Source organism: Thunnus albacares, chromosome 15, assembly GCF_914725855.1.
Source record: "Thunnus albacares chromosome 15, fThuAlb1.1, whole genome shotgun sequence".
In the NCBI taxonomy this organism is placed as follows: domain Eukaryota; kingdom Metazoa; phylum Chordata; class Actinopteri; order Scombriformes; family Scombridae; genus Thunnus; species Thunnus albacares.
In genome coordinates, this window is record NC_058120.1 from 3,087,796 (window position 1) to 3,159,884 (window position 72,089).

The following is a 72,089-nucleotide window of genomic DNA, read 5'->3' on the forward strand; positions in this document are numbered from 1 at the left end:
CCCATCTACCTGTGGGTGCTTTCACTGAGTATTTCCTCGCCATTTGATCTAGCACATCTACTCCGACCTTGGTTCTGTTGTAGTATGTGACTGACTCTGGTTTAGCCTTTTAGCCACTCATAATGGTAATGGCCATGTGTACAGTACTGAGAATGCAATGCTGAGAATGCACGTTTTTCTTTGCTTTGCATTGATAGACTGTTATGCATGTGAGGAGCTCTTGTCTGCTCTTATTTACTGTGCCAACCAGGCTGGTTTTCTTGGCCTCTAGTGCCTTGACCAGTTCAAGGGAAATAAAAAAGTTGTCAGTGGTGATGTTCCTCCCCTTCCCTTGATGAGGCTCAACCATTTTCAACACTACACTGTCTCCTAGTAACTGACTTGGCCTCCGCGTCTCATCTTTGCCCAGTTATGGTACACCATTCACTATATATCTAGTATCAACGACAGCAGCGAGCCAAAACTTTATACTGAATTTATCGGGTTTGCTTGCTATATACTGGATAAAGCTGCAACCTTGCTTTTGTCCGAAAGAGCTGCTCATCAACAGTTATGTCGGTACCGGGCTTGTAGCGAGCGATGCTGTTCTGGATGAATCTCTCCCAAACTTGTTATCTTGCAGGCGAATGCGTCTGGTCTCCTTGTTGTCAAAATGCAGGAATTGCATTAACTCTTGGAATCTGTTTTGGGACATGGTCTCCTTGAAAAATGCATAGTCTCAGCTGGCTAGCCAAAAGCTTGCCAAGTCCATCTTTTTTCCACCTTGTGTGCCACAAATGTAGTCTAGAACAATGAAGGCCTTTAGCTCACTGTCATATCCCATGAACTGTCCTCCTTGACTCTGTGTGACTCAGCTACAGTGCAGTCCCTGATATGCTTCAACATACCATCATCAACCAGACACAGAAAAGTGGTGAGGGCAACTTCAATCCTGCGCTTGGCATGCACTGTTGGTCTTGCATCTTCTGTCATGACATTTCGACTTTGTCACCTTCCTCTATTTTCACCCGACTGCGTAACAGTCCACACTGTGCTCTTTTTTTTGGCCGTTTCATGCCTCTCTGCTGAAGGTGGATTTAGTGGGACAGCTTCTTCATCCAGTGGCAGCCTGAGTGCTCTTGTAGTTGGAATAGCTGCCACAGCTGATGATTCAGAATTTTGCACTGTCACCAAAAAAATTATAACCAAATTAGTTTGTTTTATTTCATGAAATATCAATCTCATCACAGTTAATATTAGCTTATGTATAAGCCAAGAAACTCACAATATCTATTAAGGCCTCCAATAGCTTAATCTATAGGCTTACACTATAATGGTATATAAGACTAGCCTAATAACAATAATAACAATAATAATATCAGCCTAATATACCTGGAAGATTAGCAGATGTAATAACAGCAGATGGAGAATTGGAAGAGTCCAGCCGGCCTTTTTTTATGAAGGGGAACTATCTCTGAATCACTGTCTGAATCACTCTCAGAGCCAGTATCAGATGAACTTTCAAGATACCAGAAGACGTCACTTTCCGAACCTGCTCCTCCATCAGACTCACCATCATCAAGACTCTGAAGCATGGCTAAAGCCTCTGTGGCAGTCATTATCCTCCTTGCTGACATTTCGTTCTGATATTGTATTTCTGTTCAATTTCATCTGATCAAAATTTACTCTATTCTGCCCTTTTCAGTGCCATTGTTTATTTGATTCAAACGTTTTATCTTCAGTTATTTTGTAAAACAACAACTAAAAAAAATAGTTCCTAGGCAGCAGTGACACACATTTTCAAGAGTAGGAAAAAGGAAAAACACTGAAATGATACACTGTCTATAATGCATACAGTTAATATGACCATTATGGCCATTCAAGGTAGATATGCACACATTTAGGAAAAGTCAGGGTCCTATAGTTACATGGGTTTTATCACATTGAAAAATTTAAAAATGGTCAAAATGACTGCCATGGTAGTTCTATTGCTTTACCAAATCAATTTCTTTATTCTTTTATAGCTGTCATCATTATAGTAACTAACTGATGGAAAAAAAATACTCAACCTGTCTTTGGGTGCAGATTTGTGGTGATGTGTGTTCATGTCGTGACACTCTGAACCATCCAGACATTTCCTGAAGAAAAGCTTTCTGTTTGCTGAGCTGTTATTATCACGTTTAACTGAGATTCGGTCAGCTGTTTCAGAGCTATCAGAGCAGTAATGTGACAAGCTGAGAGAGTATTTAATAATCATCACACCCTCTGATCTATATTCATCTTCACTCAGCCCTTTTGCACGTTGTGCTGCTGTACATACATGAACAAAAAGAGCAGGTGTGCATGGAGACACCAACACAGTCTGTTGCGCCTAAGACCTACTATCTTGCACTTGTGCAGTTAAAATAGGACCCCCTATCCTTGAATCCAAATTTGGTCATTTTTGGACTAGCTCCCTCCATGATAGCTGCCTTGTGAGTTGGTCTCTGCTGGTCTGCCGTGTCCTAATAGGTTACCAGGTTTACACACATTGCACTAGAAATCACCCAATCATGTTTCAAAAACAAAATGTAACTTCTCAATATCTAGAAAAATGCAAATATTTAATTTAAAAAGTAGAGTAGTCAAGTCAAGTCTTTTATGAATGTTAGTCAAGCAAGGTTCAAGTCCTCAAATTTGTCGTGTGACTCGAGTCCCCCATTTCTGGTAAATATAAATAAATTTAGTGCACTATATATTAATTAGGGATTGATTTCAGACACAGTCTATGAAGCTCAAGTGTGCCTTTAAGGGTGTCTGAGGGTGTCATATTGGTTGAACATTGGATGGGAATCATATTCCTCCAATACATGAAATATGGACATTTGCCCCCATTCCCTCCCATTAATTGCCTAGTTGGGTCAAAATCCATTTAAAAGCCAGATGAAAAAAAATAGTGACTGTTAATATCTAGCGTCAACCTGACAACACTGAACACAACAGTTCTGCATGCAGCTTGCAAGCAATCACCAAGCAATCACTAGTGTAACCTCCTCATGCCATGCACAGATGTCATCTGCACCAAAAACAGTCTGTTCAAATCATAGCATCACTGATGCACATGATGATAAATCTACCAGTGTGTTAGTGCTGTTGTTGATTTACACATCTGGATTGGTGTTTTTCAAGCTTTATCAGGCTGCAGGCTGGTCTGGATTTAATTCACTTGGTCGCTTGCCTCTTAAAAAACTGGATATGTTATTGATCTGTTGCTAAACTGTGTGTGACCAAATCGCAGTGTAGAATTGTTGTCAAAATGCAGATACACTCACAGCATGAGTGAATACAAGCAGAAATGCTTACTGTACTGAAGCCATATGGACTGTGTGCTAGGTGTGTACACAGTTGTATGGAAGTAGGAGCCTGACTCAATGACATGGTGATAGGTTCTACCCAGATAATGTCAGGTTACCTAGAGAGAGCCAATTAACCTGACCGGCTCATGGTAGTGGGGAATTCTTTGAGTACAGACACAGGCAAAGCCTTATTTCTAGGCTCTCCCACTTTTATGACAATATAGTGAGATAGTGATATAAAACATAAGGCAATGTTGTTTTGTTATGGCCAAACAGTTCATTATGTTCATACTGGCAACCTCAGTCTAATTGAGCATGTTTTTCTAAATTCATTAATTCAACCTTTATTTATAATCGAGTGATCACTGAGGGGTGACCCTCATTTACAATGATATCGGGTCAATTATAAAAACAAAGAAAAAGAAAACAACAACTAAGAAATATACTAACAGAGAAAAGGCAAAACCACAATTAGCTCATAAACACCATTAAAACATACTGATTAGGGAAGATAAATTCATAGATTAAGATCAATAAAATGTAAAATAAAATACAGTCATGTAAAACAATTGCAAGTACAGTTTGGGAGGTTAAAGATAAATTTTCTAAAGTGTCCAAAAAGTATAAATGTATTGATTTTGAGGAGGTGGTGTATTTTGTACAAGAGCCAGTCAGTAGAGTAGATCTGAGAGAGCACATCTGGGTAAGAAAGCAGTTCTGAAAGGTAATATGGTAGTTTTCCAATAAGTATCACATCTCTCTTGAAGAGAAGACCATCCAACCCTATCATATAAAATACAATGATGTGTACCATAGACATCACCAGTAATAAATCTCAAGGCAGAGTGACAGACAGAGTCCAGAGGTTGAAAAGTAGAGGAGGATGCATGTCTATAGATCACATCAATGTAGTCAAACACTGACATGAATACTGCATCAACAACCCTTTTTCTACAAAACATTGGAAAAATGAATTTATTTCTGTAGAAATAGCCAAACCTTTGTCTGAATCGGTACACAAAATTGTCTATAGAAATCTGAATGTGAGGTTTTCATAAATCCAGATGCCTCTCAATCATAAGTCCATTCGTAGTAGAAATATTAAGGTCATCATAGTATATAACGCTGGCTCTGGAAAATAGTATGAACTTTGTTTTATCAGCATTCAGTACAAGTCTTAGGTCTTTAAAAGCACTTTTGCAGAATGTTAAAGGAACACTTTTCAACTGCTAGATTTACAGAATCAGCAACATAATATAGTACTGTGTCATCTGCATACAAATGGGCATGACAGTTTGTCAAAGATCAATATTGCTGATATAAATAGTGAAAAAAACTGGACCTAAAATTGAACGCTGTGGAACACCTTTTGTTAATGATAAAAACTCAAAAGAATAACTTCCCAATTTCAATTTCAATTTATTTATTTATATAGCACCAAATCACAACAAAAGTCCTCTCAGGGCATTTTTAGTCATCTCCGGGCACTTAATTTAACAGATTGTTGTCTCTCTGATAGGTAGTGCCTGAGCCAATTACATATTGATATCGAATCCAATATTATGTAGCCTCTGCAAGAGTAGGCAACGGTCTACAGTATCAAATGCTTTGGATAAATCAACAGAAAGTTTTTTTTTTTATCTAAAGCTGATATGTCATTTAGGACCATAGTAACAGCAGTTATAGTACTGTGCCCCACTCTAAAATCAGATTGAAATGGGCTCAAGATGGAAGCTCTGGCTTCAATTGATCATTAACTAGAGATTCAAGGACCTTTGCAAGAAAAGGCAATTTGGATATTGGTCTATAGTTGTTAAGATTTCTCCAAACTCTGGAAACTATATTGGAGGAGATAGAAAGATTGAAAATGTGAGTAATTCAGAGATAATTTGAGCTGAGAGCTTAAGAAAAAAGAGATCCAAATTGCCCTCTGCAGTACACTTCCTGGGATTGATGGCAAGGAGAGCATCTTTTACTATACTTAAACATACAGGATCTAGGGTAAACAGAGGGCTGTAAGAAACAGAGTAAACTGTCATCAGTTGGAGAGGGATCCAATCCCACATCCTCAAAAAAGTGACTGGCTGCTACAAAATGTTTATTAAAAGCAAAACCACGGTCAAACAATAAACAGTCATTGACCTTGACCTGAGAGGAACTAAGGAAAAGTTGATATTTTTATTGGAATTTACAGTCTTCTAAAATGTGCAGGAGTTGAGTAAGAGCTAGAGATTAAATCCAGAAAATACTTCGATTTGGCTTTCCTCACCATGGATGTGCATCTGTTTCTAAGTTGTCTCAAAGCAGTCCAATGGGAATTTTTTGTTTAACTTGTGTAAAGTGTCTTTTAGTACCCTGAAAAGTGCTCTATAAATAAAATATTATTATTATTGTCATCATCATAACACAAATATATATTGTTCTTCTGGTGTTCTGTTCATGAGTAAGGCAACATAGAAATTAGGCTAAATAGCCTGTAAACAATAAAAGGCAACATGGCAAAACAAAAATGAATGAATAATCAATGAACTAAAAATTAATAGAAAAGTTTTACACACAATGAATGTTTGTGAACAGCATAAATCATCTTCATTTGAACATGTGATTATAAGTGTCCCTCAAACACACTTTGAGCAGACATTCAGCTCCTTGACTGTTCATTTTCCACAGACAGCTTTCCTGCACTTCAGCCACTTGGTGAGGTTTTTTTTGCAGGTCATTCTCCTCTGTTCTATAATTTTATAAAATTATGACTTGATGTAGTTGTCAGATCACACACTCCAACAAATGCCGTTGCCTAGCAGTGCCTACAACACTTACCACACAAAAATAAATGCATTTCATATACAGGTAAGTTTTACCCAGAAGCGGTTATAGGTATAAATGCCTATAATTAAAAGGCATTTAATCTGGATTCATCTTCACTATTTTTAACAATAGGGGTGCTACACAACATTATTTTAGGGAAAGTCAAAGACTGGGGGACTTCAATATTTTATCAAAACATGGTAACGTACAACTGAAAAACCACCATGGGTAAATTTTATCCTGTGGAGGTTTCTAGTGTTAAATACTTGCTTCTCCTCTTTGCTCTGAATTCCCAGCTTGTCCGCTGATGACCTGCAGGATGCTGCCATTTCTCTCAGCTCTGTTTGGCAGGCTGCCTCAGTGAAGGAGGTTAAGGAATACAGAGGTTAGTGGTAACACACGCAGGGCTGGCATGGGGCGGCCGCTCCTTTATCATGAAGCAGCTACAAGCTGTCAGCAATGATAAAGTGGGAAGAAGCCACTGGTACTCATTCAATAAAAGACTTTTTTTCTGCTTAAAAAATAGAGGGTTGCCTGCTGCAGCCTTGCCGCATGCTCTGAAATGTCACAGCTGCCGTCACAACAAGATGTGCTTTGTCTGGTACAGCTAACAGATTCTTGTCTAAACATTGTCCAGTAGATTATCCCCCATGAAATTCCAAAAAGATTATCATGTCAAGTCATTGGAAATGTACAGTAGAAACACAAAGACCAATCTGTTTTGGTGATTAGATGGGCCTTTGCTTCTCTAATTGTATCTTCTGTCAGATGTGGCCCGAAAAAAATCCATATTGATAAATGTCTTGCTTGTTTCCCTTAAAGTTTGCAGGCCTGAGGTCAATACTACACTCAGGATGGATGGGGATCATAACAGACATGGTGTGCATATCAAAAACAGCCTTGAAGACAGGCAGAGTGTTACTTTACCTCCCTCAGTAATAGAAATTATTGATCACATATTAAATGGAGTTACCACAAATGAAACTCAATTGATTTTGGTGTTATCTGACAATTACACATCTGTCATGACAGGCTGCTGTACTGCTAATAGCAGTACAGTTATAGCATATACAGTTAGGTAACTTGGTCAAATGGTTCCCAATCTAGGGGTCGGGCCCCCTCGAAGGGTCACAAATTAAATTTTTGAGGATCGTAAGATGACTAACGGGAGAGGACAGAGGGAAAAAAATATGTGACAACATTTTTAATTTATTTTCCCCAATCTTCGCTTTTATATAAGTAACAGTTTAATCTATTTGGCTTCACTTATTTAATTAAAAACATCTGATGGGAAATCACTATTTGGTGGAACTACTAACAACTCAAAGACATCTGAAATGTCCCCACATAGAAACTGCTTTTTTTCTCAAGCCAGTAATTATGAGTACTCTTTTTTTATATTTCATTACATGCCCTCCTATATTAAGTTGTGTGTCAAAATGACAGCTGAATCCACTGAGTCATCCCCCAGGACAAGTTGTACCAACTATGACAAGTACTAACAACTAGAGGTTGTCCATCCTTGAGCTAAAACGTTTTGAGCCAGAACCCAAACTGAGTTTTTAACATCAGGACTCTGTAGTGCAAAACTGTGAATTGAGTGCAACAGCATTGAAGACACGTAAATTGTATATCAGGTATGTTCCATCCCAAATCTTAACCCGTATAGGCTTCAAAGCTGAAAAGTTTGTATCTTGGCCCTTTTTTTTAGGGGACAGCAGATATAAGCTTAAATTCATAGCAGTGGATTCCAATGAAGATGTAGAGTCATGGCAAAAAACAAATTAAATTGTTCATGGAAACTTCTCAAATTGCTCCTGTGGCATGATCAACTGTTTTTGATTCATCCAGAATTATTTATCTCAAAAAAATTGAGCAAATGTTTTTGCTGAACCGTAGTTTCACACATATTTCTGCAGCCACTAATTAAAACTTCTACACAGGTGTGTGGAATTACACTGCTTATTGGTGTGGGTTAATTGTGTGTCAAGTGTGTCAGTACATGTTGGTGTACTTTCATTAAGTGTTCGACCATATTATTAAAGATCTTTTATTTTTAACCATCCATTTTGCCTGAAATTGGATTTTAATGCCACACCTAATCCCATGACCAAAGGCATGCTAGCCTATTCCTTTTTGAAATTACAACTATTAACAAAATAATACACAACAATTAAGCACCTTGATAGCATTCTGTAGACAAGTAACCCTGGAACCAGTTAGGTTATTTGTATTGTGAAAGCAGGAAAAATTACCAGTCTACAAAAGGGTTGTGGGTACATATGATTTGAAGAGGATAAGACCAGTTCACTGGTAAAAAAAAAAAAAAAAAAAAAAAAAAAAAGGAAAGTGAAAGGAAGGTTTTGTGGTTTGTATTGTCTGGATGGATCTAGGATCTGCAGGAAGTCAGCACGACAGAGTTCATTCTGGTGGACAGATCATTTACATGGATGGTATGTCCTCAAAGTGGACTAGGTGAAATAGAGACACTAACATGACAACCAGAATGAACCTGAGATAATGTAGTGGTGAACAGAAACACACAGTCTGTTTGGACCATTGGGGGGGGGGGGGGGGGGGGGGGGCAGGACCAAGTGGTTGTGCCAAATTAAATGAAATCAACAAAACCTGGCCTAACTAACCTGTATGTCTGAAAATAAAACCCACACCAAGACCTAACTTACTTATCTACAAAATGACTTTAAACCATTAAGGCCTGTACACAATAGGATATAAAATGGTTAAATGTGGGATGAGGAGAAATAAATCTGCGCAGATTGCTCAATAGCAAGCCATCTTGACAGTGCTGACCCTTGAATGAACTGAGAACCAAGGAGTCCAAAATGGAGGAATTGTTGCTTGTTAGTTGTGTGTCACCATCCAGTTTTATTTAAAAACAGTTTCAGATCAATGGTGTGCACACAGTTATGAGACAGGAGTCAATGGTACAAATAAGTTGTCTTAAATAAACGTGCGTTATTGTTATTGTGAAGTTATTGTCCCATTAACTGACAGTTAACAAGCTTGTTACAGTAGCTTTATTTTCCCTCTTGAAGATTTTTTATTGAATTAGGCCTATGCCAGGGGTAACAGAACTGTAGAGAGAACTATTGTGACTGATTAGCACTAGCAGTTAGTTTGCCAGCCACAGCAGTTCACCAACTAGCTCTGCAAGTAGTCACTACATCACCAAGCTGCCGGCCCCATCTATTCTACGTGGATGAGTGAATATCACTGTGTAGTGGTGATCAGCACTTTAGAGTGGACGCACCACCCAATACGTCTAGTTTGTCTGATAAAAAGTTGCCAATATGAGTGTACTAAACACAGTACCAACAGCTCATACAGATAAGTGTCTAGCGTAGAGATGAGAGAGCCTCTTGCTCGACATCTGCTCTTATGTAAAGGGCTCTGGTTGATGATGTAATGCTTTTTACAGGGCTTAGAATGTAATACTATAACGTGTTATGATTTCTGTTCTAATATTAAACAACTTCTATTCAAAGGTAAGTTGGTTGATCATTTTTTCCAACCTTGGTCAAGGAAAACAAAGAAATGTAGTGATATTACTGATGCAAATGTAGTTTTTTCCTCCCTCAATCTACTCCAAAATCATGGAAATGTGTCTAAAAATCAAACGAAACGAGGACACCAGGAGGAAAAAAATTGCCTCCAAAAAGAACTGTATTATTTTATTCTCTGTACATTGTGTCACAAGACTCCACCACCACCCCCGCCCCACTCCACCTCAGTTTAAAAGCTCTCACCATACGTAATTATGAAGGCATGAAATACAAACTAAAGGGAATGGTCCCATGGGAAAGGGCACAGCTCGCTTAATAGGATTCTCCCTCCAACAAGATTAGAGTTATCAATTTGCCTGGTGTCACATTAATGAATCCTCACCAGCTCAGTCCATGATGAACCAAGGCGGGCTCCACTACCTCGGCGAGATAATCAAAGTGTGGATCATAACAGTCTGGGGAATCCGACTCACTGCAGATACTTATACAGGCACATTAATTGAGACAGTCGACTAAAACCCTGATAGAACTTCACCACTGATACACTTTAAAGAGATAAGATTGTGAGAGGTTGATACTTTTCATCAATCGCTTTTTATAATCCACTGTGTTTGTGTTTAAATTTACATAAACTGTTTTCATACATTTTTTCTTTCTCTCCTTTGTCTTGCTTTGTTTTGACTGTTTTCTTTTTTTTATGCATAAAGTTATGTTTATGTTTAAGCTGTTGGTCCGAATCTTACCTACAATTTATTGCCACAAGGTTTGAAATTTGCAAACCAGTTTGTTTTGTTTCATGACTAATACACTCAATGCTGAGTTGTTATAAAAGTTCTAAAAATGTGTAAAAATGCTGTATCAGTTAGCATATGACTCGCTTAGCTCCTGTTCAGACTGGGTTCAGCCAAACCAGAGCTTTCAGGCGTTTAAAAGACTGCTGCATGCTAAATTAAACCTGACTGTTTAACTTACACTGCAGGTAAACCAGATGTGTGATGAGCTTAGTTTATTAACCCTGCCACTGAGAATGTGACTTCATGATGTAATAGCAGTTAAGATAACTGGTTTCAGCTGTTGGTTTTGTGATTTTCCATTTCAACTAACCATTTTATTCAAGTGCTGTAGAAATAATTTAGAAATACATCGGCAACAGTGCAGTGTGTCTTTTATCATGAATAGTCTTGTTAGACTTTTTATAATCACAGATTTATTTTTATTTTTTTTACTTCACTTTACTTTTTAAATACAAATGGTAATCATATTCTCCCTTTACAATCTACTGCAGGATAAAATAATCTGTCAAATATATTAACTGGCACTAAATTGAAGTGAGAATCCGTCTTAGAATACATTTATCATTTTTTTGTCATGATTAGGTCTCATTCATCTAATTTACTGACAAACTAACCTCATTTTCCACCTGAGGGTCAAAATAAATTTAGATGGCCCATGTACCTTTTGAATAAAATGACCTGAGCTGTAGAAATCTGTCCTCATACTGAACTCTGTGACCTTAGACCTCAGTTAAACCAGGTCTGCAGCTACCTTGGATACAATGCTCTTTGGTGGCATTTAGGGGGTTTCTGGAGGACACAGCAGCTGGGTTTAGACTGAAGCACATGTGCAGTTCAAACTGCAGATGCTGAGGACACAACAATCAGGTTTAAGAGACCATGTGATTTAATCCAACACTATACAGGTTCAAACCTGTCTCAAACTATAAACTGCAGCTAAACAAATGAACAGCCCCAAGATGTCTTGACACATAATGAAACCAAACCAATAACTACTGTAATTCCACTCACCTGTTTAAAGGTGTAAATTTGACCACAAAGGAAGCAATAATGCTTACATACTGTTCGGGTCAAATTTGACCCCTGTCGACATTTGAAAGCAATAAAATCACCCTAAATTACATTCTTTAAGCCTGAAATTTTGTGACTTTTCCGTAAGTGGCCCAGAATATAAAAAAAGGACATATATCAAAAGTATTAATTTTTGTGCAGCTGGTAAACATTTTTGCACATAGACAGTGTTCTGGGTCAAATTTGACCCATATTTAGTCAAAAGGCATTTTAAGGTCACCAGAGGCGGTTAAATCAAGGTAAAGAGTGGTTATGGGGAACCTTGAAACAGCTAAACTACAGATGGGCATGTTTGTGTATTTTTTGTCATTGGGAGAGTGGGGACAGAGCTCAAGGGGGACCTTAATACTGTCACAGTACCCTGTTTGTCAGAAGTGGCCGTGACCCCACCATATTGCTACATTTGCCAAGGCTCCCACCCACGTTTTATTCCGAGATTAAAAAAAAAGGAGACAGTGAGTGGAAGAGAAAGTATTAGAAGCGGAGGACAACATAGAGGAAAGGTCCTTGTAACTTCTACCAAAGGTGACGCCACCATGCTCACACACCAGCCAAAGCAGCTCAGTAGTCCGAATCTTACCTACAATTTATTGCCACAAGGTTTGAAATTTGCAAACCAGTTTGTTTTGTTTCATGACTAATACACTCAATACTGAGTTGATTGTGTACATTCTGTATAGTTGGAAAATGACGCAATAGTCAATATTCCTTGTAAAAATTAATAATAAAATGGAAATGATGAGAAAGTAACTGGAAGTCATCTGCATGCCCCCTTTGTTTAAATCAGTCCACAGTAAACCTGTCGATGTCCCCAAACACTCGATCCAACTTGAGATGTAAAACTTATGACTCCAGACAACAACAATACCCTGAGAGCATTATTTTCATCCATTATTTTCATCACAAATACTTTCATGTTTTATTTAATACAATTTGCTGTTTTGTAATTCAAAGTCACTGTTCAGGCTGTTTGATGTGTGAACAAATGGATGTTTTGTCGGCTTTGATCCGACTTGCACATGCACTTGATGTGATAATACTGCTTTTAACCTCTCTCAATTGCAAATATGCCTCGAGTCTTCCCCATTTGCATATTCTAATTATTTATGAGTGAGCACTTCTGTCTGCGAAGGGCACCCAGGGTTCATTATGCACTAAGAGGAATATTAAATTATATCCACAGTCGGCAGCAACAGCCTCACACTGATTTGGACGATCAGAAATCACTGTGACTGGCTGATCTCTGCTGCCCATGACACATTTAATTAGGACACTTCTTAGGTTATATTTTCCATTTTATGAATTCATCTAGGTTCTACAGCCAGGGAACGAATGACACGGGTTGACATTTCCTTTTTTGTCTAAGTTTGGAGGACACTGTTCTATCCATCACAGCCTCCAATACTGCCCTACAAAAAGACAAACCATAGTAATTAAAGTTTTGGTCAAAACTGAAGTATGACTAAAATTTAACTTTTAATTTTTTTTTATCTTGTGACTAATTGTCTAATTTCAGACTTGCTCTATCTCAGAGAAAACACGAAGTAAAAACTGCAGACCAAGACAAAACACAGTAAGTGTATTTACTGCGCTCTGCCTTGGTTTCTCTGAGCTTGTGTCTGAACCAGCCGTCCAAATTGTAAAAGAATGAGGCTTCAGTGTCTGTAAATCCCATATTCTAACCAATTTCAGGACAATCCAAAGAAAGGAATCTTAGTGTTCTCCACTGGGAACTTTAACTTACTTCATCTGTGTATTATCAGCTAACCCGATCCCGAGTAGTACTAACAGTTTGGATATCACATAGACTGTATATAAATATGGACGATGCATCTCCACTTCCTACAGCTATGCAAAAGTGAAGCCAAAATGTCTCCTTTCTGGGAGCTGCCATCTTGCTTGCGTGACGTCATTTGCAGCCAGAGTCTGCGGCGGCGGCAGAGTGCAGTATCTGCATTTTTGGGGTCAAAGGTCAAATAATATTTAGCCATGAAAATTAGTTCAAGAATACATGTTGAATCAGCACATTACCACTTTTCTACCTATAACACGTTTAGCTGGATAGTCAAAAACTTTGACATTTTTCTCAGTGTCATTGTTAGCGTAGTTGCTGCGGTTTGTCTTTGTAGAATAGGGTACCATAGAAAGAGCAGTCAAAACTGAAGCAGCAGAAGCCAAAATATCCTAATGTTATTCCTTAGTATGGAGCAAGCTCCAAAGGTACAGGTTCTAACATTCCTCATGCAACAGTTTGTCTATGTTAAACCCCTGCTGTTCTTCTATAAACTCACTAGACCTAATTTAAATTCAGTCCAGAGCAATGTCCTCTCAGTTTTTTCGACATGAATAGCAGCTTGTCCTCCTCCTTTTTTTCTTTTTTTTTCAGCTGAGTGTGAAATTTGTCTTATGTGTGAAAATGGATGAAGTCAAACCACATAAAGCCATCAGGAGAGCATGAAAAGACCGTAAATGCTCATCAAATGGGCTGTTATAATGTCAGCTACAGGTACTGGTCTTCTCTTTTGAGCCCTGTTTTCAGCCGATATTTGTTTACATTTAGGCAAACTGTCTCCATTAAAAGTATGCTGAATTATCTATTAGCAGCTCCTGTTTACAGTGTAGCCATGGATATACAGGCATCTATCATTGGATTACTTTGATACTGAAGAAAACTTAAAAATGTTAAGATGCAAGTTCTGAAGCCTCTTTTTTAGGTTTGTTGGCAATAGACATTGGAGATAATAATATTCTTCAGAAATGTAAGTCACACTGAATGATATCAATATGTGTTTCATGTTCATGTGTTCAGATCTGACTGAGTTATGACTAAAAGAAGGATTTTTTTCTCTACCTCACCTCACACAGTATCTTTGCCTCACCTTCAACTCTCCGGTGCCCCCTGGGAAGGTTTTTTGCTTTCTCTTTGGGTTCTGTTCTGCTGAATGTCCATGTCTGTTACAGACCAGATCCTTTCCCCATGGTTAAAATGCCATTCCCCACCTCCTCCTGTCAATCCTATCTGAATGGGGCTTTAGACCCAGGCCTTCTTTTAATAATTTGTAGTTTCCATGACATCACTATGACATCATCAGGGTTATTATCTTCAGACTTAACAGAACTCCTCCCGAGCCACAGAAGACATAATACAACTGTTTTCACAGGCTGAGTACTTCAATGACTATCACAACTATAGACTGTATATAAATATGGACGTCATTACAGCTCCCCAAAAATGAAGCCAAAACATCTCGATCGCCCCCTGGTGGCTGGCAGCTGTGACCGCCACTCTCAAACCTCCGTCAGGTGGCAGGACGGCTGAGGAGGCGTGGGCCATCATCCCACAGTCCAACTCTACTGAGCAGACTCTGGCTCCAAATGACATCACACAAGCAAGATGGCCGCACCCGGAAAGGAGATGTCTTGGCTTCACTTTTGCTTAACGGTAGGAAGTGGAGACACATCGTCCATATTTATATACAGTCAGTGGAATATGCTTTTCTCCTGACATTATATCCTCTTCATCTTTCTTTCTTTTCTTCACCTCTTGTCTGTTTGTTGCAAACTTCATCCTACTAACTATATTTCTTCAGTTAAAGCTGATTTTTACTGTTTTCCCTCCTGTGTATGGCATTATGTTTGTTTGAGCACTGAAAAATATAGGCTATGTTTTGAAAGCCCATGAATTAATTGTTGCCAAACAAAGAGCAATTAATTTTGAGAAAACCATAAAAATTCTGTGCTTTATAAAAGTATTTACTGTTATCCACAGAAGTGCACAATAACAACCTCTCTGACTCAGTTTTATTCATGCCCTCTCTCAGATTCCCTGCTCTGTGCACTGTCAAACCCCTGGAAACTTGCTCACAGTGTCTCTCCTGTTCTCTCAACATCTCTGCTGTGTCACAAGGGAAGCAGCTATAGGAAAGCACTCAGAGAATGGTAACTGGATGGTGTAGAGTTCTTCAACTTAGACAAAACTGGATTCAAACACATTTCGGTGAGTCATGTTTTTCTATTATTGAGTTGTATTATATAATGAACTATTTTGTCGTGTTGTTTTGAATATCCCTCCATTCTTTCTGATTGACATAGCCTGTTGTGTGATGAGACTGACAAATCCTTGTGTTATAGTCCAAGGACATAACAGGTAGTGGAGCACCAGACAGTATTGTCTAAACAGAAACACAATTCAGTCAGAAAACTTATGTTTGAAATGTTTATTAATACATAGAGATGTTGGGAAGTGATGAGTAAATATCTTTCCTGCCTGACACTACTGTTGTGAGGATCTTCTATGTGTGGGCCTACATACCAGCCGCAGTGCGGCCATTCCTCATAAGCATCTCAGCCAAAAAGGGAATATACTGTCTAGTAAAACCCATATTCAAACCAAATGTAACATGGAGTCTTACAACAAAGTTAAACAGAGTTAGCTTCAAATTTATAGTATTGTTCTATTGTGGCGACAGATTTATGTTCTCATCAAAAACAGACAACATAGCACATGATTTATATGTGTTTCCTGTGTATTTTCTTAGTATACAGAAATATATAAAGTACCACAAAGCTTATAATGTGATACAGGTTCAGATCAGTGCTGAAGACTAAAAAGATTGAACAGTAAAAACATTCACGGATCTAAAAGTGTAGGTTCACATCAAAAAGTATTAATGCATGTATCAAATACATGACCTACACACTCTTATCTATATGCACGACAAAGCTGAAATATTAACACTGTTATTCTAGTTATTTCTAGTATTTAAAAAGTCTTAATTCTACTTACTTTAAGCTTATTACTCAATATACAGCTCAGCTTAAAAACAAAACAAAAAAAATGAAGAAATTCTCACAAGCAAGCAGCCAGACCTCCTGCATACTCATTCATTAAAAACTGGATAAATTCCAAATGAATCAGGCTTTTTCCATGTGAGTCCAGGCAGTTTACTGTAAGTCTTTAACAGGCAAATTACCTACAGCACATTATATGATCTCTTTGCTGCATACTTGCCAAGGAGATAAATTCACACAACAGCTACAGAGACATTTAACCATCAGAGAAGAAATTAGCAACCAAAGAGACAAAGAGAGAGAAGCTGTATCTAACTCATGTTATCTGATGTCTTCTTTCTTTCATGGAGATGAAGTATCCATGTCATAGCGTCCCACTGTATTTATGGCTGTTAATCATCTTGTTTGTTTATTAACAGAACTTTATTGCTGCTTGTTGATCAGTCTGACATCATTAGCAACAATGACAAACAAGCTAACTCTCCCTGTTGTTTCATTTAAATTATGTTAACTTTCTATTGTTCATGAGAGGAGTTCACTTCAGAGCAGCAGCATGTCAGTCCGACACACACCACCGTCATCCCACCATATGACCAGCCTGGACAGCTGAAATCCATTCTCACCGTTAGCTTAACAGTCCTTAACAGTCCTTCAGGGCTGCTGCGTTGGCTACCGGAAATAGCTATCGCCTGCTCAATTAAAAAAAAGGGGGGGAACGTAACCGCTAAATCTGAAAAAAAGAAATTTAGACTCTTTTGAAAAGGCCTAAATAAAACGTGATTTTTTGTGAAGTAGTTTGTGATTTGCATGTTATAATTTATTTTCTAATAGGCTTCTGTATGAATCTATTGCTTTACCGCATGCAGTGGTAGAGATTCGAAGATGAAATTTGGAAACTGTCATTGGACCTATGCAACGTCAATATTGTATTCTGGTTGTCGATTAGTTTGGGAGGATGTCCTCCCTTGCAGCATCATTTTACGTGTTTTGGCCAATCATAGATTAGCATGGGGAAAAAAAGTACATTAAATTGGAATGATTGAGCCCATCCTAAGGAGGACAGCAGGAGCCCGTACTCCGCTGCTTTCCTCTCACGGCTTCACACACACTGCCCTTTCCTAACTTGCCTGCCCTGCAGGTGTCGCTGTTTTTCAGCATTTTAATCAGAATTTCAATAATGGATTTTTTCCAAAGAAGAGACAAAAAATATTTTATAAATGATACTAAGATTTGGTAATGGTTTTGATAGAGGAACAACCTCCTCCACATATATTAATACTTTAATATCTTAAAATTGTAAGTGTAATAAAAACAAAAACAGGATTGTTACACCTATTTCCACTTTTATTCCAATACAAATACAAATAATTTTGCTGCCTCAACAAATACGGATACAAATACAAATACTGTGCTCTCTGCACATCCGTTATACATACAGACATAAAACACATAAAAACAGAAATAAATAGAAAATAGAAAAAATACACAAAGGCAAGTCATGAGACCTTTGGGAGGACATTGTCAAAAGTTTAGCAGCAGCATTTTGGACCACTTGTAAACGATCCAGGGATGTTTTGCTGAGGCAGGGAGCTGAGAGATCAATGATAGTGACAACTATGGGGCTTACTCTTAAGATGGAAAAGGGGGATTTTGACAATGGACCATTTATCCCTTTTTAACCTCTTTTGATAGGACCTCGTCTACTACTTCAGGCTTCTTAAGGTCAGACATGGGTCACTTCTGGGAGCCAACATAGACCTGCTAGCAATCCTGGAACTAAGCCGGTGATAAGGTACTTAACAAAGCATCTATTGGGTGATTTGAAAGAGCTGGGACATTCACTGGAGTTGAGGGATACTTCATGTTTATTTCCCCGATTTTGCAGGATGAAGCCTCCTGGGATACACAGAGTTTGGGTATCTGCACACCAACTACACAAATGCATAAATTTACAATTAGGAAATGTACAAACATACTAATTGACATTAATGCCGATCCTGAGGAAAAAAGTACCGCTTTGGAGGGTGGCTTACAGAATTAAACACTGGAGAGAGGGAGGTTGTGTGGGAGAAGGAACCACAGATGGGGCAGGCTAGGGTGTTATGCCCACTAAAATGTCTGCTGATTAGGGGCAGGTCGACTACAGGCCAATCTATTCTCTGATTGAATTTCTAGATATACATGGCAGCTTTGGCAGAGAAGGATTTATGGTATTCATAAAAGAGAGCCACTGCAGGAGAGAGCAAAGTCTGAGATTACAGCCAAATAGGTGTCAAGCCTCTCCCTGTGTTGCAGATAAACTTCACATATGGTGTCTCTAACGACACTGAGGGCAATGTTGAATTCTGTCAAAGTTAGAGTTTTTGACAATCTGGGATTGCTACCTTTCAGAACTACAGAAAAATCCCCACAATCCACAAATCTGTATTCAGCAGATTCGGAACAGCATAACAGAATCTTAACCAGATTTATGTCATGGCCTGTCAAAATGAGAGCAAAGTATTTTTTTAATATAAATAAATAAAATGTCTATATAATTTCCCTGAATCTTAAACTAGTAACATTTGCAGAACAGGTATTTCGCAAATAAACAATGTACCCTTAATTAAAACATATAGCTCCTAAGGCAAAGTATTTTTTGTTTGTTTATTGCAGAATAAGACAACAAAATACCTGTTTAAATTTGATTCCTGAGGGAAAATTTGGTACCCGCGGGAATCGGGAATTGCTGCTGCAACCGAGAACCCATGGTTTGAGCTGTGACTGCAGTTCCTCGGGTCCTGTGGGTTGTGATGTCAGCAGGAAGCAGGGCAGCTTGAGCCATCTCAAAGGTTGAAGAGGACGAGCCCCCGGTTGTTTAGATTATAGGCAGAGGAATTTGTGTTGTTTTTTAGGCAATGTATTCTGGCATTCCTGATATTCAGAGTTGATTTCACTTCGAGAAGCAAGGAAAGGATGGATGCTTCAGGAGAGGTACCGGGTTCTGATAGCGTCAATCTTTTTGAGGCAATATAGCCCACAGGTCTGAAGCTTTGCATGACGTTTTGTGAACAAATGAGAAAGATTTGCACAATGTGTGAGATTGGCAAAGGTTGGCAGTTACACATCAGGTTTGCAGTTACATATCTATCAGTTTGTGGGAGAAAAAGTTTGCACAGAACTCAACTGTATGTATGAATCCCAAGTTTACCACTACAAATCAAATCTACGAGTACAAATCAAACCTATGAGTACAAGTACTTTTTTCCCACATTTGATGCTTCCTCCTCTAATGGGAATGCTCAGATTAATATATCATTTGACTATCCAATCAGGAATATCATTTCACTATCCAATCACGGAGCCTTCTTTGCTGTGAGTCTGTGGCTGCAACCAAACTTTACCTTGTGGAAAATTACTGCTCTCTTACAAGCATGACCTAAAGTTACCTTCAGCTTCCATTAGTTCAGCTAGAGCTCATAGACCGCAACTAAGTCTGTTTTTTTCTGTATTTTTTCACATAGAACTGAACTGGGTTCTATGTTCTGACACAGAATACATCAAAAAAAGCTACAGTCACAACATGGAGTCAGATTGATGGATCACAGCTAAAAAAAATTACAGTGACAAGAAATTCTCAGATTTTTTTGTCTATAAATTACAATTGCTAATAATGCAAAAATGGTGAAAAGTTATTTAAAAAATTACAAGACCTTGTTAAATCCTATGATTTCATGCTCAGCCATTTCTGGTCTGGTCAAGTTTATTTTTATAGCACCTTTAAACAACAACGCAATTCGAAGTGCTTTACGTTAGACATAAGAGGGCATTAGAGAAATCACTGTTGACTGGCCATGTACCCTATAAGATCATGTATGATCATATATAAGCTCAGAATATTGTGACCCAGAGATTAACTAGACATCTGGGAATAGAACTCTGCAGTGTATGAGATGAAAAGTGACTTATTCTGTTGACACATTTCCACCACAGCAACAGATCTGTGTCCTGTCAGAGCTCTGAACTCTGCAGTGACCCACAATACAGAAATACCAGCTAGGTCACATCAAGAGAAAATTGTCTTTCAGACATCAAGTATTTTGGTCAACAGGCTGACATCAATAATGTCTCTTACAAAGATCAGTAAACCTGATTTCAAATGTGGCTGTCACCCCAAGAAGAGGTTTTGAGGTGTCTTCAGAGTGACCAGCTTATTGCACCAGGTCCCTCTGACCAGGAGTGACTACAACACTGATGGTTAGCTGGCAAATATATTTCCAGCCTGCTAAAATGATTATAACTTACCTGACATCAGCCATTTTGATATGTATTACTATACGGACCATGTCTATTAATGTTGTAGAGTTGTTCTGAATGTTGGATTAACAAAAAAGTGAACTCTATTGGCTGACATTTATGATTGATTGAGATCTTTAACATGAACTGTAACTCCATCACTGACATTTTCAATGTTCCTGTCAAAAACAAACATATTTCATTTAAACAGATGGGCATTTGCTACTCTCAGCTAATTTATTCTTATAGGGCAAATATTTGTATATGAATGGATAAAGGAGTGTCAGTTTTTGTCACTTCTATTATTCTGTGCTCCTTGTCTCATTTCAATTTTGGGGATGATCATGCTTTCCATTTTGGAACTATATTTCCCATAGTGCTAAACAAGAAGTATAATGTTGTCATGGATTCAGTGAATTAACTGTGGACTACAAGTGAATAAAAAAGGGTGGGAAAAAAAAGTACACACATTCAACCCTAGCTGGGTACAGGAGCAGGACAAAAATAACTTGAGCCCCATGTCTTTAGCTGTATTTAATTACAGTTTGGCAAATTGGCTCTATTAAATGTGTGCAGAATTAGCTATTAGCAGTTCTTGTTTGCATGGATGCACAGACAGCTATCACTGGATTACTTTGATATTTAATAAAACTTCAAAACATGATGATTAATGGCCTTGCGTGGCACTGTGGGGATGCGTGCCATAGGTTACTGACCCCTGCTCTAAATTAACTGGTGTCTGCTGTTGTATTACAGATATCAAAATGCATCACACTGGCTGGGAGCTGGGTTTGCCTGGTTATTAAATGTTATTGTGCTGTCTTATATGGTATCATATAAAAATCTGTCACGGAGGGTCTTGCTGAGTACACCATCCTACTCTGTGTTATGTATCCTCACAATTTACTGAGGCAGTGTTTGAGTCGATTGTTAAATGTAATATTGGTTGTTTATCAAGATGAGGGAGCAATTGTTATAGCTTTGTCTGTTAGCCCTGGAGGCAATGCAGTATGTATATGTGTGTGTGTGAGACAGAGAGACAGAGAGACAGAGAGAGAGAGAGAGATTTCCTAGGCTACATATTGTAGCCCTAGATCCATGTGCACAAAAGGACATCTGTAACATGCTTTATGAGACTTCTCTTCAGAATAGGTTATAGTTTGGTTTATTTAGTCCACACCAAAGAATACAATTATGAAGTATTGCCTTTCATTTTTCAGCTGGTCCATGCTTTGTTTTGTTTTTTTCTACAAATGAACCAAGGGCTAAAAGCATGCAGTCATACAGACTGACAAGTGACTTATTCACTAGACAGTTTTGGTGATGTCATCCTGCATCATTGGTGCTACTGTACATGGACCCACATGGGGAAAATCTAATTGTCCTTGAAGAAACAGCAACTCATTCAGCATTTTACTTGATTGTATGTTTTATTTGTCCTCTCTCATGTCACAAAGAAATCACAAATAAGCAAGAAATGATCATAATTATACAAATGCAATGCAAATGGTGCTCATTTGTCATAAGTAATGTCTAATAGAAAGAGACAATACAAAGACTAAGCGTCTTTTACTGGACCTTAAAAAGAAGAGCAGGATCAAAGCTGTCAGCAGGCTTCTTATTTTAGATTCTATAGGCTATATCAACATTTATTTGGTGGGTCAGTCAAACTACAAAGTGAAGCTGTTGGCTATTATCTGGTAAATGTGCATCTCAAAGCAGTGTCAGTCTGGATGCTCAGTTTCTACAGCTGTCTACAGGATCGATTTAGATGATATCTGATATTTTCAGCTTTTGACTGTCAGACGTGACTAACAGCAGTTTGCCATCATTACCACGCATGGAAAACTACATAACAGTCATCACTAAATATAGTGTCACTTTTCAGTTTAATTAACTATAATGAAAAAGTCATTTTATTATCAGTAAGTATGTGATGCAGAGTAAATGTATGGGGTTTTCTTGATACAGATAAACTTTGAAGTTGACATCAAGTAAATTACTGATAAAATGTTTGTCAGTGGCAAAGTTAACTTCTGATGAAAGGAAAGTTACCCTTTCATCTTATTTTCCATCTATATGATTTTATCATTTCTTTAAAATGCTCACCTCTTTAGTGTAATAAAAAAAAGCTTTATGTCTGATATAATATGTTTAATATCAATCCTTAGATCATTTAATTATTTTGTAGCACTCAGTGGGTGTACAGTTTTCACAGTATTGTTTTATGTTCTGCTTGGACGTAGCTGTGACCTGCTTCTAAGGTACCTTATGGTCCCTTTTGACTCCCTCCCAGACAATCCTGACTCAAACACTGCTATGCTGTTACTATTAATAAATGTGGTTTAATATTGGTCAACAGTTCAAATTTGCATGTCAGACACACCAAAGTTGAACAGACATGTGTGTGCATTTACTTTTCTAATGCAAGATCCACTGAACATGGCAATTGTGTTGAAATAAATGAATACTGCTCTGAAATGCTGTTCTGCTCCATCACAGACAAATCTGCCCCAACATCCGCTTTCAGATTTCAATCAGAATGATAATGGACCTCTGACATTGTGATGTCAGTGTCACCTTTAGAACACATGAGAAGCCTGCCAAAGTCCACATTGACAGGTTCTCCTCCCCACCTGCTCGTATAAGCCACTACAAAGTGGTGATCAGTCTAAATCAAACTCTTGATGAAATATTCATCCTCTGGTCCACTGAAGGGGCCACAGTAGAGAATGACCCAAGGCTATGGGCCACCATTGATCAAACCCTCGGGGAATAACCTGCCGCTCATGGTTACTGTGTAAACCTGAGGAAGTTGTCTGCAAAATAAGATAGGTCACCCTCATCAACCCCCAAAGTGGGATTAGGGAAAATGGTAAAAAAGGGCTCCCATGTGCTGAGGCTGTGTGCCTCTACTGAAGCAGAGCAGGTTGCCGGCAAAACTGAAAAAAAGTTTTTTTACTTCTGAATCCTGAGTAATGACACACAGCCCACAGACTCAATGAACCTGAGGGGGTCATCTGAAAGACAAGATATGAGATTTATCTTTGGTGTGCATAAATGTGGGAACAAAAAGAACCCTATTGGGTAGGCTTTAGCAGGGAGTGCACCAAATCATGTAGTTGAAGCTGTAGATTATCATAGACAATTCTGTCATTTCAGGTCTCCGGGCACTAAAGAAGAGCAGATGCAGAGGTGAGATGTGAGGAACTTTCTTTGTGTCAGCCAGTGGGAAACGGTGGAATGTCCTGATTGGCATGCAAGTGCATACTGTATGTAAAGGCCCTGGGGCTTCTAGCTTGTATGAAATGTGACAGAATTTTGGGGTCAGGTTGTCTACTGTGGAACTGTGATATCTGATATAAAAGGGTATGAGACCTCCATATGACATGCAAATGGGCTGTCAGGCACTGTCAAAACTTCAGCGCAAGACTTTCTGATGTATAATCAGAGTGAATCGGAGAGGACATGTCACTGATGCTGTACCTCAGTTTGATCAGAGAAGCAGCTTTCAACTGAGATCTACTATTAATGTGAGAGATAATGTGACATCATCATTATGACCTACTCTGTCATGCCTTCAGATTAGTATAGCCTCTTTTGAGTTTAGCTATAATGAAGATAAGCAAACCAGGAGACTCGCTTCTCTCTATTATTCTCTATTTTGTCTGACAACAGATCAGCATGGAAACAGCAGCTTTGTAACTGGTTAACTCAGGTTATACAACACGTGCTTCTGACCATGCAATCTGATTGGTCAACTAGACATTTAGAACGTGCTCAAATCAGCATGACAGCACACCTAGCCGTGCTCAAATGAAAAAAGCCTCATCACTAAAAATATTACTCCGCCTATAGACCATGGCGTCACGCCAACAACAACAGTCACTTCTGGGTAGTCAACTAGTGGTTGATTTGAGTTGTGGGGATATGTGAACTTGGCAAACTTGTTTTTTCCTCTGTTGTCATTTTTAGTCGTAACTGTAACAACTGAAGATATACAGTAAAACACGGTGGACGTTTCTGCTGGCTTTATTTTATGTACCGTCTTGCTTTGCTAGCGTCTTTGGTTTGTTTTGTTTTGTGTGGGGATTAGCGGTGAAAAACTGAAGCGGAGTTTTGAATGGTCTTTCTTTTATGTTTGTGAAACTGGATTGAACTGAGCTGATTAGGAGTTGTGGGGAAAACAAAATGTACCATTTACCAAGTGGATTGAACTTTGAGACAGTGGAACGAGTTACACATGCACACATCCTCATACACACTGAAAAACCCGAACCCTTCTCCACTCTTTATCGTTACCCGACACCCCCATACACAACAAGACTTAACCATTTTCCCTTTAGTTAGAGTATATCTCAGCTCCCACTCCAGCATTCTCCATCAGCTGTGCCAGTGAGACACGGCACTACTAGCTTAAAAAATGTTGGACGTAGTAGCTAAATCTGTCCATGGAAAAATGATTTTTTCAGTGGTTATCTTAGTTACAGTGAGATTGAGCTAGCAAAGCAGTTTTGTGTTTATATGTGAGCAATGCAGCAATCTCCAGAAAGCATTAGCTGAATTTGGCTGGCTGACTCAACAGGGACTAGAAATCGTCTCTGTTGCTAGGTCGTTACTAAGCGTCAGCCTACTTGCTGGAGTAGTAAACTAGGTTTCATTACATAGGAGTCCACTGACGTGAGTGATTGTTTTCCAGGTATTAGTCATACCCCATGTATTTCCATGGAAACGGAGATGACACAAGCAAGAAGTTTTTTATTTTTAGAGTGAACTGCCTCACAATGTGAACACATTTTGTTTATATCTTTTATTTTGCTGGTAAATGTTGCATAATCACAATATTACATATTGCATAATGAAGCTGCCAGTCCCCTCTCCACAAATTGTGACAGTTGAGGTTTTTTCTGTATGTCCACTTACTTTCAACACAGGGCAAATATCTGTATATAAATGGATAGAGGGGTGTCAGTTTTTGTCACTTCTACTATTATTCTTTGTTCCTTTTCTTACTTTGATTTTGGGGATAATCATGCTTTCCATTTTGGAATTTACATTTCCCATATTGCTTTGGGGGGATCCATGGAAGTGAATTAGCTCTGGACTACAACTTGAGTAAAAAAGGGTGGAAAAAAATATGCATATCCAACACTAGTCGGGTACAGGAGCAGGACAAAAAGAACTTGGGCCCCATTTCTTTAGCCTACATTTGATTAGAGTTTGGCAAATTGGCTCGATTAAATGTGTGTAGAATAAGCTATTAGCAGTTACTGTTTGCAGTGTACCCATGGATGTACAGACAACTATCATTGGATTAACTTTGATATTTATACTTTGATGAAAATTTAAAAACATGGTTATTCTCAGGCAAGTTCTGCATCTCTTTTCCTGTGATTTCCAAGCAGATCTATGGATGTTTATTAGCGATGCACATCAGAGATGATGATATGTTGAGAAGTGTAAGTCACAATCTATAAATCTATAAATATATGTATCATGTCGGTGCGTTCAGATTTGAGTTATGACTCAAAGGTTAAGTCTGAGTTTCGATGCAAATTGGTCAGCTGATCTGATGAGACTGTGGAAAGAGCAATCCTTGAATATTAATGTTATTACATCATTGCAATACTGTACATCAGGCAAAGTACCCATGGTTACAGGAATAACTAATGCACTCTGATGTTACTCGTACTTTTTTAAGACTGGTGAGGGAAGCTCCAATGTTAAAAGGTACTGGTTCAGTCAGACACTGATGATTCAATATGCTCAGTGCAGCATTAATTCAGTGGATTCAGTGTTAAAGAAGTGTTTGTTTCTGTCAGAAATATTGTAGCATTTGGAGGTGAGAACTATTGCTTCACTTGTCCATCTGATTAAAACACCAATATAAAACTTTTCACCTTGAGGCATACAGTGTAACACTGCTTCTGCCTCCTCCCCGTTAGTCAAGTTCTCACCTCCACACTTGTCACTCATGTTGATAAGCTGTCATCTAGCCTGAGGCTGGTGTAAGCAGCATCTGTAAGCCTCCACAGGCAAAACTGCAGACAGTCTGAAATAAAAAAGCACAACTAGTGCTAGAATGTTGAGCTCCATCGCTCTTCTTACTCTTTCTGTTTAACAATAGCATCATCTTCAAGGTCACACACACACACACACACACACAGAAAAAGATAAAGTATAGACCAAGGTAGGATGTTTTGCAATAGAACAATAAACTTATCAATATTTGATTCATTATATCAATTCCTATATGTTGTTGAAGATGACAGTAAAGTACATGGATGGATTCTTATCTGGTCACCCTACTTGTGCCGCTGTCAGGCATATCGTAGCAATGCTGTCACTCATGACCAATGAGAAGAGTATTCTTTGCTTGGGTAGTGGAACATAACATGACAGATAGACTGAGGGATAACGGAGCAGGACGGTTTCCATCTATCTCATACAAATTGTTCTGTCTTAATAGTCTTACCTGTAATATTTATCTCTCATAAACTTGCACTGAATTGATTCTCAAAAATACTGAACAGAGCGAATTTCATAACAGTTCAATACAGAACATTCTTTTTAGTTTCAAATTACGGGACAATTACTTATGTTACGGGAGGGTTGGTAACTCTAACGCCATCTTTTCCGTTTGGCACCAGGACCATCTACATAAGGAGTGCAATGTGTTGCCTTTCACACTCTGGAAACACACCCCACTACCTCAGACCCAAGCTAATGCTAGCTTACTGGGAGCCGAGCAATGCACACTTGGGTTAATGTTAGCTACTTTAGCTAAATTGTGCTAACAGGGCAGGTATCGTGATCAAGTAACATTAAACTTACCGAAATATTACAACAATAGTCTGACTCAACTGTTAATCACAGCTGTCAATCAACACCTAGAAGTACTAGAAGTCTTCAAATCCTATTAATGGAGCAATAATTTCCAAAATGACCACCAGCACACTTAGAGGGCCTGAATTTAAAGATTGAGACCATGATGACTTGTTGGAAAAATTGACTTTTTAAATGGGAGTCAGCTGAAGCATCTAGTGGCCATCGATGGCATTTCACTTTAGGGTACCTCTGCATGGCTTGGTTTGACTCAACTGTTTCTGTTTTTTGTTACTGCTTGTATAACATAACCTGATACACTAGATGGTTTGTTACACAGAACAATCTGAGAAATCACTCTTGGAAACTGTTTGGAAAAGGGCCAGCACTTTCAAAAAAAATAAAATTTTTAGCAGGTGATTGGATGAACCATATGTCTATCACCAGCCATCACAGGTTACCTTCTCACTGTCATCACACCTAAACCATGCCTGTAGCTACTAGTAGTTCCTCATAGGACACTGTCACAGGTGCACAACTTGAAGCCTGACAAGAATTCTTGTGTGATCTTGCAAATCCAGTTGCCTCGCAAGGTAATGTATGACATTAAATGTACAAAGAACAGGATTTAGAATGGCATTTCTGCCTTATATACTGTATATATCTATCTCTAATATCTGGGTACATGTCATGTACCATGCAAAGCATTTGGTGTGACAGAAAACATGAAATAACGGCTAAAAATCATTCTTTATTGGAAGTACAAACTCCACGACGGTATGGGTGTCTGTTAGATATGAATCATGAACACAACAACAGATCCACATATTTACAGTTGCTATGGCAAAATATAAGCATATAACAGCCACGAGTCTGAGACAGAGGAGCTCTTGACAACCATAACTGAAAATATCACAGAGAAGCTTCAACACATTTAACCCAACATGAAAACAATTGGAAAGTTGGTCTGTGTTGAACATGTTACATGTCTGGCCTAAGCTATGGCTGTAACAGTAAGATATCACAAACACAGTATTACTGCCAGTTCACTATTAATTAATAAAAATCTCAACTGTTACGGTAATTCCAACAATGAAGCCATAATGCTCCATTCATCCTCTGGGGACCATGAATGTCTGCACAGAATTCATGCAATAGTTGTTGAAAATTTTCAGTCTGGTCTGAAGTTGTGTATCAACTTGAAAAACTCCATATCCAATTCCAAAATCTCATTAAATATGTTAGAATGTTTTTTGTTTCTGTTTTTTTTTTAGCTCATATAGTAGTAGACTTGGTTCAGATTTGTGATATTTTATCATATCATTAGGGTAAAGAAGGTAAAATATGGTGCAGCAGTCACACTTTCGCCCAGTATGGAGCTGTCAGGGTATTTGTGTGTACAGTATGTGTATGTGTTGTGGTGGTAGGGTATTTCACCTTGTCTAAACTGTAATCAGAATCCTCTAATCCTGTTACATGCACTCTGCAGCTGCAGCATGCGCCGTGTTCCCTCACCTTCTACATCCTGACAGTGTGGCATGGGGCTGAAAATTGAGCTGTATGTAATGCAAATGTCCAACCCCCCACCCCTTCCCTCCATCTTGAGATATGATTAGGAATTTGCATAAGCAACACATGCAGAGGCTGGCAAGGAGAACCTTGAGGGAGGGAGGATTTAGTTTTAAGTTTGATTTGACAGTTGAGGTGATATTATTGGATTTTACTGTGAGTTGAAACAGAAGTGAAGTATAATTCAGACAAAGTTTTGAGAAATACTGTAGTGCCCTAATTATGTTCTTTGAAGTGCTTTGCTGAGAATGCTACTTTGGATTATTGGCAACAAAGATTCACTCAAAGATTTGTACATGTTTTACAACTAAATAATACTCATGAAAACCCAAATATAATAAGTTAAATGGAAATCAAAAATGCTTGTAACTGAAATTGTAAGGAAAATTGGAGGATCTTTAATGTCAGGTAATTCTTATCTCGAGAAAATTCACTTACAACAAATGTTCATATTTCTAGTTCTTGACCTGATATGTTAACTCTGTCACCTACAAATTACCAATTTATATATTTGCCTATGCAAAAATAATTTGCATGGCTACAACATTATAGGTAATAATGTAGAACCCACATTGGTTGATAGTTATTGTAAAAGTTTTATGCAGTAAAAACGTCCAATTCCTCAAATTAGAAACCAATTAAAATAAGTCTGGGACTTTTAGGTCTAGCAGTCTAGCACCCTGAGACAGTTGTGCAGCTGGTAATCAAACCTTGATTTTGTCCTTCTAATGAGCTTTTTCAACATTAAACCAAGACCACACCCTTCCCTGAACCTTAAAGGACCAGTGTGTAGGATTTAGTGCTATCTAGTGGTGAGGCTGCAGATTGTAACCAACTGAATACCCCTGCCCCTCCCCATCCAAGTGCATAGGAGAACCTACAGTGGCTGCAAAAACGTGAAAGGCCCTTTCTAGAACCAGTGTTTGGTTTGTCCATTCTGGTCTACTGTAGAAATAGTGCAACATGGTAGGTTCCATGGAAGAGGACGGGCTCATTCTAAGGTAATGAAATCAACAGTTCTTATTTTCAGGTGATTATACACTGATTAAAACATACTTATGACAACAGAACAATTTTTAATGGTTTTGTTGTAACTTGAAAAAGTAGTCAGGGCAGCATTACATTTTCCATGAAATGTGTTATCCCATGCAAAGTACAGACGGGTGACAAATTAAAGGAAAAACTGGTACAGGTCTGAATGTTTGACCCCTACTGTGAGGGGATGTGGTGGCTTTGTTATGCTGTGGGGGGCATTCTGCTGGCATGGTTTGGAGCCACTTGTCTCCTGAAAAACAGGACACACTCTTGGAAGTCTTCCAACAAGTTCTCCAGACTAAATGATAAAATATGTTGTTCCCAATAACCTTAAAAAATGACTCAGATTAAGTTTTTATGATCTTGCTCCCTTATTGGCAGGGTGACATCATTTGTCAGGGTGTGCCAGTACCATTACACATCACTGTTACAATTATGATTCATATGAACAGAACCACTTGGTGAGGGTTTAGGAAAGATCATGGCTTGGGTTACAAGCAACTACTTTGTTAAGGATAGGAAACCTTTGTCATCAAGTTTAAAAGAAACATGTTTTTCTTGGGAGGGCAGTTCTGAGTCTTCCAAGAACTTCATGACAGTACGAAACTGTAACAAAGAATTTGTTTATATACCTCTTACACATCACATTCAAAATGTTGAACCAGAAATAGAAAGAGTGATTTTCACTGTTTAGTGTCAGTAATAGCTCTACAAACTCCTGTGCAGACATAATGGTCCCTACATTGAGTTCCATCCCACAGTCATCGCAGTGGCCTCAGTCACCGAAGATAACCTCCTGACTTAGCAGCAGGAGTGGGCTCCGAATAAAGATCATATCTTTTAATTAAACTTTCACTTAGTCGAAAGAGAGAGAGAGCGGAAAGAAAACACCTAAGGTCTTCATTCTGCACCCGTCCTTGGTATTTTATATCTTCAGGAATTTTATGGTTGGCCAAACCTGTAGAATTTACATTGTGCTGGCAGATTTAGAGCTGCTGGAGTGTTTCATAGTGTCTCATAACATTACCAATGATTTTCTGAGAAGCCCTAGAGCAAATTAAACTACTTTTACAAGACTTTTTTTCCTTTATCACATTTGACAACTTGTCAGATCGGACGAGTCAAACTCCAGCCATAGGTTTTATATCTCAATCTCTCCTGAAATGTTATTTCTGGGTAAATGCAATGCTTTTGTTTCTAGAGTTTATGCTGCAACATACAGGAGTCCTAACTCTTTGGAGTTGTCCTACCTGTGTCTCTGCTATTTGTTTAGGTTTGTTTTGATGATTCAGAAGTTAATACCCACAGTGTACATGATGTTGAAACTTTAAAGTGCTGTTAATCTCTGCAAACCCCCTTCGTCCTTTGAAGCTCTTCAGTGTAATACTGTCTGACAGCCAAAAAGACATGCTTTGACAATAATGAAGTGTAAGTACAGCAGAGTGTTTCCTCTGGACTGCTCTGCTCCTCGTTCTCTACTTCCAGCAACTCCATTAATCATAACAAATTAGACAAGTACTTTCTTGCCTTATTATTTATTTGATCACAGTATACAGCAGTGTTCACCTTTATAAAAAGTATTGGCTAATAAACAACCTTGAAATGGAACATAATATTACACATAGTATTTTTTTTTAAATGTTACCCAAATTTGCTATGTTCAATAAAAGGAGACAATGCATGTTGCACTTAATGTGTGTATGTACAGTTTCTAAATTGTTACTGTAGGTAACTGCAATTGTTTGAATTCATGTTAAAACCATATATCTACAGTCACACAGTTCTTTGATTTGTCTGCTTTGCTTTCACATCACAAATGGACCCCACCAGAGTTTGCTTGAAAGCAGATTGAGACCCAGTTTTTAAGGTGGTCTCAGTGTGGCTGTTTAGTCTGCACCAGATTTCTTTTGTCAGCTTTCAGTTGTACCAGAAATAGTTTAAACTGAACCAAACAGGTTTGAACAATCCGTATCAATTTTGGCCTACACACGTGGGCAGATGACAAAATTTACATCACGTGGACCCTCAAGGTCATGCGGGTGCCTATAGTATAATTTTAGCTTTAGAGAGAGCAAGGACCCTCGACAAGAGACTGAATGAACACGAGAACAAAACCACTCAAAGCATCCAATGAAAGAGATCAAAGGTCATTGACCAGAAGTTAGTTCTGGTGTCCACAGACAACGTTAAATGTCTGTGAACACCAGAACAAAACCACTTACAGCATCCACTGAGAGGAGCTCAGAGGTCATTAGCCAGAAGTCAGTGGATGACCTGAGAAAGATCACGGAGGACATTAACATCTGACACCATAGACCATCTTTGAACAGAGACAAGGGTTAACATCTCCCCACCATAAACCACTATTTATTATTGCCTGAGCCAGTACTATTTGCTGATTAAGGCCATGCTGCAGTTGAAAGCTCTGAAAAAGATAGTAAGTGGACCTTGAGACAAGATAATTTTGTCACACTTACTGATCCCAGCGTCACTTATGAGCTTCCATGTTCAAATTGTAAAAATACATACAGTATATATATATATATATATATATATATATATATGTATGTACATATATATGAAACTTGAAGTATAAAGTTTGTTCTTGGTCGTTATATTGCATTAACAATAGCATGCTAATGTGTTAATTGGCACTAAACACAAAGTACAGCTGAATAAATGGAATGACATTGGTGAACCAACGTATTGGACAAATTTAAATTTTGACATGATGATGGCACTAGATGAAACCTTAAGGGATCGTCAAAATTATTACCTAGGGAAACAAGAATTGGATGAATGAATCCATCCAATAGTTGGTGAGCATTTTTACTTAAACCCACAAATGTCAACCTATTGCTGGCTCTAGAAAAGTGAGGGGAACACCAAAGTCATTAGGGTTTCATCCTCTGGAAACCACAAGTTGCTGTATCAAATTGTGTGCCAATCCATTTAGTTGATGTCAAGATATTCACTGGATAAATGGAAACTTTGATGTGTTGATGGCTCTAGACGAAAAGATGAAGTCAGAAGTAATTAGAATTCATCCTCTGGGGCACCATGAATATTTGTACCAAATTTCTTTGTAATTCATCTTATAGTTGACACTCTTAATTCAAGTGGTGCACCAACAGACTGACTTCACTGCCATCCCTAGAGCCATGCCGCTTGTGTGGATAAAAATCAAGTGTAGGCTAATTAATCAGTACACATATTTTTCCATACGTTAGCACAAAATTTACAACATGCTCTGTTGGTCTATTGATGCTATAGGTTACAGCTACACAGCTGCAAACCTCTTTCACTTACACATAATTGTATTGCCGCTACTGCAGAAAGGACGCCTCTGTTTTACAGTTGCTGCACTCGCTGCCGATCAACTTCGAAAATCACTACCTCCTCCTGGCTGAGGATAAACTCTGCTGACAAGCATGACCACAATTAAGAGGCATTTGTGTCCCAGCAGATAGTGCCAAATGAGCAGATATTGAAAACAGTTGGAAACGCTGCACTGCTGTATTTTCAGTCTCAGTCTTTTTCCAACTGTACTCACTCATTGGTATTCCTGACTTGTTCACTGCTTGTGTCTTGTGGGAGGTCTGAAATTAGATTGCACCGTCTTCCAGAGCTTTCAAGCTTTCTGCAAAGTTACTGAGTAGCCATTCCACACAGCATACTGTAAGCCACTAGAAATCAGGGGTGTTGTGGAAAATTCAGTTTTGGACTGACAGGTCTGAAAATGCCATTTAAAAAGTCTTTTGTTAGCCCTCAGTGATGTGGGATAGCCAGCAGCTGCTGAGCTGCTCAGCATCTCACCGTCTCTTAGAAAGAACCAATGTTAACGTCTTCCTCTCCCCTGATATTTACAAGAGAAGTAAATAGCTGAATTGTGGCTCTCAGGCTTTTTAAGTACGTGGTCCACGTTAGATTTTGACTATTATGGAGCACAAAACAGCAAAACAATCTGGTAAAAACTCCATTGCCAAAACAGAGAATGGAGAGTGGATAATTCTTTCTTGTCCACAAATGGTGTTTCACAGACCTGCTGGATTCATCTGTTCTTGTTAAAATGCCATTCAGTGCTGGAGGAAAGTTGATAAGTATGTTCAAATATTTTATTTAAAAAAAAAAAAGAAAAAGGCAGGTGCAGTTTAAGACTGAATATGGTGCTTTGAAAATCACATATTGCATTTAAGCCAAACGAAATGCTTCTGGGATTTGGTAGACTCTGAAGAATATGCTTATCGAGTAAACTCCCATTTTGAAAAACCTATTTGTATGCAAGAAGCACCGAGTGTGTATAAAGTGGAAAGAGGCAGCAGAGACTGAGAGAGAGAGAAAAGAGAAGGCAGAGAGGAAAAGTTTAAGATAGGGGTAGAATTGTTTATTAGTTATATGAATCTCCATTAGTTGTTACTTTGGCTACTACTTGACTACTCTTCATGTGGTGCATATTAAAACAGTTATCTTTCTTATATACATATACATATATTTTGTATGATAATCCCCATAACAAGCAATGTTGCTAGTGTTCTTGGTCCAGGACCATTCCTCCTGTCCATACCGGCTGTGAGGTCATCCCTTCCAAATGTGATTACACCATACAAAATGGGGTACAATATCCACAGTGCTTGTTCTTTGCAAATGAGGCGATAGCTGTCTTAATTAGACAAATCAAATGAGTATCTTCCAAATTTACACTATTTATGCACCGAGCCCAAAAGGCACATGACTACTGTAAAACAGTAGTCCTCGCCTAAGGGCAAGGACCCTATTGTTTTTCGTGCATTTGTTTGTTTCTGTCTTTATTATTACGCCACTTAAACCCTAAATTTGACCCCTTAAACATGCTCAAAAACTCACCAAATTTGGCACGGACATCAGGTCTGGTAAATTTGATAAAATGTAAAAATTAACCTCTAAAGTGCCAAAATGTGCTCTTTAGCGTCACCTATGTAACTAAAATGGCCGCCACAGCCTGTAGGAATGTTATGGAGAGATCAAACCAAAACTCAATTATTTGTCTCATCAAGACCTACAAATCATACGCTGACACCCCTGAACTAAATCCACCAGGAAGTCCGCAATCTAAACTTCAAAATAAGACTTTGACCCAATTTTGGACCCTGAACAAACCTCATCTCCTCCGAAGGCGTTAATGGTATCAGCTTCAAACTTTAATACATGATTTATAAAGAAGTTGTTAAAAACTTTGTAATAACTTGAACGGTTTGGATTTTATAAGCCCTGAAAGTTGTAGTGCCACATCACCCTTACAATGTAAACCAAGGGGGAGGCAATTTATGGGCATGAACTGTGTGTCAAATAGATGCCTCTGACGTCTAAAATATTCTGTCTGACCCTTTTCAAACCTGTATCAATGGATTTGCAACGAAATTTCCTACTACAATATGATTTTTAATGTAAGATTTGGCCAAAGTAAGGGGATTTATGAGGATATTTCACAAAAAGTGTACTCTAAAACCCTGCCCTCCAACTGCTCCTGGTGATGTCACTCCCTCGGTGCTGTGAAACATTCCGCAATACACACTCATTATAAAATCACAGGAGGAGCAAGAAAAGACTTTAAAACTCACACTCTAATATCTCAAAAACAATAAAAGATAGAAAACACATGTAAATTGGTTTCTTGTGACTCATTTAAAGTTCAAATGAAGTTTGTATCTAAAGCTATGTAGAGGCAGTAAATGATCAAAAAGGTGTGGGTTTGCTCACACTCTCCATTCAAATATATGAGTATTTTTCTGTGTCCAGCTACAGTTACTTATTGTCTCTACACACCTGACAATACACATTTCAATCAAACTTTCAAAATAAAAGCACACCACACTTGCAAGAAATATCCCTCATTTTTAAAAAGCAAAATGATCTAATCTCGATGGGCCAGAGTGCGAGGTCCCGACCAACGCTGCTTGCAGCTTTAATTTGATATTAAACCAGTCTGTTGTGGGGAGATTGCGGTAACCTGTTTTACATTTACATTGAAACTACCCACTGTACCTACAAATTACACCATCAAAGTCCACATACGAGATAGCGAATGAATGGGAAGTTACTTCTCTCTCTCAACACCCCCCCCCCCCTTTTTAATTCTCCTCGGATCTACACTGATCTCATAAATGGCCTCTACAGACTCCAAATGACGGAAATTCATTTGTCCTCCAAATCAATTCTACGATAGCAAAGAAACAAAAAAAAAAAAACACTTCCACACTCTAAAATAGGCATGTAAGTTGACAAGATGTGATATGTTTTCCACTTACACGCTGTTCAGAGGGTTGTTTGCCTGTTCTTCATCCACTAGCACAGTCTCTCAAAAGGTCCATGGATTTGATGCGACACACAAAACAAGTAAGAGTCCATATAACATAATACATAAAGACAATGGGACCATTTAGAATCACAAAAGGGGATTCACTGTGGCTACAATGGGGTTCTGTCTAGTCAGTATAAGACACATCTACTTTTCTTGCGAAACCTCCAAAGCTTGGTCCTCAGCCAGTGGTCGAACTGCCATTAGAAAATCTTTCCTCTTGAGATAACATTTCAGTGTCACCAATGAATCCTGTGTGCGCAGCAGGACTATACACATAATCCAGCTATAGAATGGAATGTCATGAGACAAATTATGGGCATTTCATGTGATCTGATATTATAATTTTTTACACTGTTATGTGTACATATTGGTAATATTGACATTGGCACTGACTCATCTTCAAAATTAGAAATTGAAAACAAACTAACAGATCACATTCTTTTCCATGTGCTGATGCTGGATGGTGCAAAAAACCTGCTCACTTACTTGGTGTCGATGTTGTTGGACCCTGTCTTTGCTGTGGTTGGCTTCTCCTGATAGCTGGGAAAAAATACAATCATATTTAGAATGCTGATAACATTAGCGAGCAAGCAAGCTAAGGTTAGCAAGCTAGCTGTAACTTAGCTACTTGGATATGTTGGTTGCTTTGTAACGTTAGCTGATAAAGTCATTTGCAAACAGCAAGCTAGCCAATTTACCAGCTAGATCACCCCCGGGAGTCTTGATGAATTAGCTAACGTTATCCACTCAAGACAGAACTTTACGTTAGCTAGATAGCAATTTGTCCACGTTAGCAAGCAAGCTAATGTTAGCTAGCATTAGCCAGCTAAACCCACAATCTATTTCACATTCTTTGCAGTAACATTAGCTTACCTGTCCAATAGGAAGAAGGCCAGTTGATTATTATCAAATAATTAACTTAAAAATCACTCTTTTATTACACTTTTCAGCAGACTTTGATCATATCTGCTTTATGAAATAATTTGTAATGTTGAAGTTTTTTTTCCCGTTTTTATCCCATTCTAGACACACATTTGATAACATTTTTTCAATCTGTGTCATCTATTATTATAGCTCATTATCAGCTGTTACAAGTACTGTAGTTTATTCCTACAGTGATAAGACACAGAAGGAAAGTGATAAAAGTAAATTATAAGAACCAAAAATGAGATTCAAACAACCAATTTATGCAAATGAGATTAAAGAATGTGATGTCCTGGTCTGCCATCATCCCAAACATTGTGAAATAAAATATGCTAATAATAATAATGATAATAATAATAATAATGATAATAATAATTCAGTGTTAGATCTCGAAACTTGAATATAAGTTCAAGTTCAGGAGAGAAAGACCCAATAAAAGCTCATGAAATGGGCTGTTGTAACATCAGTTACAGGTCTGGACTGGTACTGTCTTTGCTCCCAGTTTTCAGCCAATATTAGTTTACATTTTTGTTAATTTACACCATTAAATGTTTGCTGAGTTCTCTATTAGCAGTTCCTGTTTTTTGTGTGTATGTTTACATGTAGCTGCTTCCTATGAGGACTTAATGTTGATCTTCACAGATAACACTGTGTTTCTTACCAGCATGAATAACAGAAGTCATCTGACAGCCAGCTTATACTTATACTACAATGTGAGTCTGAATGATTGTGGTGTCTTTTATTTGTAATCACCATTATTGAACTTTTTGCACAGTTTCACATTTGCTTCCAGTAATTTATTGGAAGTGTGTTTAACTGACTGCAGAGTTGTGCACCTACACACATAGTGAGGGCAGAAAAAGTCACACTGAATAATAACAATCAAGTGTTGTGTTATGTCTGAAACATGTGTTGATATTCATGCTTAGGCTTTGTCCAGCTGGATATTCATGTCTATTACAGACCACATCCTGTCTTTTCTTCATGGTTAAAGTGGCGTCAGGAACCATGAGTTGACTTACAGAGGAGCACAGAGATAATTTGATTCCCCACCTCCTCCTGTGATGTTCATCCTGTCTGAATGGAACTTTACTCTTGTTTAAATCATAACATCATATTTGACAGCAGAGCTTCTGCTTTCTAACATTCACAGTATAAAGTCATACAGTTGTTGTTTTTTATTTATTTATTTTTTTATTATTTGTATTTTCATCAGATGTTTGTGATCAATGGAGGTGTAATTTAGTAGTTTCCAATCAGCCTGACCTGCATGTCTTTGTGTTGTGGGAGGAAACCCGAGAGCCGGGAGAAAACCCACGCAGACACGAGGAGAACATGCAAACTCCACACAGAAACAAGCAGAAACAGGCAGGTGGAGGTGTTTCTGTGAGGCTGCAGTGCTGATCACTGAGCCCGCGTGCCGCCCTGAAGAGGGAAGGAAGGAGGTTAGGAGAGGTGTGGGGGGGGGGGGGGAGGAGAGAGGGTAGGGGTGAGGAGAGAGGTTGGCGGAGAGGGGTGAAAGGTAGAACGGAGTAGGAAGAGGGAAGGAAGGAGGTTAGGAAAGGTGGAGGGGGGTGGGGGAGAAGGAGGAAAGGTAGAGCGGAGTAGAAAGAGGGAAGGAAGGAGGTTAGGAAAGGTGGAGGGGGGGTGGGGGAGAGGAAGGAGAGGTAGAGGGGGAGAGGAGAGAGGGTAGGGGTGAGGAGAGAGGTTGGCGGAGAGAGGTGAAAGGTAGAACGGAGCAGGAAGAGGAATCGGGGGTAAAGGAAGACGAGGAAAGGGGGGAGGGTGGGGGTGAGAAAGATGGAGGAGAGGAGGGAGGATGGAGAGAGGGAGGGAGGGTGGAGAGAGGTTCTGCTTGTTGTTCGGCCTGCGCTGAACAACAAGCAACTTCTTCCACCTTTCTGTCGCTGTCGCTCTTCTTCCTGCGTAACCAGCCCCAAAAACCTGTTTTCTTCTCCTTGTTTTCTCTCTGTTTCTCTGCCATTTTCTCCTCTTTTTCTTGTTTCTTTTTTTCCATTTTCTCCTCTTTTTGTTTCTTCTTCTCTACTTTTGCTCTTTGTTTCTTTTCCTCCTTCTCCCGTTTTTGTCTTGCTTTCTTTTGTTTCTTGTCCTCATTTTCGTGTTTCGGTTTCTCTTCTGTCTTCCACTCGTTTTCTTCTTGTTTCTCTTCTGTCTTCCCTTCATTTTCTTCTTGTTTCTCTTCTGTCTTCCACTCATTTTGTTCTTGTTTCTCTTCTGTCTTCCCTTCATTTTCTTGTTTCTCTTCTGTCTTCCCTTCATTGTCTCCTTGTTTCTCTTCTGTCTTCCCTTCATTTTCTTCTTGTTTCTCTTCTGTCTTCCACTCATTTTGTTCTTGTTTCTCTTCTGTCTTCCCTTCATTGTCTCCTTGTTTCTCTTCTGTCTTCCCTTCATTTTCTTCTTGTTTCTCTTCTTTCTTCCCCTCATTTTCTTGTGGTCTGTCTTCTGTCTCGTTTTCGTGTTGTTTCTCATCTTTCTTCTCCTGGTTTTCGTGTTGTTTCTGTTCCGTCGTCTGGCTGTGCAGAAGTGTCTCCTCTCTCAGCTGGGCAGAAGCTAACAGTATGACTTTTTCTGCCTCACATCTGGCTGTGACCTTCATACACTCCTCCTTCCAGAAGTGTTCAGTCGTGTCGGCCTGCCTGGTCTTGTTTTGGAGACTTTCTCTGAGGGAGGAGATGAGAGAATCTCTCTCAGAGATGTCCTCTCTACACTTCTGGAGCACCTCTGTCAGTTCCCTCTCCTTGGACTCCAGACGTTCCTCCAGCCTTCTCATGGCTTTGTTACTGGCATGAAGCCTGTAGTTTGTAGTTTGGGACCAGTCGTTCCAGTCAGCAATCTGCCTGTAAGCCATGTCAAGGCAATGTTGCAGATATCCGCAGTCGCGGCAGGGAGGCCTTCCAGCCGGTGGTCTCTGCCAGTTCGGAGGCTGATCTGGATGCTGATTAGGATGCTGATGTGGTGCAGCATCAGCAAATCTGCCCTGACGTCTTGGGTTATCTCCTCTGTTCATCATTTTAACAAAAACAATGTCCAGAGGTAGTAAACACTAAGATGTCGTAGACTGTAGTGGTAGACGGTAGTTGTGCGTGAAAGATGGCCTTCGTTCTTTGTTCTTTGACAGAATGTCACTCTGGAACACTATACTTGTGTACAGCTGTGAGATGAGATGAGATGAGATGGTCTCAGCTTTACTCATAAACTCCCAGAATCCTGCATCATAGAGCCGTTTGCCTTTGATGTGTCACAGATTACAGATCACAAAGGTCACATATCTGATGACATCCGGAACTGATGACATCATGAGCTCAACCATGGAGGAAGTCATGTGACCTGACAGCAGATATCAGATTAAAAAAATAAAAGATGGATTAAAAAATAAAAGTTAAAAAACAGATATCAGATTTAAAGAGATTGAAATCTTTGGAGCAAAGTTACATTGATGTTGACATTTAAATTACTGACTAATGATCACTAAACCAGCTGATTTCTACTTTGTTTTGGAAGCTGATTTATCAAACACCTTTAAGTTGAACTTGCTTTGTGATACAGACCCCTGAATAATTTACCTAGTTAAAGGCTGCTGTCAGTGTTGGAGGGATATTAAAAACACAAAAACTCAGTCAGTGGTCATCATAATGCAAAAATGAGTGCAACAATTTCTGTTCGAGACCTCATTGTCACATCAGCTTGACAATATTTACTACAATATTTGCATTGCATATAGTGGCGTAACGCATCGTAGTTGATCCATGATCCGTACGGATCGCCCCCCCATGGTTCAGCAGGCATGTGAACCGCGGATTAATTGCAAAATTTAACTGACGTTAGCAGTGCACTTTTCTCCAGTGAATGTTTGTTTAGTGGCTCGTTCAACAAGCTGCAGGACACGACGTGTGTTCATGTTTGTTATCATCAAGTTTTGATGATGTGGACGATGTGGAGGCTGTTGTTTCATTCACTACCATGTTTAAAAGAGGAAAGTATCAAGCCTCATATTTCAATTTAATTTAACAATTGAGTGTTTTATATATTTTAAGATTTTATTTAAACATTAGACATCTTGAATGTTGTTTTCATGTAAGACCATGGGCTAAAGTTCCTTGCTGTAAGTGTTTGACAGAATATGTAGAAAACAAAGTTTTATTTGTCCCTCCCCCTTTTTTTGGTTTTTTGGCTGATCCATAAAATGATCCAATCCGTGACTCAAACCCGTGAAACGATCCGAACCGTGAGTTTTGTGATCAGTTTCACCCCTAACTGCATGTATGTCAGAAAGATTAGTGTCAGCCTAAAAAACATGGCAAACTGTTTAGCATGAATAATGTAGTGTGTAGATTTCATTTAGACCCCCATGACTGCCTGTGGTTGCAGAGAGAAACAGTCTCTAGCTACAGTGAAGCAGCCGCGCCGATGAATGAATATAAATTTGGTGCTAATTACACTGTGAATAATAGTCACTGAAATGTTATTAACACAACAAAACTTGTAAAAAAAAAAAGTCAACTGACCCCTCCCACCCCACGCTGCCACCAATCAGAAACCAGCTCACATAAAAATGATGTCTGACTAAATGAATTAAAGGTTCCATGTGGAATTTTTTTTGTAAACAAACAAAGCTTCTGTTTGCATTCAGTGTTCAGTTTCTCACCACAACACATTGATAACACTGAGTAACTAACAGCCACTAACAAACATGTTACATTACTTACATCCATGTTCACTAGCTGCAGTCTTCTTCTTCTCTGTCTTTGCTCACACATTTTTGCAGTACTTGGTGTGTTACCACCAAATATTTTAATGTTTGTTTACATTTTGACAAACTGTCTCCATTAAAAGTCTGCCGAATTAGCTTTTAGCAAGTCCTGTTTGTAATGTAAACATGGATGTCCAGACAACTATCACTGGATTACTTTCATACTGCAGAAACCTTTAAAATGTGATGACTCTCAGGCAAGTTCTGCAGCTTCTTTTTTCTATGATTTCAAAACATTTTCAAAACATTAAACACATATTCTTGAAATCACTTTGGCACATTTTGAACAGAATTTTCGCTGAGAGCAACATCCTCAAAACATTCTCACAATGTAAACCTTCGTAAACATGCGACATTGCAGAAACGTTTTATAAAATTGTGAAAAGCAGGGAAGCATTCTTTCAAATCCAATGTTTTCCCAAAATCACAAAATTCATATAAGTCCTTTCGAATGCAAATAAGGATCAATATTTTATATTTAGGGACCGAGCCCAGAAGGCAGAGGACTACTGTAAAGGAGTAGGAATGTTGTAGAGAGATCAAACCAAAACTCAATTATTCGTCTGATCAAGACCTACAAATCATACGCTGATACCCCTGACCTAAATCCAACAGGAAGTCCGTAGTTAGCCTTTCAAAATAAGACTTTGCCTCAATTTTGGCCCCCGAACAAACACCATCTCCACTGAGGGTGTTGATGGTATCGGCTTCAAACTTAAATAGGTGACTTATGACACTATGCTGAAAAAAGTTGTTAAAAACGTAATAACTCCAACGGTTTGGATTTATAAGCCCTCAAAGTTGTAGTGCCACATCACACCGTACAATGTAAGCCAATGGGGAGGCAATCTATGGGTATGAAGAGTGTCAAACAGATGCCTCTGATGTCTAAAATATAAGTCTGACCACTTTCAAACCTCTATCAACGGATTCGCCACAAAATTTCCTACTAAAAGATATGATTTTTAATGTAAGATTTGGCCAAAGTCATGGGATTTATGAGGAGATTTCACAAGAAGAGTACTCCAAGTCTCCAACTGCTCCTCGTTATGTCACTCCCCCAGTGCTGTGAAATATTCCACAATACACACTCATTATAAAATCACAGGAGGAGCAAGAAAAGACTTTAAAACTCACTCTAATATTTCAAAGACAATAAAAGACAGAAAGAACATATAAATTCAAGATTTGTAGGTCAAAGTCTCGTGACTCATTTAAAGTTCAAATGAAGTCTGTATCTAAAACTATGTGGAAGCAGTAAATGTTCAAAAAGGTGTGGGTTCGCTCACTCTCCATTCAAATATGTGAGTGTTTTTCTGTGTCCAGCTGCAGTTACTTATTGTCTCTACACACCTGACAGTACACATGTCAATCAAACTTTGACCAGGTCATGTGGGTTAAAAGTCTTTACTTTTCTAAAAATAGACTTGATGAAAATTAGGAAATTAATTTGTTTTACAAACTCATCAAGAGTTTTCAATTTACTAATTGAAATTCAAGTGAATGGGCCCAAAACTTGCATGATTTTGATGACACAGGTGTCTCACCCTGCAGAAAATTTTCATCCTGTCAATCAAACTTTCAAAATAAAAGCACACCACACTTGTAAGAAATATCCCTCATTTTTAAAAAGCAAAATGATCTGATCCTGACGGGCCAGAGTGCGAGGTCCCGACCAACGCTGCTTGCAGTTTTAATCTTAGTACAAAGTTCTCTTCTTGAAGAGCTGTGACCAAAGTAAAAGTCCTCATAATAGTAAGTGGATATGTTACTGGGACAAAAACAATGATACCCACTTGAATTGGCTAGCTCGTAGCCCATTTAGACTGACAGGCGGTCTATCTGAATCAGTCAACACACTTCCAACAACCATCCATTGCAACCCTCTTCCAAACCATGGTTGAACTCAGGTCAGGCACTGCTTGGCTGTGGTGACAAGGCATCTCTATCTGAAGAAAATTAATTCAATGATATTGATGTTTAAATGTCAACTCCACAAAAAGAGAGAGGAATTTTTTTACCTCAACAGTATGTAAGGGTTAAACCTGCTGTATGGAACTCTCCACCTTTGAACAAATCATCTTCCTCCTGTGGTGGTAAATTGTCGGTCATTGTCATTGTCGGAATGTCAGACAGCAGCTATTTTAGTTGGACACAAGTTAAACAGGAAATTATTTGTATCTGTAAACATTTAAATAGTCTCAAAATCATTCCATATCACTCAGTACTTGAAAAGTCAGTACAAAGGTAAAAGCATCAAGGTGCCAAACACAAGAACTGTTTAGTATAAAACTTGAGATCTTCCAAGACACACCCTCTTCTTTGTGCATTACAATTGTAATGGTTTACAGTTTATTTAAAAGGCAAAAGGCAAATCTATAAGTGAAATATATCTTCTTGACACTTTATTTACATACAATAGTAAGCTTTTCTTAGTTCTTTCCTTAAATGTAGTTCAGTTTATGAGCACATCCACGGACTTAATATATGAGTAAATACAACAAATTCCATTAGCGACTAAAATCAAAACAGACAGTTGATAGTACAATCGAGGCACTGTAGGCCATCTAAACAGGTCCACTCAGCAGGACAAATATCCAGGCTCAGTGGAAATCAGGATCTTTTCAAAATGTGAACTGCCATCCTCAATCAGCATCCTCATGGATGATCTCACCCTGCATGTTCACAAGTGCTGCACAGATTCAGAGAATCTTGTCCATTTTGTGTCTCAGGTTGATAGATACAGTCTGGGAGATTATTCTTAACACCTTGAGCGTCCTGATACCTCTTTCCACATGTATGAGCACATTTGCAATCTCCCTTGTGCCAGTAACATCCTTGTCAGAAAACTGCCCTCCTTTCTGACTGAATGCTGGTAAAACAAGATTAACCCTTCTCTCAAACAGCAGATCTCTGTTGGTAAAGCCTCTGTCTGCCATCACTTCATCACCAGGATGCAGGTACTCCAGGAAGCTAGACTCTTGAGTGATGAACTTGTCGCTACAATTGCCTCCATAAGCAGGAGAAATGAACATAACAAGCCCACACAGGGCAACAGCAACTAAATACTGAAGAGCATTGCTTGAATAATGGCTTTATGACTCACCTCAGGAGTCAAGATTGTGTGGTTTCTGCGGGGTGGTCTCATTGCAGTCAATGATGCAGGTGGTGTTGGGGAACTTCTCCCCGAAGCACTGAGGCATCGTGCTCCGGGCTGTCTCCTGTGGCAGCCAAGGAATGTAGATCCTCATGTGTTCCCCCACTGTGTCTATCCAATAGGACAGGATCCTGCTCACTACCTACCCCCTGGGACACAGCAAAGTGTTCTGCAAGATCACGCTGGAGTAGATTCAGCTTCAGCGTCATCATTGTCATCAATATTTGATCCATTATGTGCATCTTAAAATTTGCTTTATAGAACTACTGCAGATATTTAACATGATCGAAGAAGACAGTGAGAGAAAGGCCTGTGTACAGCACAGATGTGGTGTCATTCTTCAGGATGGCATGGGCAAAGGGTTCTTCATCACCAAATTGTGTTTCTCTGTCGCATACAAGCTTCTTCTTTTCTCCTGATGTGTAGCTGTGGTCCATCAGTGCCTGAACCTCCCACCGAGTGTCAGCATCTGCATCACAGTGCCTGTCATCTGCCAAACATAAGACCACAACCAGTTTAGCATACAACATAAAACATATCCAGACTATTTGCAAGTAAGTTAACACACCAGAAGCTAATATCAACGCCTGTAGAAGTGGTCATTCAAATAATCAGTATTCATTCAATAATCAGTAGTGATGAGCAATATAGTGACATGGGAGGATAAACTTAAAGACAGTTTGCTGGACAAGCTTTATGTGAGTTGATATATTAACTGTCATTAGGGACACCAACTGAGACTACTTACAAGACTTGACATTAGCTAGCTTAAGTTAACTGTTACCCATTCAAACGTCAGTTACCTGCGGCTGCTGATCTCTTGACAAGACGTCGCCTTGGAGTTTTTATTGGGGCTTCGTGGCTCAGCCACTTCTCCGGCATTGGGTGGTATTCCGTAGGGCTTGTGTCAATGATATGAAAAGAACAAACATACGGTCGCTGTGGTGGTTTCTTCAGATTTAAAGCTTCACACCACAGGTGAAGGGATTCCTCATTCTTCAGAGGGAGATGAAGGTTGTAGGGCACCTTGCATCCATATTCAGCTCTCGTTTGTGGTTGATGATCAAAACACTCCTGCTTGTTTGTACCAGTTATTATGTCAACCCCTAAATGCACAAACAATTCAGTTTTTCCTCAAAGCCATGGTTGTCTAAAGAGTTGTCTAAAGAGTTAGCTGCTGCATTGGGTCTGTAGTCTTTTTTCTCAATCTGTCATTCCCATCCCACAAACATGCTCACTTATAATTTCCTTGCTGTCAATCACCTGGGCATCAGTTAAGGCATCAGCTGTTCACATCAGCTGGTCACATCTAACCAATAGCACAGTAACACACCTTCATTGTAAACCTATCATATTGCAGCTGTCTTTTTTAAACATGTCTTCTCCCTCTATGCCTTAGTGCTTTCATGATGCTGTTTTGTGCACCCCACCAGCTCCCCATCACGTCCTAGTCTTTGCAGATTCATTAGTGCATCACTCCATCAACCTTATCGGTCTCAGCAGAAGTCATCAGCTACCACCACCACCACTGTCTGGACTCCATGGAGGTTTTTATCTTGCTGCAGCTCTGGACTGATGTCCCTCCATTCAAAATCTCCCTATAGAGTTTAAGCACCAAAGACTTAATCATCAATACCATCTGTAAGATAAACAGTTCTTTTTTTGCTTAATTCACTTGTCTCTCCTGATTGAAATACACATACACATATACATATACATATTCAAATTTGCAGAAAAAATATGAGTGGCATTCTAGTGGATTTGTGTGTTTATATAAGAGGCCACAGCAGCAGTGCACCCACCTGGCAGACAGACTGTGTTTCCCTCGCTTGCGGCCAAGATTGATCTTTGTCAGAGCTGAGGAAATTCTCATTGTTTCAGAGAGAGGCAGTCCATTTATTTGAAGCTCTGTACATAGTCAAGACCACAGAGGGCAGATTTAAAAGGCAACCTATAAACCCACAGAGGATTGAAGTGTTTGTGTGTTTGCGTGTGGAATATGTGGTCAACTGGAGGGGAAATCAGTCATTGTTTCCAGTATCCAGTGAAAATCTTGACTTTACCAAGGGAGCTGGAAAACCAGTATGAAATTTTTAGTGAAGGTGATGGATGATGAGATCATCTATATTTCCCTTCAGGATAAATAAAGTATCTATCTATCTATCTATCTATCTATGAGAGAGAGCAGAAAAACAGACATATAAATTAAGAACCCAGACTGGAGTCCCTATTGCTCACTTCATAAACCCTGAAAGCAACAGTAAGCTCCATCCCACACAAAATATGCTACTGTCCAATGGTCCAGAAAAGCAGCATTTGTTCCAGACTCGCTCATAGCCTACACTATCTTACTGCACCTATTGTTCTTTTTCTTCTTCTGCAGTCTTCTAGCTGTCACAATAGACTGGTAAGCTAAAGCTGACCACACCACTTCAGCTGAGGAATCAAGAGGAAAAACACTCTCGTGAATCCGGGGTAGCACCCCAAACCCCCTCTATATAAGGAAGATCGAGATTATGATAAAAACGATAATGATCTCAAATCTTTAATCTTTTGCGCCGGAGGGACTCGATTTGTGTCAAAATTTATATCCCTTAATGTCAAAATCATAAATCTGTCAAATTAGAATGAACAGACATACACACATTAGGAAAACCAGCTGTTTCTCTGATCTTGTTAAGGAGAAGCATCTGTAAATCCACTTTGAAATTATAGAAAAAGACGCTCCTTATAACTTCAGATCTTGGTTCATACTCATCAAATTTTTCCGAGTTTTGTACAGCTACATCCACACGTGTGTGTAAACTAGAGGGTCTGAGAAGCAAACGCAGCATGTACCATCATGAGCAGATTCACCATAACGTTAAAAATGTGACATCACAATTCAGAGATCAGTTGATTCCCATCTACTTTTGAGCCACTTTGTTCGAGACAGTCTCTGTGTTCAGTATTGTTTGTTTGAAATTTGCAAACCAAATGTTTTGTTTTATGACTAATATACTCAATGCTGAGTTAACTGTGTACAATTGACAGAGAGATGATGGGCTTTTGGTTTACAGGCAGTGTTGATTGATGATTTAAATGGTTATAATGCAGATCTGCCAGCCTGTACGCATTTAGTGTAGCAGGTACGCATTTTGACATCAAAGTACGCTGGTACGATTTGTCACTCTAAACTACGCAAAAGCTGGTGATGCCTGTGAGTTCAATTCATAAATCTATGGTTCAGTTGTGCACGTGCAGTACTCAAGTCCAACAGCAAGAGGCAGCAGCTTGTAGCCTGCTGAAAAGCAATAGAAGAAGAATAGTTTAACCAATCATAGCGCCGGATTCATTCCTCCAGCCTTCACCCAAATATCGACGGGGATATCCATGGGATATGGTTCATACATCCATGATATGGTCATTCTTGACAAATATGTGATGACATTACAAGAGACTGCAAATCGAAAGCAACATGTCACTGACTTTAACCCTCTTGATCCCCCTTTTCACTCCAGCTGGCTATTTCCTCAAGTGTGGATGCTACTTTTAACTCCGTTGTAAATGTAAACGGACTGGAGTGGATGTGGAAAGTTGAAATTGTGAATTGTGTTAAGTTAATGCAGACCTTCCAACTTTGGGAAAATATTTAACGTTAATAATGTTAGCCTAACGTTACGTAATTTGCAAGCTAGCTTGCTTGTTCACCAGGCATTTAAGGTGGCAAAGTAACGTTAGGATATATTGTCAGTATGTCGCAGATTGTAAAACGTGACTTTTTCATAGTGTGTATTCATAATTATTGTTGCAGCCAAACCCCTAACCGTAATGAGAGGAGCAGTGGCACGATGGAAAAAAAGTTAATAATAGAGTTAATATGCCACAGAAATAACGTTAACATTACCTAGAAAGTTACTAGGAGGCATGTATGTGTAGGTGTGTGCAGGCAGAATGGGCCTATGGCCTGCTAGGTGTGTGTGTCTGTGTGTGTGTTGGCACTGTAGTCTATAACTTTGCCTACTCCAGGAAAATTTCAAGGAAACACCCTCTCACTGCAAATTAAGGAGGGATGTAATGACTTCTACAGTTTCAACAGCCATCTAAGTTGCAGAAGTGGTGCTCAAAAAATTTGTCCAGGGTTGGCAGGTCTGATGATGAAACCTACCATTCAAAAATGTTTTTGCATCCTTCACTTTCAATAAAATTCATAGAAATAATAATGGTTGTTTTGTTTTCCTGTTTTAGATAACATGAGATCATAATATAGTGTGATTGTGATTTTTTTCTCTATAAGTGAATGGTGTCAAACCTAAAGAAAACACTCTCTCTGCTCTATGAAACATTAATGAAGGATAAATCACCCATTTATTAATGACTGATAAGATACAGTATCTATGCATGCAAAGTACAAATAGAGACTAATTATGAAACAATACTTGAGCCAGATCAAAAATGATCCACTCAATACTTTGAAGTGTCATAGTATTTTTATTTTTATTCTAATAATTGTAAACAAAATCGTGGGTCAACCATTAAAATACTCAAAGGAATGGAAATCTGAACATCTGCAAATCCGTGACAACTGGGCGACTCAGTCTGCTGAGGAAAATCGTGTGATTGGATCAAAAGCTTGTGATGAGATTGTTTTTGTCATCTGCTTTTTCCATGGTCAAGAAGGTCAATCAGTCCATGTCAGGCTCACTTGATATGCTTTATTATGCTGATTATGTTGTGTTGCAGGCAGTGCTGTACCTTTGTAGTGACTTCAACTCATCACAAAGGTAGTGTGTATTCAGCTTACCACACTCATCAGAGGTTATAACATAGACTTGTCCGTTAGAGTATATTTTTTTAAAAATTTAAATTTTCTAAAAAAAATGACCTGGCACATAGTTGTCTCTGTATTAGAGATTAGTGATTTTGACAAAATGTGAGTACACTCAGTAGTGATAACGTCAAACAATCAGTCATCATGATGCCAAAACCAGGCAAGTAAACATTAAAAAATAACCTGAATTACCCTTAAAAGCAGTTTTCCTTACAATCAGATGGCTTTACCCAGGAACTCCTATAACTGGACTGATCCTTTCAGATCAGCAGACAAAGCCTTCCTCAACACAAACCCAATAAAAACTACCAATAGATTGAGTGAGTCTTCCTGTGGAGCTTCCATTCTTGGTCCAGTCCAGTTTATAAAACATAATCTATCTATTGACAAGCCACGCCATTATGTACAGTAGTATGCCAGCTACAATGGCTGTCGCACCGAGTGTAAAGCGCTATTCAGGTTTGCGACTACGTCACAGCGATTTCACTTTTATTCGTCGATCATTGTGTTTTTCTCTGCTGTCAGTCAGTCTTATCACTAGTGGAACAGTTGGACTTTACAAGACATTCACTGCCACATATGCAAGAAAAGGACACATTGAATTCCGTGAAATGTTAATCCTTCTAACAGGGAGAATGGTTGTGATTGATGATGACTGTAATATGTAGTTATTAACTTATGGAAAACTGTAGAGGCCATGGATGTCATTATTTATCTCTATTTTGTTCACTGTGGTAGTAACATGTTTTCTTGTGATCAGTTGAGTTGGGTGCTTGTTAAACGCAGGCAATTCATTAAAAACAAGATAAGAGAAAGATAAGGGCTAGCTGCACATTAATAATTTGACTCTGGATAAACATTAATATTTACGTATGTGTAAATACATACTATACATCCAACAGGGTATCTCATCAAATAGGAGTATTAATATCACAGGCATTCTATACAATTAATATTGTCATATATACCCATAAAACTGGATGAATAACTCTCTCTCTCTCTCTCACAATCACACACACACACAACCACTACCAGCAACACCAGTCATTGTATTCCTTTTTAAATTGATAGAGAGTTGCCACCAGTGGGAAGTTGCAGCTAATAACTTATCATTGTCTACTCATTGATTTCACCTGTTGCCTATCATCTACTACATATATATATATATATATATATATATATATATATATATATATATATATATATATATATATATATATATATATATCCTGTTAGTGTCTTCTGGTTGCTTTGTCTTTATTTCAGCTTTCATGTCTGCATCTGTCAGAGTTAACAGATTATCTTCAGTTTGTTTTTTTCAGCACTGTAGATTGACTGATGGTGAGTTACAGTAGTTACAGTAGGTAGCCTTGTTGGCTGAAGTGTTTTTGTTTTGCTAAAATAATGTGTGTGTATGTATGAATATAAAGACAAATATACAATGGCAGATATGAAAAAAAATGAGAAAAAGTTAAAAAAAAAAATACTACAAAAATAATACATTCTAAAGATCGAAGACAGACCTCAAAGAAAAGGAAACTACAGTATGAGAGCTATGGGGTTGATGAGGAAGGGGGGGGGGGGGGGGGGGGCAGATTAAACCATGAGCTAAAAGAGGCTAAAAAGCTCAGCAGGACTGAGGAGAACTGTTGAGTTGGAGATAATTAGAAATTCTGTTGTTGAAAATAAAATGCCATAAAATTGCTATTCTTTGGTGATGAAAAAATAAAGTATAAAAACATCCTCTACCTGCACTGGTTCAGGATTTAAAAACTCTCCATTATAACAAAACTGTAACAGTATTTTCTGGGTTATCAGTGTCTTTAAAGAAAGAAGACAAAACAGTCTTAATATCAGTGCCTTACAGACACTTCATAAATCCTCAGACTTGTGATTAGCTCTGCTGTTGCCAGCAGACAGCTCGTCTGAATGTGATTTAGATGCTGTGCAGCAGCTCCTCTGCTCACTCTAAACATTCCCATTTGAGACAGTCAAATGACACATTTGTCGTCGGTATGCATTCTAATTAAATGTGATTAGTCATGCCGTTGCAGATTTCCGGCTCTTGCTGAGCTATCTCATAGCCCGTCTGCAAGGGACATGTCATCTTCACAGTAATAAACCGCCACATCTCTTTAAAATGTCCACATCCTATTTTCTGCACCAGTGACATAGATGGAAAGACATTTGATGGTGAATTTTCTCAGTTTGTGTGCTTATTGTTGCTGAAATGTCAGCAGAGCATGCTTCTTTTGATTCAGATACAATTCCCTCGTCATGCGTTGAGCCCTCCATGAGAACTAGTCATTTTTCTCTCTCTGGACATGTTTTTTTTTTTTTCTTTTCTCTTTCTTGAGGTGCACTCTGACTTTTTACTAGAGCATAAGCAACGTGACAGCACATTATCTGACTACAGCTGGAGGTAGCGAGGCAGCACAGCTTTAATCGTTTAACAGACGATCTTCTGCAGCTGATCTGCTGTGGGTGACCCAGAAAAACACTTGCTATTTTGATAAAAAAAATATCACATTTTATGCACAGAATTGTTACATCACACCCCACGTTGGAGGAACATTGTCATTTTTTAACACAGATTAGCTCCAAACTGTTCAACATCACATACGGCAGGCCACTCTGGGGATCTGTAGATACCATCATTAAAACAACAAAACTAAAAGTCTAAAACTCAGTTAGTGGAGACTGCAAACTTCACTACACCCCATAATTAAACAGCAGGGGATGGAACAAACAACGTTCTGAGGATTTTTCTATGTGGTCATTAAAAGGAAAATCGCTGAGAACCTGATGACATCTCTGAAAACAGGTCAGGTTTTAAACAAACAACACTAGATTAGTCAAACCTATTTGGAAGAAAAAACAAAAAGTGACCAATACAGACTCACTTCCTGGTTCAACTCTTACCTGCCATACTCACTGTACTACCATACTGTGACTTCATTGTGCTCCTGGTTTTCTTGTGCATTGAGGGATCACTACTAACATTTTGGGTGCACTCATTTTCAGTTTTTCCACCAAATAAAGTGATGGCTATAAACTGTCAGTTTGTTTAAAATCAGTTTGATCATCCGAATGCTTGTGTTTCTTGTCCCATTTATAGCAATGTTGCTCCATTGTGAGATCTTACCAGTTATGGCATATCTACATAGAACACAGTTATTTTTTTCCCACTGCAGCTATACTGGTGCATAATGAATTAATTCATGTGATTCCAAACCTGTTTGAGGAACTTTTACATATGAGTTGGAGCTAACAGCTGAGCTGCTAACAGCTGTTTCCCCAGGAAATCAAAACCATGGATCAAAACAGGCGCCGTTAGTTTTCTCCATGTTGTTGTTGTTCTCGCTCAACAGAGAAAATTTACACGAAGTTGAACTTTTCTTAACACAATCAGGTTGCACCATATGTGTGAACAGGAGGTCATTCCCTGTGACTCATGGGGCAATGAGATAACACTACTGTCTTCATCTATCTGTTGAAGTCTTTTTGTCATTCAGACAGAATAAAAAGTTCTATAATAGCTTTATTTAAACATGATAGGACAGTTACAGAAAGAACCATAGTGCTTGTGATATAAGAGAGACTGGTGATATTACTGCAGGGCCAGTTCTAACTGCCAGTATGTAACTGGCTGTTGCTGAGGTCAGAATGAATGAACACCCACCATGCAACTGGCTCTGCCCTGTTTGTCATGACAGACAAAAACTGTGTCTCAAATCACATACTTCTGTTAGTACACTTTCATGTAGTACACTGTGTACACTACAGTGTACTACAATTTCTACAGGGTAGTATTGTCTCAAATCAAACATGGCCGGTGTGCACTTACCGGACATGACGATCGCAAATTAGCATTAGCTAGCATTAGCATTCGTGTTATCGTTCGCGCTACCAAATCATTACAGACTGCTAAATTAACCCAAAAAACATACTGATGGCTTATATCTGACAACAGTATAGTGGTGCTTAGTGCTAAAAAACACATACATTTGTATAATGTGGCGATGTTCACCATAGTTACAACGTACTCGGCCACCATTTCCAGTTTGAAAAGTAGTCCCTCCCCTTCCACTACGTAGCCAAGATGGCGACCATCGAGGGCGAGAAGTGTCCATAGTTCCACACTCAACTTTTTGACTACCATCCTGGTACTCACAGTGTACTGCATTTTTCCATATTTCTCAGTGTGAATGTACTTATGCACTCAAAATGTTAAGTATAAGTACAGAAGTATGCGATTTGAGACACAGCAAAAGACTTTGTGAGGAAAAATACCATTAAAAGTGGTGAACTAGCATTTTATAATAATTTACTGGATTATTTCACAAACTCATGGTTATGTTATATATATTTGTTTGTATTTAAAATATTATCTATTTGTATCATACAGAGATGATCTTCCTTTCACTTTTAATTAGGTGTTTTACTGTTATACTGCAGGTGTTCAGTATGTGCCATTACAGAGGCAAACCCTCTGCTACCATTCTGATTCCACCTCTCTATAAAGAAGACACTAATCAAGGTCAAAGAAAATGTATTGCAACAGTTTAAAAAATACACATTCCATTTTAACTCCTTAATTATAACATTAGGTCATATTATTATATTATTAGATCATGAAAATCTTCCAGTTTGATTTGAATGTGCAATCCTCCTCTCCTCATCCCCTTAGCAGTGAGTGCATTAATTAATTTTGACAACTGGCAGACACATAAGCATCATTTATTAACTATATGCTCCCATATTTCTGTAATGTTAAGTAACACATGCATGTCTATCGGATTTGATCTAGAGAAACTATAATGTTAAATTTTCCTATTTTCTATTAATGTCAACAAAAATATTCACAAGTTTCTGAAAGTAGGACACAGCTTTGGAAGGCACTGGTGATGGAGAAACAAAAGACACTGAGGCTGAAACTATTCAGGACAGACTGAGAGGTCAAGAGGTCATTCCAGGCTGGGGGTATCATTGACAACCTGCTGACCACACACAAATACACACTGACTCTGTAAGGCTGACAGGCTTGTGTAGTGCAGTTGCTTCTAGCTTATTGTGAGCAATGCAGTAGTGACTTGAAAACTGAAACACAGCTGTTGACATGCTGACACATTGTTGCTAACCTGGCAGGAATTGTTTTAATGAGGCTGTAATGAGACAATGCTGAACACTCATAACTGCTGAAATGTATCACGAGTTGAAATGTATTTTTTATGCAGAACAAACATTGCTATATTGGTTTAACCCATTACAGATGCATCATTTAAAAGGTACCCTGTAGAGTTTCTGACCGCTATTAGTGCAATGGAGCAGTTTTATTTGTATGAGGTTTGATATAATAAAAAGCTTAAGGTTCTCACTCCCCCCAGACCTTGCATTTTTATAAAACTTCCCAGTCCATTCAACCATTCACCACCTGTCCACCAGATGAACTCAAACTTTCCTGCCTTCCCAGTCACCTCCCACCTGGTCATCATAGATCAGCACACCTGCCACTCATTCTCACATCAAGCCACACCTGTTCCTTATCAGCTCTGCTCTTTATTTTGCTGTATTTAAGCCTATCCACCCACCACTACCTTAAAGTAAAGTCACTTAACTCTGCCTGCATGTCTGCATTGTGTCACTTGTCTTGTGTTCTGTACTCAGCGAGCTCAGATGGTGACAATTGAAAGTAACAAGACTAAGAGTCCACAGCCACACTGGATGCTCTGTGAGGCTGTATGTTTACTGTGGAACTTTTGGCTAACATGCTCACAATGACAAGGCTAACATACTGATGCTAAGCAGGTATAATGCATCCCATGTTTACCTATTGTAGTTTAGTGTGTTAGCATGCTAACATTTCCTAACTACCAAACAGCTAAAGTACAGCTGAGGGTAATGTCAGTAGTTTTCTCAATAACCATAGTATTGGACAACTTGAAATTTAGATTGATGGTTCTAAATGGAAAGTGTAAGGATCATCAAAGTGAATACAATTTAACATGAACATAAGGAACATGATTGTGTGGACCAGATTTCATGGCAATCCATTGAGACATTTGACTTTAAACCACAACAACCTCATGGTGGTGCAATATGAGAAGTCAGGGGATTATCAAAGTTACAAGGATTCATTGTTTGGGAACCATGCATGTCTGTATCAACCCTTGTGGTAATCTATCCAGTAGATGTTGACATATTCCACTGAATAAGCAGGGCTGCCAACTCTCACACATTGAGCGTGGGACTCACACAATGGACACAGATCTCATGATCTCACACCACACATGCCTTTTCTCACGCTAACTTTTAGTCTTTGCCTCCTTGTGATTTTTAAGTGAAAGAACAGCAGTTTTTTTTTCAAGTTCAGACAGGCTGAGATGCAAAGTATAACAAGGTTAAGCTCTTCTCTGTCTGTCCTCCTCTCACTGTGCTGCCAGTCTGCTCCGACACAAACACTCACACCAAAAAACACAAAATTAAAAGCCAGAAAGCAGCGTCTTCTCTCACTAATACAGTTCAAATCAGTGAGCCACACTTCCAGAATAAGGTCGAGTTTAGTGGAGAAATCACATGTACACAAGGATTAACAGTAACCAGGTTACTACAGTGAATGTACACACACTGATTGATTAGGACATAGTAGACTAACGTCAAACTACACATTTAAAACCTGAACACATCTGGTTGGATTTTAAATGGATTTTTATCTACATCATTTATTCTTTATTCAGATTTAGTGGTTGCAGTTTGTCAGAGATCAACTAAAGTGGTTCTGGGTCTGTATTAAGATGATAATTTATTCAGATATTACTTCTGTTTGGATAGACCTTACAGAATAATGTGGAGGGTGTTGGATGATGGGAGCAACTTGGTGAGGAGCATAGATCTTTCTTATCCTATGTTTTGAAGAAAAATATGTGTAATATTTTGTGTGAATATCAAAAATCCTACCAAACAAACCCAAATTAGCATAAAGAAAAGGACTTAAGTCATAAGACCAGAGAGTGGTAGAGTGGGTCAATTTCCACGAATAATGCTTATTTTATTATGAACAAAAATAAGTACTACATAAATCCTCCACCCCCATGCAGGAACAAATCTCACTCCAAACAGAAGTCAAAAGTTGGCAGCCCTGGAATAAGTCAATCTTTGGTGATTCCCTGACATTTAGCAGATAGATAGATAGATATTTTAGTTTGGACCAAAGTGGTGGACCAACATTACCATTCATACAGCCACTCTGCTAGCGTGGCTAAAAAACAACAAAGTGTGTTAGTAAGTTGTGATCCACCATGAGTCTACAGCACAGCTTCAGTGCTCCTTGTCATTGGTTGTCAAAGTGTGTGTGTGGAGCTCTACTGAAGGGATGAACAGCATTCCTCAAAAGATATTCCCTCATTTGGTGTTTTGATGATAGTTGTGTGGAGCTGTAACATGTCGCTACAAAATCTTCCAGAGGTGTTCAGTTCGGTTGAACTGTGAGGGTCATAGCATATGATTCACATCCTTTTCATAGATCAGTAGCCCATTTTAGAGGTCTCTCAATCAACAAACGATTGGAAGTGATTGGAAAGTGACATGACATGACTCTTCAAACTTCCAAATCAGCTGCTCATATAAAGTGTGATAGATGACTCTGATTTACGATCATCTCAAACACTGGTCAACATAGGGACTGATTTGGGGGATCTGTTGCCATTTCCAGTTTAAAAATCAGAGGCAATGTGACCAATGGCCAATCAGGTCAAGGTTCATGTTGATATCTGAGTAGAGGAAAGAGCTGTCAATTTTCTGTTTAAAATTACTGCATGGTGTTCCACTTTTGCCTTTTTCAGTGTGTTTGGAGAGAGGTAAATCAGTAAACTTGAAGTATACATAGATTACCAGTGAGGAACTGTGAAATTTAAGACACAATTATCCTGTCAGTGATGCTCCAAAAAACCAGAAACATCCTTTTAAAGGTGTCCTTTTTTGTTCCTGAACTCGTATGAACTTAGAAACTGAAACTTTTAAAACAGTCTGATCAAAGTCATGTCTGCATGTTTCTCTCAGTAAGGCTGGGGAACTTCTTGGACGTATGCTTCTGCATGTTTTGTCAGGGGACACAGGACAGGCAGCCATTTTGGCAAAGGCCTTGATAATGCTAATGAATTTGGCCCAGTTCCCCTGGTCAGCTTCCAGGAGAATAGACGTGTACCTTCCAAGGCCTCGGGCTAAACTCTACACTGGTGACAAAGAATTCCCATCTGTCAGACCTGCTGCTCTCTACCTCATTTATCTTGGATATATTTTATGTATCAGTATTTAAGACTATGATGTACTGTATGTATGGAGATAGCAGTCAGTTCAGAATAACAGCCCTGACCCACTTTGTCAAAAGTTTTTTTTTTTTTTTTCTCCACTGAAGCAGAAAACATTTATTCAGAGAAGACCAAATTAAGAGCAGGTTTCCTTTTGAAACACTGCCTTGAGAAGCCAATTTACAATAACATCATGATCCACCGGGACACATATATGAAAGACTTCAACTGATATTATAGAAAAGGTCTTGTAAGCACTCAAAAGTGAGACTGTGTGACACAAAAGACATCAATCATTTTTTTAAATGCCTAAAAAAAAAAAAAGTCAAAACAGGTTCATGTTTACCTAAAAAGGACCTCTAGTGGTTGTTTTAAGTGCAATTTAATCTCTTAGGGAGGAAACTGGGACGGATGGATACATCAAAGCATTGGACTTAGACACTGGAGATAGTTATTCATTGTGTCCTATCAACAGTAAACATTTGTCTATTTCAATCAGGACCACAATCATTTCTATAGCCTAGCAATTTTCATAACCTAAACAATGATATTTTCCTAAACCATACAAAGTAGTTCAATCTTGTGTCCAAAAAATAACATTATATCAAATGTTTTTATGTTTAAGGGGAAATATGACATAGTTTCCTGTCCATAAAGTGTCAGTTGTTGTACCACATAGAATTATAGGGAGGTGGCTTCAGTGTATAAAGGATGTACAAAGCTCAGGACGTTGATACAAAAAAGATTTGGGAAAGATTGTTGTTTTGGTTGACATTGACTTTTCAGCCATGCTAGTAGCAAGACAATGAATGGTATTGCAGGTCCACCACTTAGACCCCAACTGAAATATCCCAAATACTATCAGATGGATTGTAATGAAACTTTGTTCAGACATTCATGCTTCACAGAGGATTAATCTAACTGACTTTAGTGAACCCCTGACTTTACCTGACAATTATGGTTCAGAGTGAAATCTCTACAACTATCAGATGGATTGCCATGATATCTACAGCAGATATTCAAGGTCCCTAGAGGATATATTCAAACTTTTTTGGTGATCCTCTGACTTTTCCTCTAGCACCACCAGCGGGTCAAAGTTTCCACATATTCTGAGAAATACCTCAAATTTGTATGTACCAAATCTGAAATTTGGTACATACATCATGGTCCCCAGAGAATGAATATAACTTTGATCTCCTGGCTGGCACCATCATCTGGTCAAAATTTTATTTAGTCAAAGACTATAATCTGGGCAGCAATTATTTCTTTTGAAAAGCATTTGCTGTTGCAAACTAGTACAGTAGATCACATCACATCTGTCTGAGTCAAATTGATTGAAAATTGATCTGAATTTTATTGACTGTTTCAAAATACAGTACAGCTGCATCTCGTTGGCTCGTTTTTGGCAGTTTGTCATAAGCTTCAAGAAGACTACATTTTTCACTGAGAGAAAATGACTTTCTTTTTCCCCTCATGATTTCAATGTGCACGCAGTACCAGCCTCAGGTAACCAGCCTGAAGCAGACAGGTTGTGCGTTTAGGCTGTGGGGATGGGGGCTGCAGTGGCCCGCAGCCCAGAGAGAGAGAGAGAGATACAAACAACCCTACGGCGATGCGCTGCAACGCCTGATAATGGTGCCGCAGCCGCTCATTACACATCATATGTGTATCATGGGAGTAAAATAGAATTACCATAGTTTTAAAAATGTTTTCCATATGTTTCCATGCATGAAAAGACCCAAAATGAACACTGAAAGTGGAGTACTTGATTACTATAAGCAAATTTTTTAAACAGCATTTGTATAGGAATGATTCTGTCTGCTTTTTGATCCATATAAGTGGTTAATCACTCTGACCGTGATCACTCTATACGGTTTCCTCTGTACTATATAAATATATATATTTAGGAGACAGGGTTGAGTAGTTAAACATCTTTCTTCCAAAATAAACATTTAGATAAAAATCCATCATATCCTGTATGTATGAGGATTTGCAATCAACAAGACTTATGAAATATGGGTTACATTTATCTTCCTGAAGAGTGTTCATAAGAATATGGAGAGAACAGTGTCTGTAATAATAGGAGCAGTGCCGCTATCTGACTCAGAACCATTCAAATTAGTATTACACAAGCCTAATGGCTCACAAATGACAGACCGTATCCTCAGACATTCTTTCAAACAGCAGAATTGAATGGATTCTCATATGTGTTTGAAAAGCTGAAAGTGCTCCATTATCAGTTGTAACATATTAGGATAGTGATGCTGTGGTATTATGTTTAAAATATGTTAAAACTCATTATCCACATGGCTTCAGGTAATACTCTGATTAAGGTCTCCAAATCATGATCACACAGGCATCTCCAATCAGCAGGAGATTAAAGGTCTGACTAACTCTTCAGTCGTCTCTTGAGAAATAATTGAGACAAGTCAAAGGTAAAGGGTGGATTTGATCTACTCTTAACTGCAGCTTGTTAAAAAGGGCAGAAATACTGCAACAGAATACTGAAGTATTGTTTGAAAATCAAATACACAGGCAGCACTAGGGTGGGACTAGAATATTCTGTCACTAACTCTGTCATGTAACTTTTCGTAGGCATTTCCTTCATGTACAGTACCAGTCTAAAGTTTGGATATTTCCCCATTCAAATGAATAGGAAGGTGTGTCCAAACTGGTGCTGTATATACGACCCATTACACATCCCTACCAATAAATAATTTAGCCTCCAGCTAGCTCCAAGTAGAAAACACCTGCACTTTGTCTCATTTACTGCTAGTTTATTTCATATTTATTTAATGATACATACCTGACAGACCTGATTAAGATCACTGTAGACTAATTGTTGTATTAAATATGGAGTTTCTGACCTCTGGTAGTGCTATAGAGCTGTTTTTAGGGTCCCTGTTGTATTTGTGTCATGCAGGTGTGCACACACACAGGTTCCACACTGTTTCGTTGATCTAAAGGTGGCTGTAATGTGCCACCAAACACAGCAATGCACCAACAAAGACAGGGAAGAGGAAGACTGTAAGCTACTAAACATGGATGTAAATGATTGAAAGTATGCTTTGCAAATAATTTATGAGGAAGGAAATGAATTCATCACATTTTTTAGACCTCAAGGATGCACACAAAGTGTTATGGCAACACTGAATGTGAATATAACTTTTGTTTGTGTATTAGAAGACTCTATAGGACAACCTTCATGCTCACACAGCTGTTTTCTATTACCCTGGCTAATTAGTTTGGTGGAACAATTCTGGGAATGAGGTGACGTTACCAAACTCTATAATAAGACCCTCTTTACATGCAGCCACTTGGACTTGTCAAAGCAGGAAAAGCACAGACGGAATTAATAAAATTAATGATGGCCGCATTCCATTTAGGGGAGCCACTTCCAGGGGTCTGGTATTGTGCATGCTCACTCACTGACACAGCTTACTGGGATAACTAATGGAATGGATCCATCATCAGTGTTATTATTTACAGCTGTGCTCCTGCTTTAACAAGTCAAAATGTCTGCTCTGAAAAGGTTTTATAGCGATGGAAGTTGTCCTGCTCACACAGGTGTGTCAAACTAAAAGGACAGTGAGGAAGATGTCAGTCATCTGCAGTCTGTACACGCCACACAGTCCTGAGAAGAGGTCTAATCAGACCACATAAATGACACCTGTGTGGGTGACTAATGAGTGTGTAGGCACAGGGTTCTAAAGAATAGGTTTAAAAATTTTAAGTGAGTCTTAAAACAGTCAGGAGCCCACATGAACACTGAAACAGGTTTTCCTTGCCATGATCATTCCTCCTGTTCATACTGGCCATTAGAAGACTCTTCATAATGCACTTACAATGTAAGTGATGGGTTCAAAATCCACAGTCCTCCTTCTGTGCAAAAATGTATTTAAAAGTTAGCAGTAGGGTCACTAGAACTTTCAACATGTTCACAGTTAAGCTGTTATATTTATGTTAGCTGGGTGCTGCGCAACACACGTGCATGATGGGACTATATATCAAGGGCCCCTTAACAGACTTCAGAGAAAAGAAAACTTAGCTTCCATCTGATTAAGAGCAGTTCATTCTAAAAGATATACAGAAAAGCATTTGTGTAATGTGAAGTGCTTCAACAGCATCAAAAGTAGATTATCAGGTTTTTGTCCCCATTGCTAACATGGAAAAAAATGAAAAATGCAATCAGACCTGCCAACACTCCCGTTTTTCCTGGGATTCTCCCATATTTTCACCCCCTGTCTTGCTGTGCTCTCATTTTGTTGTTTCTCCCAGGAAAGTCCAGTCATTTGCATGGCCCTCAACCTTAATTATGAATAATTGTCATACACATGAATCCATAACTTTTGTATGTTTGTGTGACGTTACCCAAGTTGCCAGATCATCTATGAAACACAATCTACATACAGCATACAATTTCAACCCATCTGTCACCACAACCCGATTCAAGGGCCGTGTGCACAGCTGTTCTCTGCGCAGGCAATCTTTAAGTCTTTCCTCCTGTCCTCTGTCCTCCTCACTCTGCTGCTGATGTGGGGGGGCATTGTCTCAGCCAGCAGCTAAGTTTACAAGAATTTGCCATTTTTTAAGATACATGGCAAACTCAGTGGCAAACAGTTAGACTGTATTCAGACCAAATCAGGCGTTGCGGCGCTCTGCTGCAGGGTTGAGCGGAGGTGTGTGGGGGTGTTTGTGCTCTAGAATATAACCGCTGGGAAACAATCAGAAAAAAAAACGTTTTATTGATCTGATTCACTGGCTTTCTTGCTACCAGTGCTCCCTCTCTTCATTTAGTCTCTAGCTCGCTCGACCACCGCTGCTCTCTCTCTCTTTACAGCCTTAGGCTATGTACAGACAGCTTTCGTATTGTTAGCTTAACCAGGCACTGTGATCGTGTAAAGCATATTGGCGGTGGATGTGACACTGCGGGAAAAGCAGTCGAAAATATCACTTTTCTACATGTTAATGCTTGTTGAACAGGTGGTTTGATAAAGAACTTATTGGCTTTTTACTTGCGACAGTTTTGTTGCACTACAAGCGTAGTTGTTGTCAACTCAAGTAAAATATTATCTTTCACTTCATCAATCCCCCCACCACCATAAAAACCTTCCGTTTTTGAAACCTAAATGTTTGCAGTTGTGAATGCAATACAAAAAACAGAGCCAAAACAAAAGAAAGATGGTCAAAGGATAGGTTTGTGTCCACAAAAGTTTCAGTTAATAGCCAGATTGTGGAAGTGCTATTTCAATTTAAATGTGAAGTTACAAACTCCTACAGTGAATTAGCTCATCACACTGATACCTTTTAATAATCAAGAGGTAGAATTATGGAAAGGAAAAAAGTATAGTTCAGTTTTGGTTTATCATGTACTGTGATCTTATACAGCATGGGGAGAGGGTCCATGAGGCTATCGAGCTCGTATAATTTGGCATTTAGTTACTCAGTTATATTGTCCAACATACCTGAATCAATGAGAATTATGTTTTTGAAGGAGACATTAGACACAGCTGCAGTGTCTCTGGTATTTAGCTTTTCTGGCAAGCAGGACTGTATTTGGCACAGGAGATTAATTAACCATGCAGCCCTAAAAACAACCACTGACATTTAATGAGACATTTAATGACCTGGACTCGACTGATCCTCTTGAAGTTCTGTTGCTGCTGGTTATGATTTACAGTCCACATAAACAGGACTGAATCATTGACAGAAGAAACCCGGACTCGGCCGATTCTCTTGAAGTTCTGTTGCTGCGGGGGCCTAGCAACCAAACACCAAGGAAGGAGGATGCCCACCTGATGACTCTGGATACTGATCTCACTCTATGAGTGAAGCGTTTACCCCCTACCCCCACTCAAGGAATACAATATGGGATTGTAAAACCAAGTCTTATGAGCTCAACTCAAAATATAAAAAATAGGTTGTTGAGCTGCTCTCCAGCAAACACAAAGAGGACATGGTGGTGTTGCAAAGATAGATCTCAGTGTACGGCTGAAGAGCCCTGTAAAATCAATACAGCAGTTAATCACTATGAGCACCTCTTTTACCACTATCCAGATTCTGATGATGATGCAAACACCACAACAGACAATACATCACCTCTGGGATTCGGAGATCCTATGAGGACAATAAAAAAGACCATGATTGCATGTGTTGTACTTCACAAAACAACACAGGGGTGGACCCCTCAGGCGGCTGGGGCTGTAATTTTACTTTAACTATCCCAGCCCCTCCCTTGGAACATTTGGCACCGGCTACAGAGCAGACAGACACTTCCAGGCATCGTTCTTCCGAACATCCACCAGCCCGCTGTATTAGCTTTTCACCCCCCTCGGGCTGCTGCAGGGAGTTTGCCCCCTCACTGTTATTAGTGAGCCTCAGAACTGCTGTTTGCACAGTTGTATACAGATACTTAAGAGCCTGATGAAGCTCAGGGCAGACTGATGGGACTACAGAAAGGAAAGAGATGGAAGTGGATTCACAGAGAAAGCAGAAAACTAACACATAGTAAAGGTCTTCTGAGGATGAGTTTCTGAGGAAATGCATGCATTGTTTTGGAGATTGTTCTGTCACATTATACACCCTCAAACTCTCAAATAAAAACTAATTTTGGGCCATAAACAAAGAAAAACTGGTTGGTAGTAATGACTGTAACACTGTGTTAATGTGTTTGACTATGTTTCCTGTTTCCTCTTGAGAGTCAACACTGGTTTCTTTAAACCATGACTGCATCTTTCCCGAACCTTTACCAAGTAGTTTTTCCTTTAACCATGACAACAATGGTTCCCTAACCTGAATTATAGTTTGTTTTTAAACCAAACCAGTCTTTCCCCAACCTTTTAATGATTAGTCTGGGATTAGTCTATATTTTTCTAATTGTTAACAAATCACATCTGCAGACTCAAACCAACAATGTGATAGTCCGTTTCTCAATACTTTCTCACTTCCCTACCCTATCTGTGGCTCTCACTTCCTACTGAAGATTCAATGATGCTTCAAAACACTTCGCAAATATATAGTTTCATTATTTAAAAAATGGGAAGGCCCTAAAGTGGGTCACCGTAGGTTTTAGCAAAAGTTACTAAATGTTAGAAATAGTGCATTTGTTGGGGACTATTTTCAACAGGAGATTAATCCATGTTTGGTGCTCTAGAGAGTATTTCTGGCAGCAGGACGGTGCGTGTGGGATTGAGGCAAAATAAATTACAGTGTGTGTGTTCACGGTAATGAAGGAACATGTCACCCAGTGCAACGGTGTGTCTCATTGATGTGTTTTTAATAGTTTTTGGACAACAATGGAGCTCTATGGCACAGAGGAATAAGATATATCAGGCTTTTAATACACACAGAATACTAGTGGATTCTTGGTTTGGGTCTGCACAAAGGATTTGTTTACCAGAAGAGAAATACAATATATCACCAGAGTTATTCTTTAACCAAGTAGTTTTTGTACCTAAACCCAAGCAAACCTTAACCATAAAGATGGGAGATCAGGAAACTGTCATATGAATGATTTTTGTAAGTGACTTGTAATTGTTAAGGAAGACATGAACAAACAATGTCTTCCTGATGAGAAGGGTGCTGGACTTGCTAAATGGCAAGTTATAGTAGTCGTCAGTTCTTCATCTTGGTCTGGATTTAACAAAATGATCAATTATTTGTTTATGTTTCTCTGCAATACTGATAAAAATAATACCTCTCTTTATATAAGCTCTATATTGACACTTTGGCTCTGAGAATGTAATTCTGTTCTGTCAGTTTTTTATTTTGTCCACTGACGTCTGTCTTCCTACTCAGACTTTAAAAGAGTACTCCATCGATTTAGCATCACACTGCTGTCCATCATCGTCTGACTCATGATGGACAAAAAGGATAAAATTGATACAACACAGCCAGAGATATCGTCTTTTTTTAATCCACACATTCTTCCTTGTCAAAACCTGGCGCCTTTATTACCCACAATGGAGCTTGACTTGACATGACAGAGTGTATTATGCTAGTAGCGGCTAATGTAGCCTCCAGCAGGGATGAGGAGCTACAGAGGTCTGCTAACCTCACTTCCTTCTAACTCCACACCCCCAGATTTTTTTCATTTTCAAATTCGTAGTCCAACCAACGCTGACTCAAGTGACATCACTTGAGGTAATTTATCAGATTTCACACAGCTCCCTCTAGAGACACAAAAGGCTTTCAAATCAAATCAAATCAAAACAACTTTATTGTCCACCTTTGCTGCACAAAAGTAGAAATTCGCCGACATCAATGTCACATCATATGTCACAAAAACAATATGTAAAAAAACATTTTATGCTATATTGGATGCAACTTCATAACAAAGCAAGGAATAAATTGCTAAAAACTATTTGAAATAATTTAAAACAATTCAAGACCAAGTGCCAGTTACACAGGATTCAAAACAATATTGGCATGTCCATTAATTACCAGTTTAACTGATTTCTGGCGTGTGGGATGAATAATTTTTATAGATATTTTTCTTTGCACTGGGGACTCTGTACCGTCCCCCTGCAGGCAGGAGCTGACAGTGAGGATTCAGAGGACAGCATGAATCCTCCAAGACCCTGTCACTCATTCAACTGCTTTGTCATAGCTAACAGCTAACAGGTGTTGTTTACAGCCTGATTTTGCACTGCCAAGTTTGACTATTCTGTAGAATTTGGCCTTGTTTTTGACAGCCAGGTATTTGAGCTAGGACATAATGTTGGATGTAAGAACACTTTCTATGTGGGGTTGATAGACTCTGTTTAAGATGTGTCGACACGTATCAAAACTCAGTTTGCGCAATGGAAAGAGTCTTTGTTGTGATTTTTTGCAAATGTAATCCAGATGCTCAGAAAGGGTGAAGACTTAGATAAGGTGAAGGCTTTACACTACTTTATTCGCATATGCAGACTTTGATGTGTAAAATCAGTGGCGTTCCCCCGTTTAAGATGACAAGTACAACTATTTTCCACAGCATATGTTTTTATTGCTTGTCTGTTGAACTTTCAAAGCTTTTCAGAGAGCAAAAAACTTACAATAAACACTAAAGGATAAAAGTGGACAGAAAGAGGCGAAAATTGCAGTGACACATTTTCTAAAGCTGTCCTGTTTGCCTCTAGGGGCCTACATTAGGCCTCAGTGATAGACAGTCAATATCTCTCATCCTTATTCTCTTCTTGTTTTTTTGGCAGGAGCAGGACTGCTGAGCTATGGCCACTGTGTCTACAGGGGCTGACGGGCAAGGCAGCAGTAATGAGCAACACAGCCTCTCTTCTCTCTGCTCCAAATTACCCCGTCGAGGCTGGAGGTGGGGATGGGCGGGAGGAGGAGGACACCCCCAGAGCAGAGTTATGCTTGTTGAACCGCTCAATCACCTCACATTAACATCTTAAATCTCAGTGCTGGCCTCCGGAGAGCTTGGCACAAATGTTGCTACTCAGCAATTAAAGGCATGCTTGTGGAGAGTTGACAAAGTGCTGCCTCCTCACTGTTTCTCTCACTTTTTTTTTTTCTTCTTGGACTCCTTCTTGCTGTCATTTGCTCTAATTCCCAAGCTCTTACTCACTCTACTTAATAATCACTATATACCGAGATTTCTCACCACAGGGCTTTATTTTCTTTCAAGGGTGTTTTATCAGCCTCTTAATTGTCTGGTATAAATTCAATTAGTTTAGTTTTATTATTATACTCACACTATGATGTACATTCTCTGTCTGTGTTAAAGGATACCTGCTGATATTCATCATTTTTATTACTATCAACAAATCCAATGAGAAAACCCAAACCGACAATGTATCTATCTTACTAACAAGTATTGTGTGCGTGCGTGTGTCTACAGCCTGATTCCTCTGTGCCATATCCCACACACACTGTCCTGCCTCCAGAAATACTCACTAGAACACCAAATGTAGATTCATCTGCCCCAGAAAATAGTCCCCAACAAATGTATTATTTCCTCCTGTTTGAGTAATGCTTGATAAAAACTACAGTGACATTACTGAGCCTTTTTTGCATGAAACTATATGTATTTGTAAGGCGTTTTTTAACAGGGTAAGGAAGTCGAACAGTACTGAGACAGGCTAAGACATTTGTGGTTTGTGTCTTCTTATGAGATTTGTTTTTTTTTTGTTTGTTTTTTTAAAAGTGGAAAAGGACAACTTTTCAACTCCCCCGTCTCTCAGCATTTCCAAATGGTATTATTGTTTGTGCTGCTGTCACTTTTCATTTTCCTCAAAGCCTAGCTCCGTGAACAAATGATCAACACCACTTTGGAAATAAAAGAGAAGAAAGAAGCATGTTCACTGAAGAGGTAAATTGAAATTGACACAAGTTTATATTGAATTTTGGAACGCGCGAAAACTATTGTAATGATGTGCATCGTATGGTAATAACATGGTTTGAGTAACATTATTGTGTCGCACAAACAAGTAGCTACAGCAGGGGTTGGTGTCGAGTGAAAGGGGAGTAACATTAGAAGAAAACATTAGCAGAAAAAGTGTGAGTTTGTTCATTCATTCAGTCTAAAAGAGACATGAAAGCAGAAGAAAATTGTTTAGTATGTGAATTGAGTTAATAGCATGTTTGTTTTTACAAAATGAAAGAAACTGCACAACGAAGACGATGATACCATATTTTCTGTCTGTTGATTTCCATATGAACAAGTAGATCAGCCTGACTGGATACTGATCCAGTATTCTGTGGCTGTAGGGCTGCTAGCTTAGCTAATTGATTTCTAGAGGGTTTTCTTCCTGTTAGCTACCGTAGCTCATCAGACTTACCTGTGCATTATTCCACATTCATCATATAGCAAGAAGACAATAGAAAGAGGTTGGCCACCTAACAAATTATTATGAGATGTACCCTGACAAGCTACACAACGTAGCTGTGTCACTGTAGACTTATGTGTGGTGGCCCACCACAAATATATTGTATATTATTATATATAAATATATGTGCTTTGGCCTGACATACCTCAACCACAAATGATCCAAGAACATATGGGAAATACTGATCATAGTCTGCTAGGATGAATAGATATTATTGGTCTTTCACAGGCCAAAGTGCAGACCAGCTTCTTGTGAAGTTTACTAAAAGGAGAAGAATTTTATCAGCAGAATGGCAAATATGAACTTTCATATCTTAGAAAGTGTCCTACAGCTGGTCCGTGCAGCCTGGAATGACATTTTTGCGGCTGATGATGATCAGGAACTGGGGCAAGAACAGCAGCAGCACAGGCACACTGCCTACAGACAGTAGTGTGGTCATTTAGACGAGGGGAATAGAGAGGTTATCCCAAGCTGCTGTTTCTGGAGGATAAGGATCACGTAGGGTTCAGCGTTCACCACCTGAAGTAATATTTTGATTGTGATTTTATTCCTTTATAGTAGGTGTGTTGTGTGTTTCCGTAAATAGTGTGGCATTATTTATGAGTGCAGTTTGTTTGGATTATTATATGTACAGTTCTTATTTTCTTTATTTTTTATAAATATATTCACAAACCCAGATCCCTGTAGTAGTTCAGAGCTTTTGGTGTACCAGCCTGGAATCTTAGCATTTTAGGCAACTAATGCAGGAGCAACTAGATGCATGACAAACTCATTCATTAGCCATATGCAAAGCACTAGTGTCAGTAACAACACCTCATGAATACTAGGGTGCACACAGTTTGCATTCAGCTGATGAGTGGGCAAAGATCAAGTGTGTGAATGTTTTTACAGTTTGAACTACTTTGGTTCAAGTTTATTGTCATATACTTGATAACAATGCAAACATCATTACCAGTAATGAAATTCTTAGTCACAGAGCCAACTCGACTCTACATAGCAATTTGTAAATTATTATGTATGTATTTATATCATTTGTAAAAAGAATAATTTGATGACTAAAGTACACAACTGACAACTTGATCCTGGTGAAGGGGGGTCATCCTCCATAAACACAAAAGAATTAAGAAAACAATGACAAAACCTAAGAGTCATTTTTATTATTACAAAAAATTCAACTCTGAACAAATCTTGGAATAGAAACATTCTGAAAGTCCTGTGCTTGGGATGGTGGCAGGTTTAGGCCAAGTTCTGTGAGGAAATGACATCATTTCTTAGATTGTACAAACTGTAAGGCAAGGGAACTTCACTTGACCCCAACCTCTATTCCACAGCTATAAATATAACCGTTTACCAAGTTATAAGTTATCCCACAACCTTGTGTATCACGTATAAGATAAATTACTTGGTAATGATGAAAGCCTGCTTGTTATGATGCAGCAAATCTCTATATAGTGTCCTTACATGGGAGAAAACAATACATTTTCAATAGTATTGTCATACCTCTCCTCAAGAGATCTGTTTCCTGACCAGTTCTGTGGTAGGTGGTGGTGGTATGTCTGCCGGCAGACTAAGTGTCCTCAGGTCATCGGGCCTCAGTGTCGTCCTCTTTGGAAGGCCCCTCCTGGAATGCAGTCACTTCCCAAGGATGGCTTTCTGCAGCTCAGGGATGTAACTGTTGTCCTTCGGGACCTTAATGGTGTAGACACTCCATTTTTTAGACTTCTTGTGGTAGCACTGTTCATTTCTGAGAGATCAAATAGAATAGAAAAGTGCATTGACTCAAAAACAGACAGTTGTCTAAAAATGTTGGAATACAAAGATGAAGATAAAGTACTACACAAAAGAAGTAGTGAGGCAAGAATGTGATTTAGAACATGAGTGATGAGCTTAGTATACTGGTGGGCTGTATGAGAACTGCTTTCATGCATACATGAGAATATGGTTTTGGAAAGCCTCCAAATCTGAGGTTGTCCTGCATAAAAAAGAGGAAAATATAACACATTTTATATATTAATGGGGACTCTACAGGTGCAGGACTGATAAGGCATTACTATAAAAAAAGAAAAGTATGCAAAACCGGCATACTAGCCCAATATATGTCAGACTGACATTTTGCTTCCATGGACCTATTAATTCAGAAGAATAACTATGTTATTAATTCAGGCATAACTCAGAAGACAGACAGGTGGGAAAAATGTAGAGTTACACTGGTAACTGGCATTTCAATTGTGTGGACTTTATTCACCTTCATAAACTGTGTTTTTATATTGCCAAATCCATCAATCAAGCCATCAACTCAAGTCAATAATTATGTCAGAAAACTTGACATACTTGAAGTTGACAAAAGTTTACTCAGCTCTGTAACCACTGACTCTAAAGTTCATCTCATGGTCTTCTCATGAACGCAAATAATCTTGCTTTTAATTTGAAAAGCTTACATTATTATTCATATCATTCATATTATTATAAAATCATCATTAATTTCTAGTTGACATTGTGGATGTATGTGATGTGCTATTGTGTGTAGCTTTTTATTTTATATTATGTGTCCTGTGTATTTTTGCTTTGTACTGTTTGTTATTGTGCTGTTATATATTTTAACTGTAAGGGACTGGAGATAAAAATCAGCTATAAGCTAACTCGCTAACTATGTTTAACACTGTACATGGTCTCAATAAATATAATACGACAAACTTTTTGACATCCTTCAGCCAGCCAGTGCAGAACCTGTAGAAAACAATATCATTAGGGTGAACTAGTAACAAGTGATTCTTCCTGTCTTCGTGTACTTCGACCAAATTGACCATCAACTTACCTTGCACCATCCACAACTTATCACGGCTCCTGTCACCTAGGGGGTCATGGTCACAGCTACCAAATGACCACTGGTGGCGGTCCCTCACATGGTTGTTACATCATCTATAAACAACAGGATGATTCAATGGACACAAT

General features: G+C 38.8%; 3 long non-coding RNA genes across 4 annotated transcripts; 1 reads left to right on the forward strand and 2 right to left on the reverse strand.

Annotated features, from left to right (window-relative positions):
- The first annotated feature begins 14,772 nt into the window (after window positions 1–14,772).
- LOC122998857 lies at window positions 14,773–18,086 on the forward strand. Its single transcript, XR_006407523.1, has 3 exons — window positions 14,773–14,953; window positions 15,333–15,508; window positions 17,995–18,086. It is a non-coding gene; the product is annotated as an uncharacterized LOC122998857 (long non-coding RNA).
- A 68-nt stretch (window positions 18,087–18,154) lies between these two features.
- On the reverse strand, window positions 18,155–36,512 carry LOC122998858. Of its 2 annotated transcripts, none has more exons than XR_006407524.1 (3): window positions 36,291–36,512; window positions 26,535–26,629; window positions 18,155–18,233 (listed from the first exon to the last, which is right to left on the reverse strand). It is a non-coding gene; the product is annotated as an uncharacterized LOC122998858 (long non-coding RNA). The 2 variants fall into 2 exon arrangements; XR_006407525.1 differs by lacking the exon at window positions 18,155–18,233 and adding an exon at window positions 25,111–25,520.
- A 7,524-nt stretch (window positions 36,513–44,036) lies between these two features.
- On the reverse strand, window positions 44,037–49,356 carry LOC122998440. Its single transcript, XR_006407428.1, has 3 exons — window positions 46,998–49,356; window positions 45,999–46,793; window positions 44,037–45,685 (listed from the first exon to the last, which is right to left on the reverse strand). It is a non-coding gene; the product is annotated as an uncharacterized LOC122998440 (long non-coding RNA).
- Window positions 49,357–72,089: the final 22,733 nt, after the last annotated feature.